General features: G+C 39.8%; 1 protein-coding gene across 1 annotated transcript; it reads left to right on the forward strand.

The window, feature by feature from the left end:
* Positions 1-32230: 32230 nt before the first annotated feature.
* Positions 32231-54830, forward strand: triqk (triple QxxK/R motif containing). The gene is made up of 4 exons (XM_072370566.1): positions 32231-32414; positions 35125-35199; positions 43430-43515; positions 52983-54830. Exons 2-4 carry the CDS (start codon positions 35139-35141, stop codon positions 53088-53090), a joined length of 255 nt encoding a protein of 84 aa, XP_072226667.1. The 5' UTR covers positions 32231-32414; positions 35125-35138; the 3' UTR covers positions 53091-54830.
* Positions 54831-72089: the final 17259 nt, after the last annotated feature.

Here is a 72089-nt window from a genome sequence, read left to right on the forward strand (position 1 = left end):
TTGCAGGACTATTGGTATTTCACAAGACAAATGGTTCTCATTAGTTTTGGCTATATATCAGATTTTACTTTTGCAAGCCACAGATTTCTAGACTATAGAATATAAGCACCTTGATTTTTATGAAGCCCTCTCACGATATTTAGAATTTATCTTCGTCTAAATGACATTTACTGCAGCAACTCGACAACACGCTACATTGGGATAATAAAAAGTTTTCCTCCTCTGAGGCCGTGTGTTCAATCAATACGAGTTACCTAACTTTTCAAACTGTATTTCTACCTCTCCTTTCATTTCTCCCTAAAGACAAAATCTCTCTCCACTCTCTGGTTTTCAATCCACTCTTTACCTGCCTCCCTGCACACAAACCCGAATTCATCTCCAAATCCTCTCCTCGTCCAACTGTGTGTGTGCTTTAATGTGCGTTTGTGTTCTCGTGTTCGTGAGGTTGTGTGTGAGCGCGCACGTCTCCTCCCCTCTGCATTAGAAATTCACAGACTTGAGATGATATTGTTCCCCTGCCTGGAGCTCCGGGGCACTGGGAGAAGGGGGGGGGGTTGTGTTTGCATTGCGGAGGCTGCACTCTCAGTCATGTAGGCCCCACAGGGATTTTCTTTGACACTGTCAACCCTTTGAACTCACTGCGACATCAAGCATCAGGTCACTTGTGTACAACCTCCACACAAAAAGAAGTCATACTAATTGGCCCGTGTGCACCTTAGAGACAGTTGGGACATCAAAGTGCTTTGCAGCCCAGTTGATAACAGCTTTGATGGGGTGACTTTGAAACTGTAGATTTGTGGTTTGTACACAAAAGAACTGCTGCACGTTAGCTGTTGTCTACGTCCAGCTGTTTGTGTGATCTTGGGAAGGAAATAGTTATATATGCTGCAGAGAGCTTTTAAAGAGAGACTGCAATCCAGCCAGAAGTTATTGTACTGTGTCCTCTCTAACATACAATGAAAATATGCATCTGCATCGAATGACTCCTAGCCTGTAAATATACAACATCAAAAAAAAATTGTATGCAGACCAAATTCTGTGAAACTGATCCAGGGCTTGGAAAAAGGTGTGAAAATCAATTCACATAAGTGCTCAGGGTCTTATTCTGCCTTCCAGACTTATGGATGTCCGCTGTGTCTTTGTCTGACCCCTTGTCTTCTGGAAAGTGGACAGGTGGCGACTTCTGGTGGGCCTGGAGGGTGCTGTCAACCCCATACAGTCCAGCAGCTGACCAGACAGAAAGAGAGAGGAGGCGGGGGGGAGTGGTGGAGAGGAGACAAAAGGGCTCAGAAAACAGAAAGAAAATAAACGCGATGCAATGGATGTAGCAAAAGCAAAACTAGAGATCTCCATGTCCAAGTCTGAGCTCTGAGCTCGATCCGCTATTTTGGTTTCAACAGGAGGCTACGTCCCATCTTGACTCCAACAGGCGAGGCAAAGCGATTGGTTTCGCTACCAGCATAATGGCCAGCCATGAATGCTGAGTGAGACTGCGGGGGACCATTAAGGCCACAATGGTCGACAAGACACTAAGCACTCCCCAGAGGTCTGAGGGGCCCTTTCATGCCTATCCTGGGGCAGCAAGGGGCTACTGGGAGCTGGTGGCCAGCTGGGTCTTTGGCTCCAGTACAGCCTAATGCCATCAGCTCTCTCTGGTGTCTTTGAGCTGCTGGTCGTATGGAGACACAGGACTTCAGGGTCTGCGTGATGCTTGTGAGCATATAAACAAAAATGCACGTGTGACAGAACCTGTTTATAGTATCAGCCGTTGGTGGATATTTCAGTTGAGTGTGGGGGCGGACGATAAACAAAAAAAATTTCACAGCACAGTTGTTTTAATAGTCTTATCATCATTCAGCGTGCTCCTGTCTCCTGTGCTGTCATTTGACATCTCTCGTTCTCTCCTTAGTTTCTCTTAGAACAGCACAACACAAAGGCTGCTGTCTTATAACTCTAAATGTGAAAGGGCTCCGTGATTCATAACACTGATAAGAGACCAACAGTTGTATCTGAGACTCTGCCTCTCTGACTGTCCTTGTCTGTCTGAGCCCAACTCTCTGCTGTTGCTTTCTCTTGATGATAAAACTTTCTTTTAAGGACTTTATCAAAGTACCTTTGATAACACTAAAGACGTTTTACTTATTTGTCTTTTAGTGCCCTGAAAAATGATGCCCTCTTTCTCTTTTCTTTTTTTTTTTTATATTTCAACTGACATGACACACACTTTTTACACACTGGCAGGGGAAACAACACCTTTTAACGTCTTTACTTTAGGTCAGTAGTAGATCTCTGTTTTTTCAGTCATTGTGTAAAAGTCTAAAATGCCATAAAACACGTCGCTTCCCGATTTCTGCCAATGGTATCAACCAGAGAAGACCTGCACTGTTGAGAGGGTAGAGGGCTAAAATGAGTTATTCTCATGGTGTTTATGCACTGAAAGTCCCAGTTAATCTTTACTCTGGATGAAAATATGCTTTTTAGTTTATATATCTGATTTGTCAGACCAAACTGCTTCATATAAACCATTTCATGTTTAGATGTTGATGTAATCCTCTAAATCAAATTCATCACTCTGTCCTCTGTGAGGTTATAATTACAGCAGCATGTAAAGAAAAAAAATGAATGTAGAAACTGGCACACAAGCCCTTCCACAAAGATGCTGTCGCGGCTGTGTCTTCCTCCGTCTCAGGTTCTAAATCGCTCGCTACTCCAGGCAGAAAACTTGTTTTGTCGACAGCCTGTGTGAAAGCCAAGCGTAATAAAAGGCTTTTCTCTTTGTGTCGGGCAGTGGCAATTTCATAGCGTCTTTTCAGAGCTGAGAGAGGGCAAAAGAAAGAAAAGTTTTACTAATTGACATGGTAACAAAAATTTTGCCGCCATTTCAAACAGCCACGATGAAAAGCCTCTTAAAAGTCATTTGTCAATTACTTCTGCTCATTTCTATATGCCGTGGCTCTTTTTAGAGCAATGCATTTGCGTCTTATTTATTTTCTTTGCTGGCACGTTTTGCTGGCACTGCTCACAATGACAAATTAATGTTTTAGTTTCATGGCAATGACATGAATGGTCTCAGGCTTTATTCCAGCATCTGAAAGAACGCCGGGGAAGCCAGTATAGCTCATCTTTGCAACAGTTATTGAGTTCTAATTCTTGTTAGATCTTAGGTGTTTGCACCTAAGTTAGAATGCATATCTAATGAGCTGAAAGTAAACTCAAACGGATTCTCGACGCAATTAATCTCGTTTACTGTCGCACCTCAAAAAATGGCGATTGATAAAAAGTACATGCATCTTTTAATGTAAAGATTGGCCTGAAAATGAAATTGCAGTGGTACACAGCAAGAGAAAGCGTGATCAGATGTTTTATACAAAGGTGCTCTGTATACGATCAAATTTGAAAAATGTATGAGCCGCAGTTGAGCAAATTCACATGCAAATCCCCTTTAAAGGAGAGTAATTTTGGTTGACGCCTTCAGAAATGTGTCAGCTCTGACTGTGCGACATGGAGACCCATCTGGTTCAAAGTTGATGATATGTATTCCATTTTCTTGTGCGATACTGACAAGTATTATTTAACCCCACCATTCTTTTGGAAATACTTTTTTGAGCTTTTAAAGTGCAATTTCTTTGGTTCTTTGTCATCGTGTGTATTGACTGAAATCTGTCTGCTTCGAAAAAAAACAGCCATACAAATGTCCCTGCATTGCTCCTCTCAAAAATATATCATCAGTTCCCAAGGAAAAGAGTTTTTTTTATATACAAAATGGCTCCTCAGAGCAACACATTTTTGCAGGGACTTAAACTAAAAGCATTAGCGAAGACATTTGATAAAAGAATAATGCCTGAGATCAGTCGAAGCAGGAAGCTTGCTAAATGTATCTGAGAAAGCATCAGCAGACTGAACTATCTGACAGAGGTCAGCTGATGTCAAGGTACATCAATTTTATGAACCCTCGCCCCGTCCGCGAGCTCGCTGCCACTCATGTGTTAAATGGGTCTTGTAGACAGAAGAAAATGCCTTTGTGCTGAAATAAATGGTGGGGGGAAAATGGGGTTAAGATGAGTCCTTTGAGGTGCATCAACCCACATCTGTTCACTCTCACTTTTGTCTCCTCTCAGAAAATATACAGTGCGTGTGACAAAAGAGTTTTGTTGATAAGAAAACTGCCAAACTCAAAGGCATAAACAGATTCATTTGTAGATGCTTTTAAAAGAAACTGGTCTTAAATGGTCTCAATCACATTCTTGTACAACTGACTCTAACTTAATAAGACAAATTACAAAGAAAACTTCTTAAAAAGAATATTTACTGCAGATATGAGTTTCTGTACATGTTGCACGAGTTAAATATCATTCTTCTTCTATAAAGCTGCTGGAAAGGGAATGTTTTTATTTTCTTTCCAGTGGAGTTGGATTGACCTGACAGCAGGCTGTTGTGACAGATGTTCAGCTCAGTTAAGCAGGGGCTGTCATAACACACAAAGACACACATACAGTATAGACTCATATGTATTTCAAAACATACTTTTGTGCGCATAGATACTACAGAAAAAGAACACAGAAAACCCACACGGTAGTCTGAACAAACCCCCTAATTTACTCTTTCTCCACCCCCCACACATACACAGAACACTTGCTCACACACACACACACACATACAGACACATACTCACACTGGGAAGAAATTACTTTGAACTTGGTGTCAGGCGACTTGAATGCAGCTGGGAGCAACAGGGTCACAAAGCTCTTAGAGAGGTGAGATGAGGTCCAGCATTTCCACTGTCCAAAGTCTGTCTGGACTCTGATGTGTCGTTGGCCGACGGGGGTTGGGTGGGGGGGTTGTGGTGGATGTTGGGTGGTGGTGGGATGGCGAATGTTAGATCAGGCCTGGCTATAAGGATCTCTTTGTTACGGGGTGGTACTCAGCCACTGCAGAAAGCTTTGATTCAGTCCACATTCTCCGTTTCACAGTTTCAGCAACCCCTGACAAACATCACTCTTAGAAATTTGGGTATTCTTCATTTTCTCGGTTTCAAATTTAAAGATGCAGTTATAGTGCAAATGTATTTAGATTTGAAGACAGCTCTTATGAAATCCACTTATATATGAAAAACTTGCTTCATCGTTAGAAAATCCTCATTAAAGTGACACCATTTGATGATAAAATTGATATTTTCTATAAATGGACAAAGATGTTCAGTCATAGAACCATAAAAACAAAACATAATCAAAGTGATGGCTTAATTGATTCTAAACCGTGAGAAGTTAAGTATTCCAGTCCAGGTTTGGTTTGCAGAGCAGTAACTGCTGCCAAGATGTGTAATCATGTTTAATAAATTGCAGCAGACAAGACTGTATCTAATCTATTAATAGCCCCACATTATTACATTGTGATTTGCATCTGGAAAGGGTCCAACCGTGGACAGACTGCTACTGAACTGAGATGAAATTCTACATGAAAGCAAAACAGGCTTATCTCATATACAGTACTGGTATGTTACTCACCAGGGGAGGGAAATAAGAATTGCATTTGGAATAAATTTCCTCCACATTACCTCCATTTATGAATGTGCAAAACTGCCAGCATGCAAATAACTGATTTTAAAGAACAATGTTGTCGAATAAAAACACAAGGCTGAAGATTAGCAGGGCTAAACCAAAAGGAGCGTCAATAAAGAGCGAGCACGTGTGTTCATTGGCAACCCCCTAAACATGCACATGGACTCACAGACACATACACACATGTACCCCCCACCCCCTTCCCACACAAAAACACACACACACACACACTCTGATTAATTGTATTCTTTATTCATTGTGAAGCAGCCTGCAGCTAATTAGCTTAGGCATGGTTTTGCATATTGTATTTATTTAATTTCTTCATGGGCAGCACCAAAGGAAGGTGTAATTTAGGATGAGAAAAAGGCCATTTCATGCCACAGTTTAGACACACAAAGGCTGGAAGTGCTGGCAGTTACTTCGAGGAGTCTTTCTTTTGGTGCCAAACGTAAAACAAAACCTAACAACATCCCATTGGTGTTTGACTCTTGGGTCTTGGCATAAAAACAATGCAACAAATCTAATGAACAAATCATGTTTACAGTTCTTCTACCAGCGCATTTTCGAGCTGTTAGGAGCACAGCTCTTTAAAATGTAAATCTCATGTCATGTTTTAGAGAATCTATAGACTCTTTGGAGGTGCATGAATTCAAACCAGAAGTAGGCAGAGCATCAGAGGATGAAACATTTTTCTGTAGTTATGGAAAGTCTGTCCTTAAAAGTTATTTCGCTGGCTGAAGTTGAAAGTGTGGCAGAAGACGCTTTCAGGTGATTGGGCATCCAGCTGAGTTTGGGTGAAAACACATTCCACATGTATTGAGACTCATCACTGAGCTCAGCTCCAAGCTGCTTGAGATTGCACCATTTAGACATCAGACATTTAATCCCCTCCCCTCTCTGTGAGTGTGTGCTTGCATGTGAGTATTTCTTTGTTTATCACATTTATATCATTTGCAGACATGTTGGTGAGCACTGGATGGATGTTTGCTGCCATATAAACGTACATACATACATCAGATGAGGGCATAGAGACTAGTCTGTGGAGCATTTAATTGAAGCCCATTTTCCAGTCAGGCTCACATCCTGCTGAAAGCAAGCAACAGATGGCAAGACTAGCTGCTGTGGCCCATTTAGTCCAGTCGTGTTTGCTAGGAAGTAATTGTGTTTTAACCTGGAGAGAAACTGAATATTACAGTCATGCAGGCAAACAAATTATAGTCACCTCACCGGCCAGCAGATGACTCTATTTGTCTCATGTCCAGATGGAGTTTGAAGAAAATAAATTGGCCCATGATGCTCAATGGGCAGGATGAACTTGTGTGTATGTGTGCACCTACTGTTTGCCTGGCTGTCTCTCTACCTGTTTATCTCTTCAACAGCTGCCTATATCCTTATATATCAGCCTGTCTCTTCTAGTATTGTGGCAGATGCTTCATCGCTACAAGTCTGAAGATATGAAAAAAGAATTGTTCAAGTAGATTAGAGCATCCATACGCTCTCTCAGTGTTTTGTCATGAAAGAGATGCCAAACGCTGCCCTGCAGGGACATAAGGACTTACAAGAGATTGGTATGGTTTCAGTCTAAGCATTCATTAGCATTAGTATTAACAAAAGATCTGCCATGCTGATCTCTCAGCAAATTGTGTCACTTTGTCTGTTTCACATCTCCCCAATTTCCAACACTTGCCATTTGTATAAGACATTCTTGAATGAAGTGTTCATTCACTGTCAGTTCCTGCTCCGTGTGCCAACTGTGTACATCAGTAAATCCCCTGCAATCTTTGTTTTGGCTAGTGTGAGGCAGAACGTGATTACCCAGAGTGCTTTGGGAAGTTAATGTTCATGGTCTGCACAGTGGGATTCAAGGAGTGATGACAGAGGAAGTGCCCCAGGGTAAGCGCCTCTTCTCTGCCATCTCACTTTCACTGTTTCTGACAACACGTTTACCCCAGCAGATGGCTTTAGTGTTCACACAGACACACAGTGGGGCACTGAAGAACTGCATGGGTTGGTACAGCACAAAAATTTTGATAAACCAACCCGCGCTTATTAGTGTAGAATAATGAGCTCTCAAAAATGACTGATATATTGGACTTTGGACTGTTGATCACTTTACATGGTAACAAATGGTCTTTTGTTGTCATGGATCAGTTTATTTCTCTATCACGCTATAAAACAAATGATAATTTCAAGGAATGAATCTTGGCTCTAATGTTTACTGAAAGCCAAATTGATACTAAAGCAACAAATATTGTGGTCGAGGGGTTTTGTCAACAACGTTGGTGTCTCCATTCACTCAAACCCTTGCACTATGTCATGCAAAGGAGCAACAAATCATCTACTGTTCTCCTGTTGGATGTCTGCCCATCAGAAATGTTTCGTGTTGATATGACATTTGTATTGCAGACCATGTAAATTTAATGTTTGAATAATTTGGTTTACAACCTATCACCAGTGAATACTGGTCTCAAGACATCTTCCTCCTAAGATACACTTTTTATCTGTGAAGTTTCTGGAAGACTGGATTTCACATGTGTGAGTTAGGACAACGTTGTTTGTCGTGGTGAGACATCAACATTTTTTATGTCACCAAGTGCCAAGAAAATCACAACATTTAATATGACGCGTCATTGAGATCTTAAGCTTGTGCTCACTAAGTTTATGGTGGCTCAAGTCCTGGATACACTAAATCATTATCTCTGTTAACACGAGGTGGCCTGTGATTATAACTGAATGTATGCATTTAGATCTGTACATATATGCATGGAGATCAATAATGTGAAGCCTGGGACTTATCGAACCATGACTGTGTGAGTTCAAACAACTTCCTCTGTCATGGTGAGACATTGACTTTTGCCACATTGACACAGCCACACTGCTGAAAACACAGTTCTCTCTCGAAGGAATCCTCCAGGCCTTTTGCATTTTCTGACAAAATCTAAAATAGGCTGCCATTGGCTGTATGCTGTAAATCCCTGTGGAATTTAATTGGTATATGCTCTGAAACAGTCTTTTTTTTTATTTATTTTTTTTACATTTTGCAGAATTAACTTACTGTAGATAGTTGTTCAAATTAAGGGGCAGAAACCATGTTTGAAAGATATAATTGCGGCCCTATTTCATTTGGAGTCCCACTCCCAATCAAATATATATATATATATTTTTTTTTTTTGTTAGAGACTTTGTGCCTGTTGGTACTATGCAGAGAGAGACATGCACGGTGACGGTGAGGTTTTCAATAACCCATCTACATACTGGTGTCATTAATATGTGCAGATTCAGAATTATCACTTGCGTCTCATTAGTCAACCTAATATTTCCTGGTTCAGAACAGTGACCTTGATCAAATGACAGAATACGATGAATTTAGAAGAAAATTGAACACCAGTGTACTGTTGAATAGACTCTGTTGATTTCTTTTTAACAGTAAAATCACCCATTCAACCATCCATTCATTTTCTATATGAGCTTAATTCCAGTCAGGGTCACAGATGATTTGAAGCCTATCCTAGCTGCCATAAGGCAAAATATGGAGTAAACCCTAGATGGGTTGGCAGTCCATCACAGGAGAAACACATAGAAACAACCATGTACACTCACACTCACACTCACTCCGAGGGTCAATTTGGAATTACCCTACATGCATGTTTTTGGACCGTGCCAGAGGAAGTCAGATCACCTGGAGTGCAAACATGCAAGGACAGAAAGAGCACTCAAATTCAACAGTAAAATCAGTCATATAATCATAAGTTCCAAATTTGAATAGAGAAAAATTCAATATTTTCCCAGATGTTTTAGTTCTGGAAGTGTGTGCCTCATCAAGAGGAGCAAAGTGTTCACATAGGCTTCAGGTGGAAAGGATGCAATTACACTACACATGAATTGCATAACTAAAATAACTAAAACATGCCAAGTAATTCTATCTTGTGCACACACAATAGTATTTCTTGTATTTGTGTATTTAAACATGGCATCACAAGGTTATCTTTTCCTGTCTATGGTTGCTCATGGTTCTGCTTAATATAGCACTGAAATTCACAAGCTGCTGGCTGTGACAACATCTAAGTTTTTGTGAGAGAAATGGAAGTCAGACAAGGTGACAGTTTCCCCCTGTATGGTTGATTGAACATTGTACCCTGGATGTGTGTATGTGTGTGAATGAATGACTGGATGACCACAGTGGTGTGTGAGGTGAATGTCACACCCATCAAAGTGCACAGGTAATGATGCGCTGTAGCTGGCATTGCTACAAGCCAATAACCTGGACGTCCACTTACCTGCCCACACACATACACACATGCAAACACACACACACCCACACTGTGTCCCTTGGGCTGCCTTTCACACTAACATGGCATTCTTTCACAGGGCCCAGTCGAGCGTGCTGGTGTCTCAGGCTTCACTGATGGAGGAAACTGCTTCAGAGAGAAATGGTGGGTGGTGGTGGTGATGTTAAAGGTTAAGGGTTGCAGATGTAGAGGCTTTGGCAGGGTAATAATTGGCCACTGGCATTTATATTTAGTTTGCAGTGCTTTCACTGTGGAGTTTCTTTGCAACCTTCATATTCTAAGTATGAAAAGTTAAGATGATGGAGCGCTTGCGAGGTTTGGATTACATCCCTTGGCACAAAATGACTATTGGTCTGTGAATATTTTCTATATTTCCTTTTCGTTGTTGTTTTGTGTTTTTATTGAGAGTTTATTTTGAGAGGATGAAATAATTTGGCAGCTGGAAATGTTTTGTGATCATGAAATATTAATATGTTTAAAAAAAAATGTGTCAATATAACAAACCTGTTGCATCAGGATATATATTGTTCTTATGGTTATGAAAATGATCCACATATATGGACGCCCCCCCGCAAATAAGGAACATTTTGTTCTTGGATTAAACTGTCAGGATTTCATATTTTGCTCATATTAATTTGATAAATCATGATTCACATAAATCATATTTAAATGATTTCATTCATGGAAACAATGCACACATGTTCATACTCTGCACTATAAAATACAAAAAAAACAGCGTGCATGAATATTTGAACATATTTTGAATCAAAAATTTAAATGTGCTGACAAGTGAGCTGAAGAGGAGACGTCAGAGTCAAAGAAAATGAACACTTAATCTTGTGTTTTTGACAAAGGCTCACAGTGGTGAGAACAAATGAGAAAGGAGCCCTGCGTACTGCAGGGAGTGGACATTCACCATGAAATGCTCTGGTTTCCGTTGGCAATGATTATTCCCTCATGCCCTCTCACCATGTGAGGAGGCTACCACAGAGGGGTCAGTGGCAGCTGTAATTATAAGACCTCAGCCTTTTGTTCTCAAGGCCATTTTAGATCATTATTGTTGCTTTCTGTGGAGGAATTGTTCACATTTCAATGGTTATCTCGCACAGTAGGGTCACATTACTTTACATATAATTTTAGATGTGATTTGTGGCGTAGAATTTTTTTATTTTATTTAATAAGCTGCAGACAGTGACTTTATGGACTATTTTATGCAGTTATTGTTTTTTGGATAACTGTTTGGAATAGCTTTTTTTTATTTAGATAGACTCGAAAACATATTGAAGTCAATAAAAATATCAAATATTAAAGCACTGTTTACAGCCACCAGTTGTTTAATTTTCAAGCAGAAAATACAATATTTTCTTACACCATTGCAGTCGAATTCATGTTCTATTAGTCTCTTCAATTCAGGTTGTAGCATGACTGAATGAGCCTCTGAATTGGTTACCGGGCTGAAAACATTACCCATTAAGGTAAACAAGATTGTACTTTCTCCTATCTCCCATATGATTCTGGCCCTAACCAAATTAAGACAGTCATTTGCATAAACGAGATGGATGAGACGGGAAGAAAATACTTTCACTCTGGAAAATAACTGTACTGTTAGACATCTCAGATGAGATGTCACAGCCCATTAGACTAGCCATGCTTCATACTTTTTTTTTCATTCCTGCAATAACTTTTAAGAGTTTTTAAATTTTCATGAAAAGCTCAGACTGATCAAAAGGTAGAGTGTGATCGCAAAATGAAAGTCTGTAAAGAAGTGCATAACAGATCAAGCTCAGACCAGAAAAACAAACTCTTTTGTTCTCTGCAAAATGACATTTCCTGTGCATTAGAGCAGTATTTACATGTGGTGTGTATGAACTTTGCAAAAAACAGATTTTCTGTTAGTTTAGATATTTGCTGATCACCATGGACTTAGGTGAAGTGAACTTCTGTGGTCTGAGTTATTTTTTGGGTGATGGTGGTGGCATTGCTGCACATGAGTTGAAGATGGGTAACACCATTATTGCTGACATTTGTGCACAGGTGGGGGAGCAAGGCAAGCTTCCCTTCAGACGATGTCTTTTCCTGATGATGTGCTTATTTCAGCAAGACAATGCCAAACTACATTCTGGAGGTAGAACAACTACTTGGCTGCAGGCACGGTTATTTTTTATAGCATCCAATGATAAAAATGGGATATCACAGTGTTCTTTTCAAACAAAGTTGTACTACAACGCTAAACTAACCCTAATATGCATCAACAGGCTCCTCTGTCTCTTCTCTGTGCTCAATGAACTCTTTCAGGTGAACGTAGCCTCCAGACTCACAGTAAGGTTTGTTTGTGTACTAAAAACAGCACCACAATTTACTGCAATCAGACACTGTGTATAGGCCAGGGCACCTGGGGTTCTCTGTGTGTGCTCCTACCCTGTGGTGAAATTGCTGTCAACACTCCCCCACCACCACCACCACCTTTCAGCAATGGCAGACTCCAGTACGGAGCTTTGCCCTGTCCACCACGCACCAGTCCCCCGCAGAGAAGAACACTGTGTTACATTCACAACTCCACATTTTACAACCTTCGAATTTCCAGTGAGAAAACTGTTGTGTTTTTGTTCTCCATATTTTGTCTGGCTTTCTACAGCAAGCTATCTTTAATTTCTAAGTTTATATCTCAGACTTGAGACTTGACTGCTTAAAACCAGGAATCTTAAAGGAAATTGGTTATGTAGCATGCTTTAGTTTGCTGCATAACTAAGAAGAAGTGTCCTTGAATTTGAAACACGGTTCCTTTGTTTCAGTTTGTGTTGTATCTGAACAGAAGGTGATACTTTGCTACAGACCGCCGTAGCAAAAAATTTGTTTTATGAAATAAAAGAAATGTGCAACATTTTTTCGGTTGTTCAAAAAACACAAATACAAACCACGAAAAGAAATTGCAGCTTTGACTCTCATGCCATTAATTTGCTGCTAACTTTATCTCAACAACCTGGACGATTTTGTGGCTTTGACATAGTGTAAAGAGGATCATTGATTCAGACCATTAGCGAGATAATGTAGACAGCTGTCAAAGAGACAGAGCTGATTGGATAGAGAAAAAGAGAGGAAGAGAGCAGGCTCCACTTTGCATAACACCTCAGCCCCCTGCCTCTGGAGAGAGTGGAAGTGGTGTCATGAATAATGCATAACTGCTTAATTTATGGACAAACTTTAGATAGCACTGAAACACAGGAGGCACTACTATTTATAAATCCATCTAGTTACATTGTATGCTTAGCTGGTAAGCTTTAAAATCCATACAAAATCCATCTACAGCAGTGAGATTAAACAATATCTTGTCATTGATAAAGAAAATTATTTCACCTGTCTTGTTTTGACAACTCATAATTGAGATATGGAGTTTGTTTAAGTCCTGCAAATCATTTAGTTCTTAAATGCACCACTTTGCACATCGCAAACAGCCTGCCTTATTAAACACCATAACTACCAATATAGATTGCAGAAGGGTTGTTACGCAGTCTGTTGATAATGTAAAACAGGTATGATGGCAAGTGACAATGATTATGTGTGCATAGCAAGACACTACACCTTACAGATGGTATTATAGCAGCACTTTAGCACTGACAGTATCAAGATGTCAATGTAAAGTCAATAGTATGTCCCTTTTTTCAATTTAAGTTCACCCGTTTTTATTTTACTTGTCAGCTCGTGATAACTTTTATGACCATGGGCTATGGAGCATGCAGAAACTAAAATGTGATATGCCGTGCGTGAAAAACAGCAACAGGGAGCTGATTGCAGTCTGTGCAGCCTACCTCCACCCATCTTCTGCTCCTCTCCTCCATGGTAATGAGGCGATGAATGGCAGCATGTCTACAGGCAGGGGAAGCAGACGCGGCGTGCAGCTGTGGACTCCCACGCATGAGACACAGAAACAGGCTTCTGTCTCTCCCTCAGGCTCCCACCTGAGGGCTGGGTACTTAAATGACAGAGGGGTGGCGGTAGGTACGCTGAATTAGTAAAAGCTCCCATTTCCTTGAGTGGCAGGAAGGAGGGAAGAGGAGAGGAGGAGGAGATATGACCTGGCCAAGAGAGATTGTGCATTGTTGCCTTGGATTCTTTTGTCTTTCTAGAAAAATGTAACTGTGTGTCTTTCATTTACTGTCGCCTGTTTTCCCATAATGCCAAACTGCATGACTATTCTTAACTTTTGTTAATGTTTTTGTGAAGTATCATGAGAGGGGTGAATATCCTGCCACTAACCCAGCATCCTATTACTTGATACAACAGGAGGATCTCATTTACCCTACTCTTCAGCCATTTGAATTAATAGAACCTGTCAGACTGTCAATTCAATTCATAGTTAAGAAGACCTGCTCTAAATGGAGGAAAAAATTGCTTTCCTCACTGTCATTTGCTGTCACATCAGTATTTCAGGGCAATCATTTGCCATAGTGACAAAACGCTTTGTGCTCACCCAGCACACTGTGATGATCTTCATAGGATATTGCTTTGATAAGCTGGGTCCTCCACCTCCAACAATGAATATCCACTTACCCACCGCTTCATACACCCTGCAACCAAGAATACAACATGGAGATACTTTGTGTTCTGTGGCTGCTTTTCGGCTCAGTAGGAAACCTGTCACTATCTTTATGATAGGTTTCCAATGAAGGGATCAGTGGGTAGCTGGCAGACAACACTTGCAAGGTCTTAACCTGCAGCAAACATAAGGACAATAGCATCAATTCAAAAGTGGGTAGGATGACACAGAGCAGAAAAAAGACAGTTTGAATGTTATTCATATGAAGGTGCCATTTTTTGACATCAGACATGAAGACCCTGGTGGTGTGTTTATCCAACATACTTTCCCCCACTTACTGACACTTGGTCAGAAACTCTTGTCATCCCAATTTAAAGCACCTGGTATCACTTTAGCATGATTTTTCAGGCTGCAGGGTATGATCCACATTGCTGCTTCACTGGGAGAGGATAAGCCGACATTCAACTTCAAGATAGCACAGACCACTCTTTTGCATTGGTCTGTTTGGCATCACAACTCAAGTTACCCTTCAATGACCAGATCCAGGATGGGTTGACATCATTATTTGCACATTAATGCTCTATGTGCTGGGGTGATGTAGTCTAAGTTAAACCATGACCTTAATTCAAGAGTATTCGCGTTGCTTAAACATGATAAAACAGTGAATGAAGTTACTATACTAGTTACTAAAAATAACCATGGTTTGATGACTAAAGATCCAACTGTAACATAGTTTCAGAAAGGATTAGGAGCTCTGTGTTTGCTCTTTTTTTTGCTTGTATTTAACCATTTTAACCAATGTGCACATAGCCCTCTGGGAAGCTAATCAGAGACCTTGAGATGGGAAACAGAAAGGCATCTCACAACACTGTGATGGACATGTGCATTGTTTTCCTAGAGAACTACATTGGTTAGAGGACTACTGCTGAAAGATTGTATTTAACTGTTAGTAGGCATTATTATCAACATATTAACAGATACCTTCCAGACAAGATGTGTTAATGTGATTGCTAACTCTATGTTTTCTGGATTTGTTTTAGTGGGAAAAGCCCCCACAGTTATTTAGCTTTAAACCTTTCACCACAACTATTTGTAATGTGATCAGCTGCTGTCCTTTGTGCATTTTCTGCCTTTGGGGATAAGGAGACAAAAACGTACAAAGTGGTACTCACTGTGTATGCTAGACGTTTTGTCTGACACAGATGCAAATTTGTTGCAGGTAATAAACTTGAGGGATTTTCTTGTTTTTTTCTTGCTAAAGTATTATTTCCATGCAAGTTTTAAAAATCAATGCATGCAGTATTAGGGACAGTCCCAATTACTAGATACACATTCTCGCAGACATGATGAATTCTTGACTGCATTACTAATCAACAGTTTAGTGTCTGAGATTGTATTTCACGTAATTTCCAACTTGCAGCCATAAAGATTCCCATTTGTCTGTTTGAATGGATGAATGAATGGATAACTTGCCGTCTCTTTCAAATGTTTCAAAAGTTCAGCATTTACTATTGCATGGCTTAGCATTTGCTTGCACTGGTTTGATCTATAGAACAGTATCAACACATTTGTAAATCAAGCAAGCCTTTTTGAGAACCAAAAGACCTTGAAATGTAAACTAAAATCGTAACTTTGAAAAAAATAAGCTCTAACTCATCTTGCAACCAGCAACACCTGCTTCATGTAGACTTGGGCAGGTGTTGCGTCTAACAGAATTTCTTATTTATTGATATGAAAGGGATATAAAAGGGAAACATGCAAGGCTGCAAAGCAGCTCATCTGAAAAGCCTCTGAAATTTACTTTTATTCCCCCTCAGTGATGAATGTCTAAAAGACTGTATACAGCTTGCTGCATTTGAAAGTGTTTCCCCTGTGGGCTTTTTGGCCACTCCTGAATCCCACAGTTACTTTCATTGTTTGTGTTTGTGTTAATATTTCATAAAGATGTTTCAATATTTATTCATCTTTGGTCTCTCCACATAGATAACCATCCCACTAACTCCCTCATATCATACATTTTAATGCACTGAGTGATCACGTCCCCCACGAGGTGTGTGCAAGTTTCCATACCCCTCCCTCTGTACTACAAGTACCTTCATTAATAAAACATGACAGATGCCTCTGCCAAGAATCATCCCTTTTCAACAGATATAGTGTACAAAAAATGGCAAACATCCTCTGGTACTGTGTTCAAATCATAAAATAATTAATCTTGATCTTGTGAAATCCCAACCTACCTATATAACCAAACGTAAACAACAGGATGAACATACGTGCCTATGAAAAGTTGCTTTCATGGAAATTTATACATTTGTTGTGTCTATAACTTTAGTAACGATGAATAAAAATAATTTTGACTTTGTAGCATGGGGAATAGCCTGTAAACAGAACACTGACTTCTTATAAATGAGTGTAAATATAATTTAATTTATAGATTATAAGATAATTTATTTATCTTATAATTTATTTATATATTTATATTTATTTAGGCACACAACAGTCCAGAAAATCTCCCCATAAAGACAAATGGCCAGCCCCATTGTTACCACAGAACCTAAAATATCTACATTTGTCCACAGCAAAAAAATGTTCAGTTTCATATCAAAGGCATGATTACTTTACTTTTTTGTTGTTGTAATAATCTGAACCCTTTATAGATACAGCTTCAATTTGTCAGAACTTTAATGTCCTATGCCTCCTTACATATTTCCACATCTCACAAGACACTGAAATAGAAATCAACACAGGCTCATGTTTTATTGACTACATTGAAATATGCTTGCAGAACATAAATGCGTTGAGCGCGGGTTTATGAGATAATTAATTCTTTTTCGCTGTGCACAAAATCAAGCCCTTCAAATAATAACTTCTTGAATGAACATAATGAAAACATGAAGGACATTTCCATGCAATTACATTGCTATATATGATCATATATATTTCAAAATGAAGCAATTCTGTCTGATCAAATAATATGTTTGGGTTGGGTCAACATAATCTACATGAGTTGATTGAATAAGTTTACTAGGTCTGGGTCTCAAATTAACTGGTGTGTTGAACCAATTTTATATTAGTTGCTGAATGACCTGGTATAGCTTTTTTTGGGTTTACTCATATCGGTCTCGTTTCACTCAGTTTTTAATTCAACATGACTGAAAGAAGTAAGGGAGGGGTATATGCTCACACATGCAGATGCGAGCTATAATGATGTCAGAAGAATGTGTGACCTCTGGTGGTCCTGAGAACATCTGTATGTTAAATGTAAATAAGTCGTCCATGAAAGTGACTGTGGTGTTGTAAAAAGAATGTATTTCAGTCCTAAGCATGATCATGTCCACTCTAACCATAAAGTTCTGATTTGTAATTCTAACCAAGGGAAGTTGTTTACTAAATCCAACTAGGAAGTTTCATCATAGCATGTTGTGTTTAAATGAACCAAGACAACCTGCAAAATGGTTTCCATGATGTTGATGGCTGCATTGTAAAAAAGAATGTATTTTATGCCCTAACCATGTTTTTTTTTTTAACCCTATCCAAGTAACATTGTCTAAACATAATCAGGGACTTTACTAAAACACAAAATTGTTTTAGTAAAGTGTTACTCTCAGTCTCGCATCACATGGAATATGGCTGAGGGCGCAGCACATAGCTGCTAACCCTTTGAATGTGGTGACATCTCATGCTGCCGAATTTAATTCTTGGTATGTGGCTTCACTTTGCTTGTGTAGCTTAGAGTAAAGAGGTCAGAATAATTTAATTTTTTAAGCTTTGGGCGTTTGTCACTATAGTTTCAACAGGCAAGCCCGGACACGTGAACATTTTCGCATTTCAGTCCTGCCTAAATGTGTTTCTGCAAAGATAGGATCAAATACGTGGCTCGATCATACAGAAGCAGGGTGACTTAGACAGGGCCAACATATATTTGCACAGTCGCAGAGTGCTGTTTTCTTTTTTACCATTTCTTTTCACTCTCCTGCTCTGTGCCTGTATGCCTGTCTCACCATCAGAGGAATCACTCCTGGTTGTTGTTTTCTGTTAAACACACCTGACTGCTGGTTGTTGAAGTCAAACAAAACCCAACACTCGAGCAGCACGTGTTACAATAGAGCTTTGCCATCTCTTCAATATTTAACTTATTGTCTTCAAACGTGGCTTGCTGGGGCTAAATCTTTCATACATGTTCAAAAGCTTACAACTCTATGTCTCATGCAGGTTTACATCCAAACACAGCAAGTCATGTGATAAATAATTAAACCATTTTATGCCAAAAACGTGAAGACGAATCTACTGTACAGGTTCTCAAAAGGAACTGGCTCAAATACATTATTCTCTGTCAGACTAAATTGAACAGTGAAGTTTAAATAATGAAAATTGGACAAATTTTAAATTAGGTCTTAATAGGTAAGGAGAATTACCATCTCTTTTAAATGAATGGTTGTCAAGTTCACCCAAGAAACCTTTTGATCACCACGCTTATTAAATCTTTTTAAAAAATCAAGATCGTGATGACAGGCTTATTGTTAAGAATTAATCCTTTTAATGTCTAAGCACTAATCATGCAGCCAACTTTTGACACAAATGGTCATTCTCTTGACACAATGGTTACTGGAGACCTGAAAGGAAGCTGATTGTAAATTATCTAAGACTAGTATAGTTTAAATAAAATGGAGCACAGTCAACCTGCCTATTTTTACAGCATGCCACTGCTTCTATTTCTATGGCCATTAGTCCAAAAAAAATGACCTCCTTCACTTTGTGAAAACTTCAGGAAACTGAAGTGTGAACATACAAGCTGCAGGACACCAGTTAGACAGTCTCAGGGATGGACAGACCCTCGGGGGCTGCAGGCAGCAGCGTTACACTGCTGTTTCCTGCTTATAATGGGCAGGAGAGGAATTATTTTGTATGCAGCATGGACTGTTGAACAGTTCAGTCAAGTATATTCACTTTACAGATGAATGTACGAAGGATTTGTTTGTTTATTTTAAACTTCGTTCAAATTGAGCCATTCTTTTTACATGTGATAGCGATCAAAAGAATATATCAACATAAAGATGTATAGGTTTTGGAGGTTTTGTGTATGTGTGTGTGTGTGTTGACTAAATGAAATAAATCTGCATGTAAGCAGGGTCAGAGATGACAGGAACAAATTCAACAAAAGGAAAATCCAATATTAACTCATTTGAAGACATATTGCTTTATTAAATGATAGTTGCACTGCTCAATCAAATTAGTTAAGTCATGGAAATTGACTTGAGTCTGTGTGTAAATTAAATGAATGTCATTTATTTAAAGAAAATTAAAGAAAAAAAGCAGATGCTGCGAGCGGTTTTGAAGTTACTGAGAAGTTGGTGGAAGTGACTACATGATCATTTCAAATGGCTTCTCAACATCAGGCAAAAAAGAAAAAGAAAATAACAGAAAAGTGTACATTGTCATGATCTGTTTTCGTGTTTTATTCAGAATATGTTTATCTAATTAATCTAGTTTAATGTTGAATTCAGGAGGGATGTCATTTTGGACAAAGCCTACAGAATAAGCCACTAAATGAAAAATAGTCAACAGTCTATGCAAGTCCATAATTAACCAAAGTTCAAACCAATCAAACAGAGACCCAGTGGAAAAAAAAAGGACATTAATATTTCAATTTTTCTCTTATTAATTTAATCACATTTCATATGCTGATTTGAATTGGCCACGCTCCACCACTCAGAGTTGACTCTAATCCCAATCTAATTACTAATTATACGGTTGGAGGTTGATTGGACCAATCCTCCCAGCCAAGGCCAATTTGACTTCCTCTGATGTCGAGCACCTTTCATGTGAGACGTCTTCTGGTTCTGAGGACATAGTGTGTGTGCGTCTGAGAATTTTTGTGTGTGCATGAATGTGTGCATACATGTCTATGTCTGAATCAAATCATTATTCAGCAACCCCTCAGTCAATAAAAATGTTTTCCAACTGCTCTGCAGATGAGTAAGAAACTGAAACAAACTAACAGACTGACACCGGGATGCTTCTATAAGAATGAGCAGAGAAATGGTTTGTTCTGGTTTGAAATTCTTTTGACTGAGAAATTATCAAAACTGACATTGTGCAAATTATTAAATGTTGATTTCTTGTAATTTTGATAGTCATTCAAGATGATGAGGTCATTGCTTTTGGAGTTATATGTTCATCTTTTTCCAGTTTGTCAAGTCGGGTTTGTGTTAGCAATGAAAACACACTCCAAGTAAGAAAAAAGTACAAGTAAACCAAAAACGTTGGCCTTTAAAAGATGTTACAATCTGTTGTTAGGTTGATATAATGTGCTAATACCATACAAAACTAACACAAGCACAAAGGAAAATGATTCACCAACTTCACTTCACATAAAGATAATATAAATAAATCCGATGCCAGGAACTTACAGTGCTGGGAGAGATGCATGTCTTCTGCTGTGTTTCATCATTCCTCCTTTTTATTAAATTCTTTAAAAGTTTGGGATATGACGAAACTAACTGTCAGAGCAATCTGTGTCCATTCTCCAATGTCCATGGTCCAGAACAAGATTTCAGCTGCTCCGGTGGTTGTTGTCTGACGCTCCTCGTCATGATGTAGTATATATTTTCTGTTGGAGACAGCTCTGGACTGCAGGCAGGCCTGTCGAGCACACACACACACACACACACACACACACACACACACACACTGGCAATTCTGGCAATGAAACCATGCTGTTTAAGATGGTGGTATATATCTCTTGAAAACCACAATGTATACTTCTGTATCAATGATTACTTCACACAAATTCAAGAGACACTGATAACTGCCTGGATGGTCTTTATCATCTTTGATGAACTGATGGAAGACTGCATGAAAGTGGTTGGTCATCTTTCACAAATTAATCTGTTGCTTTTTGTGTGAGACTAGCATAAAATTCAAAATTCTAGATTTGAATTTTCAAACCGTATGTTCGTCTGTATGTTTGCACGCCCATGTGTGTGTGCGCAATCGTGCTTCTTGCTGAACGCTACCACAAAATACTGGACCGGGATGTTATAATTGAAATGGCAGTTTATATATACTCTGTGTTGGTCTATCTCAATAAATGGGAACAGGAAAACATCCAATATGCTGCCTCCAGTGGTCATGAGAGCATTTGCTTGTGAAGGGTAAAATGGCATCCTTGACAGAACAGCATCATTGTAAAACAGTTTTTTAGGCCTAACTATAATTGTTTTCTATTCATATTTTTTAACCCTAAGCAATATTTTTTTTAAAGTCAACCATGTTTGTTTATGTGTAACCACAGCAAACAACAAAATGGCACCCGTTAGCTTGACGTCATGCTGAAATATAATGTATTTTACATCTAATCATGATTTCTTCTATCACTAGCCAGGTGCTATTACTGCCTAAACCCTGCCATGAAGTGAAAAACGTATTTACGTAATGTGTTTTGTGGCTGATGGAATGCTTATTGGTCTCGATTTCACGTCACACAACAGCCCACGGCTGAGGGCCTGGTAGCTTCTTAAACGAAAGACTTGAGATATGAGTCATGTTTCCCTTCTGTCTTCACAGGAAAAGGGCTTTACAGAACGCCATTATGAGCCACAGGATATGAGCAAATAGCTTATGGGACTTTTGAAGTTGGAGGACTCGTTGAAGAAAAACAGAAAAACCCAAAAACTAAAGGGTTGAATATAACACAAAATAGATAAGACAAATAATAGCTGCAATCTTTGTATGATAGTTTTATTTTTCATTTGATATTGTAATCTTTATTCTTCGTACACATTCAACTGTGTGACTTAGTTGAAGTGACTTGAACATATTTCAGCTGAATTGCTGTCCATAAGAAGATTACACAGTAAACTAATTGGAAAGCATCATCTGGGTGTTTAGGTGAATATCAAAATAGGTTTAATGAAACAAGTTAGAAGTTTTTTGTAACAACGTTACGCCAGGCAGTATGTTGCTGATGGACCAGCAGTCAATTAAAAAATGTGATTTTCTAAATAATGTTTTATCCAGTGAACATATATGATATGACAGATATGTGTATGATGTGCCACCGTTACATTTTCCATCAATTTGCATCTCTCCTTAAAGAATCAACAGTGCAAATAATCTGAAGGAGTCCCAAAAGTTCCAAAGATAAGGACAGGAAAACAATGGTTAATGTTAGCGCGACTGCACCAGGAGTCAACTTTGTTGACGTAACTTCTAATAAAAGTTTTATATCACTCTTTGACTATGTGGGGCTCTGTGGATTTGTGTGTGTGGCTGTTACTGCTCGCGGCTCATAGCAGTGTGTGTTTGAAAATGTCACCTCAATTAGTTGTAGAATCTCGAGTCGTGAGAGCTCTGACAGGGCAATAATGAATGGAATCACAGTGGGACTAGAAGACACCACAGCAACTGTGAGAAATGACTGGAATATTTTATTTCCCCTTAACAACTTCTTACCAGAATTATTGTGTGCAGGACAGAATGACTAACTGTGGGCAGCTGCTCTGTCTGTTTCACTAGGAAACACAAAGGGGAGCAGCCGTAGTTGCTGTTAGAAGTACATTGTATCTTAATAATTTTTTCTCTTTGTTTTGAGGCTGACTGAAACGTATCCTTCTGTTTTTCTCGTTGTCAGCATTGGCATGTCTGCTATCTTAAATTTTCTACCGACAAATCCTCTGTGTTTTAGGAAGCTGTAATATCTATAATCAGACAAACTCTTGAAATGGTACTCACTCCATCTCGATGATGGTATGCATTCAAGGCTGCTGCAATAGAGGCTTTGCATAGTCACAATTAGGGTCTAGTATAATTAAACAGTCTTTTACAATCACAGTCATTACATAGACCACATCTGAAGACAGAATCTGGACGCTAGGCAAGCCACATTAAAATGTAATTGACTGGTAAATATTGTAAACAAATAAATTATCTCCACAAGCTGTGCAGCTGTAGTCACAGAATAAGCAAGACAAGAAAAAAAAGAATTGCCTTGACTGCAGACACAGTAATTTTGGGTTTTATGTTTGAGGAAGTAGGAATGTACGTTCATAGGAGATTTCCAGTGAGGTTTTTGTAACTTCTTAATATGCTACCTTTCCAGACCCTTTTTCCTCCAGTAAGATGGGTGCTTGAAAGCATCAGTTAATAACAGCATGTGCGTGGACTCTTTCTTCATCCCCTGCAGCTGTTGCGATGACGTCAGCATGTCAAGTAAAAAGGTTATCAGAGGAAACTGTCAAAAGTGACTTTTGACAGCCTGCGTGATGGAGGCTTCCAACAGTCATGGTCTTGTTAATGACTCTGCAACACAATGAGTCTGATTTAAATGCATCAGTTCATCCTTGTTGAAATTTCCAGCCTGATTATTAAATAGCTCCAAGTCGGCATCACCAAAGATGCTTTACGTTTAATCATTCAACAAGAATTTCCTCCAGCTATTTTTTGTGTTATTTACTTGTTTTACTAGCATTATATTTAGTCTTATTTAAACGTGTTGATTCTGCTGTTGCAGTTGAATTATGACATGTGAAAACACAATGAGTCGACTGGAAAAATAACAAGATTTTAACAAAGACGAGACAAGTCTGCTCTGAAACATATTGAAATAAAATTTCAATGTATCATGGCCTATTTCAGATGTAAAAGGAATGCCATGAATCTCAGGAACCTGTTGTTATGCTGGCCAAACAATGATCATATTATGAGTCATTTCCACTGAACATGAAGAAAATCTATATTACTATGACTATCATTTCATATTTCTCTCAGAAACCACCATCACCAGCCAGTTTTACTTATTCCTCCCGTGGTTGTGCTTTGCTCCTTCATACAACGCCGGCATGGGTAAAACTAATCTGACATCTCTAAATTGCGTAGCAATGAAACCATATCAGATTTAAATTCTGCTCTATGGGGAAATATTGTTTCAAGCCATTACTCTTCATCAAGAGGATGTCATACACACTCTATGGAGCTATTGTCCTCCATCGCCCATGTTTTCAGCTGTGCCCCTGGGACAATGGTATATGTGATGCACAAGCTGTTGAACTCTTGTCATACTTCAACAAAGAACCACACTGCAATGATCAAAATCCTTTAACAGCGCTTGCAGAGAAGTTTCATCATTATTTTGCAAGCGAGACGTATCAAACACAATCCTCTTGATGAGATGATCATAAGCTAAAATGGTGTACTTTGCAGAGTCTCAATTAAAATACAGAGTGTCATGAATCACTTGGATGCTGTGATCTTCCCCACTGTCTGTGTTGAATATGTTCAGTTGCAGTGCGGCTGGCACAGCACCAATGATCCGTGCACCGTTCCCCATTCATCTTTACTGCTCACTCTGTGTACAGAGTGCCACAAATTGCAGTCCTGGTGGATTCACGCTGATTTAATCCTCAGCAAAACCATGAGGGGTTATGTGAGGAACCCTGCCAGTTACCTTGGGGGGGCGAATGATCTCTCCGACCTACCCCTACTAACCCCAGTGGTCGTACCGCAATGGGAAAAGATCTATCTCTGCTTATTATTACTTGCACCTCCCACCAACGGCACAAAAGATTAATCATACCTGTCAATCCTTATCCCTGGTGCAGGGAGGCCATGTTTGTTTATATTGATCAGCAGCATATGTGGCACAGCTGTTGCTGGAGGAGGCTGATGCTGGCAGAGGTTTGTGCACACTTTCCCCTGGCAACAGTACAGTTGGCAGGCAAGACGGTAAACAGTGCACACTTGACTAATCAATACAAACAATTAAGCAGCAAATAGCAATGCTAGAGCAGAAAGAAATGACAGAGAGAGATTAAAGTGTGTTGGGATCTGGTAAAACCTGACATCAATATGCTGAGCTATTTTCTATGACTTTCTCATACTTCACCTTACTTCACGTGTTTAAGATAAGATAAAACTTTATTGAACTCACAGTGTGGAAAGTTCAACTTTACAGCACCTCAAAAAAGACTGTAGATTTAAAATTATGTATACAATTACATACAACAGATGACATTTCAACATGAACATTTTAACAGATTATTGCACAAGTTACAATAGCAGGGTCAGCAGCGGGTGGCCATGTATGATTACAGTGCAGCATTATACAGTCTGATTGACGATGGAATGAAGGAGCTGCAGAAATGCTCCTTCTTACACTTGGGGTGTAGAAGTCTGTCACTGAAGGCACTGTTTAAGGCACTCACAGTCTGATGCAGAGGGTGGGAGGGGTTGTTCATGATGGTGGACAGTTTGGACAGTTAAGCTGATTTGAACAGTGCACGCAGTGTAATACTGACGTCATTTTATCAAAGTTTCTCATCTCCACAATGCAAATTGGATTCTCGTGTTTGGCAGTAATGCATCGACAATAAAGACATCGTTTTCTAATTTATGTTTATGCATTTAGCAGAAGCTTTTATCCAAAGCGACTCACAGGTAAGGGGTCTTGCCTAAGGACCCCTACTGGAGGTAGTACCTTTCATGCAGGGGATTTTAACTCAGGTCTCCCACATGGAAGGTGGCAATCATACCACTACACTATCCAGTCCATTTAGACAACTGTTTGGTTGCAGATGTCCATCAAGCTTCATTGTCACCTGAAAGATAAGCAGTCAAAACAAAATCATGACTATCAAGCGCCTGAAAAAACAGTATATTATAGAAAATAGTGTGTGCGTAGGAAACAAGTGGTGCACCTACCTTTCTTTGTTAATTGTCAGTGCGAAGGTTCAACAAACCAAAGAAATCCTAAATCACAGGAACGTGTGAAACTGTTCGTGCAAGAGTAGGAAAATTACTTAAGGAGCAGCATCTGGCAATGATTTGTGGCCATTAATTGGTGTTAACTGGTGCTACTAGTGTTTACAGAGTTGAGGAATAATTAGCCGGAGGTCAGCTCAAAGCTGAAATTAACATGTCAGAACTCTGCAGCTGTCTTGTGACAACTAGGCTAGGTAGAATGTGGATCAGTCCGAGTATTTTCACAACTATGGGAATAAGTTAGTGTGTATTTGTGTTTCAGTGTAGAGAAATAGAGAGAAATGTGGATTTATTTGTCTGCGCTGGTGTAGATCACTGTAGAGTCAAGTGACAAATATTAAGCACCTCAAGAATAGTTGTCACCAGGTCCTAGACTTGATTTGCCAAAGTAAACGGAATACTCTGGCCTGGTCAGCCAGCCAGTCTGCTGGATGCCTATTGAGGGACCTATCAAGCTGCAGCACCTGTACAAATACTCTGACTAATACTCAATGTGGGCATTTACCATACACCGCTGGGGATGTAGGCAATCACTGTGTGGGAGAGAATTAAGTTTTTACTGTTGTGTCTATTGTGAAAAACTGATGCATTATCAAAAGGGCAGGCATTATCATTTAACTATGTGGTTGAGGGAGACATAATAGCAAGTGAGTTGCATCCCTGGTGGTGGTAGCATTCATCACAGCACACTTGGCAAAAGGACCATTTTTTAAAATCCAGTGGGGATCAGAATAAAGAATGAAAGAATACAACTGAATGTTAAATGCTTAAGTGACTCAAAATGTAATTATTTAGTGGATCCTATAGCTCAAAAAGAGCAAACTCTCCTTTTTGATGTAGATATTCAAGGTCACTTTTTAAAAAATTTATGATAGACACTCAGTAGTTTATAATAGTTCCCTTGACTACAGACTGCATTGGACATAGCATGTGAGACTATGACCCAGACGTTCTTTAAACCTTTATTCATCTAATATCGAGCAGAGGGAAATTAGCTTAGTTGCAAAAAGAAGAGAGAATTTATGGAATGTCTTCTTGAATTTCTTTTCTTTCTGTAAAAACACTGATGTTTTTAAACGTTTTTTTTCCATCCAGGACTCTACAGAGAGAAATTTTGTGAGAAATAATTCAGAAATTACATTGTTTCAGCACACAATCTAGTCATCTTTCATCAAGAAGATAAATAAAAATATTTACCAATTTTGTAAAAAGCAGACTATGATTTGAACATTTTTTTTCCAGTTTTATGTTTGCTTTTGACCAAAGGGGCTTGAATAAATAGGAATAACTGAAACAGGAATTTGATGATCGTGGTCCAGATCTATAAAGACTGTGATGGGAGCGTACCACATGGGGATCCCACTGTCTAAAAACAAACATGTTTGGTTAATTGGTGATTTCAATTTGAGCCTAGGTGTGAGTTTGCATGGTTATTTATCTAATTTATCTCTGTGTGACCCTGTGATGGACTGGCGACCCATCCAGGGTTTACCCTGCCTCTTACCTAATGGCATCTAAAATATGCTCCAGTCCCCCGCGACCCTGAGTTTAATTAAACGGGATGGATGGATGGATGACTGGATGTGTGATTTTCTAAACAACTGCTTATGTAAGCAGAGCTATAAAAAAAACTTTGATGCGCAAACAGTGAAATATTTGAAAACTTTGATAAGTAACTTAGGCATCAATCAAGCGTATAGACAACATTAGAATGTTTCTAGTTGTGGATTTCATGCGAGTATGAAACAATTCTTCAAGAAGATATTTGGTAAAACACATATATACAAGCTGGATGAGGTATCATTACCTTTTATTTTACTGATTTATGGTCAAAACAATGTCCTAACTGGAACTTTACTGTACCATTCTTCTCAAGTCTTTGCAAAGTGCAGCAAATCACAATGGCATGACTGCTGTGATATCATCCAACACGCCCCCTCCACACACTAGAGGATAACTCCCAGCCATCAGAGACGTTCAGCTCCGATACAGGATAATGACTGGAGCGAATCCATTGTGCGATAACTTATCTCTCTAGGTCTGCTGGACTTTTTTTTTTTTCTTATATGAGGGTTTGCGTTTCATGAACCCCAAATTCATTTCACTCTGTATCTGTGCTGATACAGTTTCTCCATCAAATGAGAGAGAATTCTGTGGCTTGGAGATAGAGAGGGGAGAGAATTCACCGCACACTGCAGACATAGCGGGAAAGCTGAGATAAGAATATTAAACAGGAGAAAGAATTGTGTCTTCTCCTCTGAACCAATAACATGACAGAGGATGAAATGAAGTGGGAACACTAAACTCCAAGAATTCTTATGAAAAATTAGATGTTTATGGGAAATTTAGAGGGCACAGTGTGGGCACAGTGTGTTTATTTCTAAATTGAGTTGTAAAACATGGTTTTGTGGAATGCTGTTTCAAAACCTCTATTGTTAGCACTGGTAATCTAAATAAACTATACATGGACATCAGTATAGCAACACGTTCCAAGCAAAAACAATTTGTGTGTCACAATTTGTTACTATCTCACATTTTGACTGCTGCCACAAACCACCAATGTAGTCAAGCTCAATACAGCATGAAATGTAGTTCAATAAACTATATCGACTTTTTTAAAACATCAGAGCAAAGCAGCTGAAGGAAAGGAACGTTAATGTGGATGAAAATTCACGAGGATTAAACTCTTACGTGCCTCAGAACTGCTACTGTTAGTAAATAAGTTTGATCTATTAGGACTTATTTTTTAGGTCTACATGAATGCATTTGGTTGATTGTTAAACACGAACTTGCTTCTGAAACATAAAAAATGCAGAAGACCGTTATGTTGTTTACAACTGACAGTTAGATAATTAATCAGTCCTCTTGATGATGAGTGCAAATTGCCCAAGATTATGTTGACACATCTTCATTGCTGCATGTAGGAGGAGGTGACAGCAGCAGTGCTGCCATTTAGCCCACCAGTAGCCCCGGGGGATTGTTCTTCTCCAACATTCTTTTTAATGTCTTGCAATTAAAAAGGCCGTCGAACTGCTGAAGAGGAGAGCTGGGGAGACAGAGGAATAGACCGTGAAAAGCACGAATAGACAGACACACAAATAGATTTAACTTTAAACAAACTGCAAACTAGATGATAATTCTAGGAGGTGCCAAGACTTAACGCTGGTCTATTCTGTCTCTGTGGCGCAGTCACTCAACACAGCAGCCATTTGCACAGCTAAAAACCCACTGAAATCAACAAGAGACACTCAGTCATTGGCAAAACCTTTCGCCTCATATTAAAGGATCATCTGGGGCATCAATTCACCTCCCTTACAATGTTATCTCTACATCTCAGTAATGTGCACAAGCATACACAAGAGCTGTTCATCAGGCAAATCCATCCTGCCTAGTTTTCGCTCACAGTTGCAGTTGATGCTAATGCTTTCCATATCTATCAGAGTGACAGGCACAGCACGTTGGTTTGTTTCACTCAACGGGAGAAATTAATCAGACACATTTAGTACAACAAGAGAACATTTGAGCTCTGCATTAACTGCGATCATGCTGGTTTTGATGGCCATATTAAGACAATAGTTTAAGGCTTCATACTGAAGCGTTTTATTAAAAGCTCTAACTTAACTATTAGAGCAGCCTTTGACCTGGCACATTTTTATGTATTGTTTGTATGTATGCCTGTCTACATTTACAGTTTGGGTAGGGAAATTACGAACAGTTAAAGTGAACATAAAGCTCGCTGTGAACAGTAAAAGTCAAAAAGGCCTTCAGATTTTCATGTAAGTTCAATGTCACACTTAAAAGGGCATTTTAGGCGAATGTCCTTTGAAGTTTCTTGTTTCCAGGACAGTTTTTCTGTAGATAAAAATGCCATCACTGACAAATGTCACAAGATTTTTTTTCTCCGTCAAGGGGCAATGTTGAAATGCTCCAAACAAATGGCAGCTTCGTGTAAAGTAAAGCACAACACAGGCACATTATAGACAGATTACATCTATTAGTTACTGCTGTGCTGCATGCAAATGGCATGCCCATGGGAGAGCAGAAAATCACTTTAAACTTCAATAAGTTACAAGCGGTGGCAAGTCTTCCCATAATCTGCACAAAGCCCCAGGCAGCAAAGAGGCTGAATGCAATTAGGGGGGAATAAAATTTTACACGGTAAACAAAGAGAAAATGTAAAAAAAAAAAAGACTGATGAAAGGGAAATAAACATTGTGGAGTGAGATTGCATCATCGTTGATGAGTTTGGTTGTTTCTCCCTTTAATTGTCACAGTGCAATGCTTTTGTTTTCAACAAGGATAATATAATAGGGATAATATACCATTGGTACTGATCTTGAAACCCAAGAATGTCTTATTGCTTACATATTAAACTGTTGTGAAGATGTTATTCATATTATGTTTCCTATTTAATGCTTAACCTCCAGGCAGATGCAGGGTTTTAGGGATCATTCCTGGAACTGTTCAGTTAAAATACTTATTGTGGCAGCTGACAAGGTTTGGTTTGACAACTCCAGATCACTTACAAACCCCAGATACTCGTATCACACCGATGTCTTATCAGAAATCTACAAAGCTGTGAAGGTGCTGTGATTTTCAAGCCAAACCAAGATCTCACAAGAAACTAGAACTTTGGTGTCCAGGGTAAAAGTTAATGACCCTCCATGTTGTGAATAAAGCATGCTCTTGTGTTATGATGCCAAAGTGTCTGCTGTCTGTGTCAAATATTGTATCCCTAGATCAACACCACAGGGTCAGAAACATTACAAATATACATATCCATTCTTTGCAGAGAGGTAAAGGGTATATATATTTTTCCATCCATCCACCATCCATTTTCTATACCCACTTAACCCAATTCAGGGTCGCGGGGGAGCTGGAGCCTATCCCAGCTGTCACTGTGAGTGAGAGGCAGGGTGCACCCTGGACAGGTCGCCAGTCCATCACAGGGCCACACAGAAACAAACGAGACAAACAACCATCCATGCTCACACTCACTCTTAGGGTCAATTTAGAGTCCCCACTGTAATAACTTGGTTGACTTATCAGCGCAAAGTGCGTGTTGATTGCACAAATTAATGACCCTAGAATAAAAATGTGGCTTTCAAAGTGGTTCCTGAAAAGCCTGACTTTCAAGATGCAATTCTCTCTCACTAGAGGTATGAAAACAAAGAAAACAGGAAAACAAACGGTTAATTTACAGTAAAAAAAAAAAGTGCACCCCTCCAAAAAAAACCCCGCACTATTATGAATGGATAATTGTCCACACTGACCATCTTCGATGTGCAATTTCCTTCATTTTGTGAAAGCATACGATGTGATGTTCAAATTCAAGTTAATAATAATAATAATCTTTCTCTGCTTTCATGTCTCCAGTACAGACTGGATGGATTTCTAAAATGATGTTTTCTCTCCTGCTGTTTTCTTCCACTTTACCCCCTCAAGCCTGAAGCCAGCACCAGTTTATTTTGCCGGACGCAGCACACAAATTCATTTATTTCTTCACAAGAAATTAGTTTGATTGCATATGTCCTGTGTTGTTGGAGGCTGAAATGCTCTGAGGACAGTCAGTGATGAAAGTATATTCCTTCTTTCATGAAAGGAGGAAAAGTTGCCTTTTTAAGGAAGAATATCTCTTGAAAACCATAAATTGAAGGTAAAAGAAGAAACACTTGTATTTGCAACTTGATTAAGTTTATCAGGAAACATAAAACATATGACTTTTGCAACTCTTTTCTACTGTTTTGGTTAATTTCCCCCCAAAAAAATGTATGCAGCTGAAAATCTTGCTGAAATTAAAATTACTTTTAACCACTGATTTTAGTTTTCTTTGGGTAAAACAGCTGAAATTGTATTTGAAAAAGACATATTCCTATTTTTTTTTAATTCCTCATCTGAAAGAGTTAGTGAAGTGAAATACCACTTTTGTCCTACACTGATAATGTGAACAACACAATTTTCTTGCGCTTGGCGTCCAGGATGATGTGCTTTGGAATGCTGTCACGTGCTCCTCGTTATTTTGGTCCCACCTGGCTTCGCGCTATTGGTCCGTTTGAAAATGACCCGTTCCTCATTGGACGAACGTCCTGCCTGTTCCGCAAAAGCAGGAACTGTTTTAGGAAGAAGTGGTGTGTTGGCATTCTGGAGAAATTAGGATCAAAGTACCTTAAAACGATCAATTCCGTCACTCTGCGTGCGCTCATACTGCGGCCAGGTCCTCCGTAATGCAGAAATACCTCAACTAAACGACACGTCTTCTTGATAAACAGGAACAGTGTAAGTATCTTCGTTAATGCATTGAATGAAAGCTTCCCGCAGTCAATTGTTTTTTCTCATTTGAAATGATTTGTCGGGTCACATTTAAGTCAGATATGCTGTATGAAGTCTATATTTAACGTATATATGATATACGTGCTTCTGTGAGACTGTTGTCTTCTCGTTTGTTTTGCAGCTTGTTTTGCAGATTTGCAGCTGCTCTGATGTCTGTACATGTTTTATAGTGAAGTTTCTAATTGTTTCCACAATTATACCACACGGAGAGCATGTTCCCAAAAGTTTCCCAAATACCAGGATGTGGTGCAAAATTGGCTCTAAGTTCTAGTATAGTAAGGTCCACCCAATTGAAAAGTGGCAAGTCTTCATTTAAACTAATAATTTTTCACCACTAACTATTTTTTTTTCAAGTTATTCAGACAGAAATTTGATTTATGATACAGACAATGGTTTCAAAAGGTTTCTTTAATGGGCCTATTCATTTTAGTAACGGTAGTCTAATGCTTCTCAATAAATACAAACACATGACCTGACAGTGGAATCGCCACCTCATTAAAACTGTTTTGCCTTGATAATTCTAACCTTTATGTTGCAATTTTTAATTGTTGCCTTTGTTTCAGACTTTATTACGGGCTGCAGAGATTGAGTACCTGCCTAAAGCTCATCGTTTTTGTTTTCTGGCTTTTTGTGTGTGTAGGCAGCCATAGTTTAGAGTTACTGTGCAAGTTGTTTTGGTACTGAAAGTAGACTCCTGCATCTCCCCTTGGCTTTATTCTCAGGTTTTAGAAAATGCCTTTCGCTGATCACAGGTCTTTTAAAAGAGACATGGGGCTCCCACTGGCTGTTATGTAAATGCAGATGCACTATTACCTACTTTCAGATGGCAGAAGTCGTGATTTGATTAGTGCGAAATTCTTCAGTAAAAATAGTTTTCTCCAGCACTGAAAAGTAACGACACAAAATAACATCAGTGAAGTCTGTCTACAGGCCAAAGAAACTCTGCCACAGACTTAAAAGACTTAAAAACAGACTTTAAAAAAGCATTTTCCACATTGTTGTGGTTCAGTTCACCTTGTGTAGAGACACTTTGGCAGGTTTGATTGTATTGGAATGGAGCCTCCGTCTTCCTATTAGGTCAAACGACTCTTTGCTAAATGCCATCTTTAAAAAGTTCAAATCTTGTGTTCTGTCCTAGTTTGAATTCAAGTTCAAGATGATGGTGGTGTCAGTGACATGAATGTACAGTTACCCTGTCACCCTGCACCTATCACTACAGGTAGATGTATTTCAGTCAATGCTCTGCTCCCTCAGACCTCACCGACCCAAATGCAAAACGTACTGTGACATGTCTGTGGAAATTCCAGTGTAAACAGGCTGCAAAATGAGTTGTTTATGGCAATTTAGGCACACTACTGCGATGTTACTGCACTATACAACAGAGCCAGTAGCCCAAAGAGCCTGCTGTGTCCGACGGTAAACATTTCATTTGGACAATTTCCTCTTCTCCTTTTTGTCTTTCTCTCACTTCCTGCAATTCGCTGACTCCGGTTTCCAGCTGTTGGAGAACAATAGCCGTGCATGTGCCCTCCCTCTCTCCTGGCACTAACAGCGTTTGAAATGTGGCTGGAAACAATGTTTTTAGTGTAAGGTGAAATCCAGGCGGCAGCGGCAACCTCCCATGAGAAGTTATCAGTCAGCACCGGCAGCCAGCCACGCTCCTTGCACATGCTAATTCGGTCTCTCTCTTCTATTCCCCAGCTGTTCCTCCAGACTCTCCACCACTCTTGTTCCTCTTGGATACACATAGATGCTTTTTCCTCTTCGCCTTGCTCTTCTTCTCGTGTGCACACCTGCACACGACATTTTTCTTTCTGTCATACCTGAACACTGCCTTTTTAAAATGACTGTTAATTATCATTAGGGCGTGGCAGATATTGAATTTTCCCTTTCAATCATTCTTAAACCTTCCAGCCAGAAGACTAAGACCCGTCTTGTTATTACTACAAAGAGCAAGCGGTCCCCTCGACTCACATTCACTTTTATTTTAAACAAAGGACTACGATATTGATTTGATGCAGTGTGTTACAGAGGAGTCTGTCTGGAATTTAGATCAGAGGATTCACAGAGAGGGGGTGGGGGGGCTGAATAGAAGACACGAACTCTGAATTTTAGCCGTTTGTAAAGAAAAGCTTTCAGCACGTCACTACATCTTGACAAAGGCTGATGTTTGGATATAAAACTACAGCGCCTATACCAAAGTTTTTATGCCATAACACAAGTCTAGTCACACACAGGATATAATTTAGATTATTTTGAGCTTTTTCTCTTTATATCTTACCTCTAAGCTGTCAAAGTAATCAAAGAGAACGCTTGGTGTGAAGGGAGACGGCATTAAACTAAATGAGATTGATAGGAAGCTCACACTGAGAATGTAACACACATGGAAGGAGGTGAGAATTAATTTAATAATGTGTAGCAGATGTATGTGAAAGATAAACCATCTGCTTGATCAAAACTGACTACTCGTCTCTATATATGATCGCGCAATTACTTGAGTCTTTTCTGCAAATTTCACAAGTTATCTCTCGCCGCAGCGGCGCGAAGGGAGTTCTATCTGCATTTGATTAAGCTAAATGATCAGGTGTAACGCTGAGACGCAGCTGTGAAATCCACAGCGTCTCAGATGGTTGTTTTTCTTTTCATTTCCTGTCAGACGGAGGAAGGAGAATGGCCAAGAAGGATGCCAGCGCCACCAGATTACCAGTTGATCAATACAGAAAGCAGATTGGTGAGTCTTCTGTCGTCCAAATGCTAGTGAATTGGTTTGTTGGGCAACAGCTAATTGGCTAAATGTAATCAAATAACATGATGGTGGTCGTACCCATTATGTTATTTGATTACATTTTGATTTAATATGTTGATAATGGTTGGAAAGAGATTGAAAGACTTGATTGTTTCGCTGTATTTCAAAGCATAGCTGCAGCTGGAATTTATTTGGCAGTTAGCAAACTCGATGACTTAAAGTTTAATAAAAGGAACGGTTGTTATATTAACTGATGACTTGAACAATAGTTTCTGAAAATTTGTTCACGATGCTCTTTTGACAGCCGCGGTTTGAGCCTCCACTTGTTGTGCAACTCAATTTTCAACCAGAATCATAACTCGCAGTTTGTTGTGGCTAAGCTTCCCAGAAAAACAGTAATCATAGAAGCAAGCTAATATCACATGTTGTAAATCACAATTTCATGTAGCAGTGACGGTTTCATAATGATTCCAAACTTCTGAAAGTCTCCTTTGTCAGTTTTTGGTAAAGGCAGAACAAACACCATGTTGACACAGTCCCGGAGCCTTTTTTCCCTTTAGATTGGATTGTAAGTAGTTATTTGTGTAAAACGAAGAGGCAGAATCTCTTGTTATAGTGAACTGGGAACTGCCTCTTTAAGCTCACGTCTGTTGCTGTTTTGTTAAAGTTTAAAGTCACTTTAAGCTTGTAGCATTTGATTTCAACGTGTTATCTCTTGCATCACAAAGGCCCGACTCAAACGATGTGTTTGGAACCAATTTACATGCCGGCTGTTGTTGATCCAAAGATCACAGGCGTTACTTATTTTTCTACATGAAATGCAACTTAGCCGTCATATCAAACACAAAACTTCCCCAGTTCTTGATCAATTACAACTTTTAAAGCTCCAGTTCTTGGATTCAGTGACTGCCATCATCAGGGTACAACAACTGCAGCCACAAGTCCAGAAAACTGATGGTCCAAAACAGGACACTTTGTGGACTGGTCACAGGTTAAAGGAAAAATTCACTTAAAGTCTCACAGTAAGTGTGAAGAAGTTGCATACGATGATGCCTATATATTCTAAAATTAATTTAAATCTACAATGAAGCAAACAAACAAAAAAACAACAACTTATGTGCAATTGATTAGTATTTCCCTTATTTGGACATGATCATATCACAAAGACACAGTGCTCCTTTGACATGTGTAAAGGGAAAGAAAAAAGCCATGTCAGGCATAAAAAAAAGAAGAAACATCCCCTGTGCCTGTAGGACTATGACGAACAATACCCAGGTGCTAGCTGTTACAGCTGCCCTGCATTGTGTTTTTTTGTACATTTAATAATCAAGAGACTTACAATAATCTTTTAAAATCAGCAGGGGGATGTGTTTAGAGCAGCTGTTTACAACCTGCAGTTTTCTCCCTTGTTGACTGTCCCTTTACTTCCCTGTTGTTTTCCCTTCTGTCTGTGGATTGCTGCATTGCTGGCAAACTGGAATTAGGACCGGTGGCTTGATTTACTAGGGCGGAAAATTGCCACAGTTTTCCTGACTTGATGCCATTCCAGTTCACGAGATCTTAATTCTGTCTCCATTCTATTTGATCTACATTTACTACAGTTCAGTATTCATTCATTCATTCATTCATTCCACTGCGGCCACAGAGCCTAGTAAGCATACGTCGAGCCAGGTTGTGTTGTGAAAAACGCTGCTAATCTCCTCCAGCTGTTGTGCGTGCAGAGGTGCAATGATGGATGTTGGTATGGACTTCTCTTCAGCCTTCACCAGTGTCACGGTTTTCATACATGAGATAGCTAATATTTTTGGCTTAATCAGAATGCTAAAGCTTTCCCACATTGGTTACCTTCTGTTAATGTTCCACACCGTTCACTCTGAGGTTGCTGCGAACGTTACCAATAGAGCCACAGTGTGTGCATGGTTCTTGCAATTCGTGGGAGACCGTACAGTGCATGAAAGTGAGTAGGCTGTGGCTATAAGGCTGTGATTTGGTAGCGCTTCACGGTTTTGTGACAACAACGAGTCATGTCAATGTGCCAAGCCCACAGTGGTTGTGTGGATGGAAGCGGCTGAAAAGATGTCACCTCTCCGTGGATTTCAAGGTTGTTGAACAGTCATTTTACTCCTGAGGTTTTATTTCACTTTTATTCTTTTACTACAGCAACACCGTGGTTGTTATGAACTTGAGGAAAACATGGTTTACTCCACCTGGCACTGTCTCGGCATTTGTAATGCGTGTTCTCCTTAACACAGAATCATAACGCAGACATCTTAGTCCTTAGAGAGTGACAGTTTCCCTGTAACAATATATTACTTTGATATAAGAATTTTTGTCAGGCTACAAAAATACTTTTCTTCTTTCATAGCGTGTTTTGACTAATTTGCAAAATGCAAAAGTCTAGAAGTGGCCACTTCCTGTCATGCAGTTCGCAACACAGTCCTGAAGTCGGCTTTTAGGTCCCTGTGAGGCGCAAAGCAAGAGCTTCGTTCACATCGTGCGCACAAAGCTGAGCTTGTTTGCAGTGTTTGTGGTGTTTACGGACAGGATCTCGAGGCACAGTCGGAAAAGAAAGAGGAGGGCGTCTGGTGTCTTCTCTTAGCAGATGATGTGGTTCTGCAAGCCTCTTCAATCATAGGACCTCTCAAAAAGCTGTTCACAACTATGTCTTTGGTATGTGAATTATTTCATTGTTCTGGAACCCTTCCTCCTAGCGGACGACTTCTTTTCCTTGATGATTCATGTCCTCAGATTATTCTGTTGTTTGGGTTGGCCACATCGTCATTGTCTGGCCATATTTACATTTCTCCGGCATGCGATGGCCTCTTAAAATTTATTTTCAGTTTCTACCCAACCAGGCGGGAAGGGCTTGACTATTTTATGTTTTATTCATATATTGACAAATTAGCTTGCAGATATATTTGAACTATCTGCTAATACTCCTAACCCAAATTCAAACAAATCAAACACGAACATAACAAGCTCATATTTCACTCTCAAATCTCCCATTTAATATTTTCTTTTTTAGCACATCTTATCAACTCAGAAATCTGTAATGCACTTGTCAGAAACACTTTGGTTCTGCCGCTGCCTCTTTTCAGCCCTTCACTTTCTCCTTTTTTCCCTTTTCCCTCTTTTTGAAAAAGGCTATCAGGCAACTTGAGTGAAACCACTGTTTAACAGAAATGGTGGAAAACCAAGAGTGGGGGGAGAACGTGGAGAGAAATTAGATCCTCGGGATGGCATGGGGCCATGCGAGAACTGATATATGGGTGGCATGTGGTAATTTGAAAGCGTAAAAAAAGACTTATTCAGCAGTAGGCCAGGTTGTTTGTTGAGCTGTACCGTCATCTCTGCTGGAGTGCCTTTGTCATGTCAGTTGGCCATTGAAAGGATACTGTTGACACTCTTCTTAAATATCATTATTATTAAGCTGTTGTCATTGAAAGTCCTCTGGATAGGTAAAGTTATAGAATTCTTAAATGTAACTTCAAGCATTCACTCAGCTCAAGTGATCATTGTTGCTGCCAGTAGAAAATTGGAGGAAATTGTCCTCACAGATACGTGCTTAAGTTGCAAAGCCTAGAATAGGAAGTTGCAGAGTTTAAGCTTCAGTAGGTGTCATTTCAAAAGGATCACTCACAGGAAATTGGACTTTTTGCTGGTGAATTATTTCGCTCCCAGTCAGTAGGCTACCATATATCACCGTAGTATAGTTGTTTCCTTTTGTCCTCACGGCATGCTTGTTTTAAATCCTATGCTTTCCTTTGAGATTTTGCATAAATTGAAAGATCTCTTTGCCTTTTTCCCACAGAACAAGAAAAAAGTAATCTTGCATGTGTTTGTCATCACTTCTCTAATTCTACTACCCTTCATTCTGACAGAGGTCAGCAATCTGCGTCATGTGGTTCCTGACGGTTTGGCTGCCATGCCATATATAGACGGAGGCAAAGCCTGAGAATGTGTCAGACACGCTGTCAGTGTTTCCAGAATCATCCTAAGGCTTTAAGAGACTACTGGACGGTGGTCTGTCTGTCCAGCTCACCCCTTCACTTTGCATATGATGCATTTGTTGATCAACCAGTCCCTACGGACACAATTATATACAAAAGGGAATCCCGCCTGTTTTAAACAGTGACCTGTCTTTATGACGGCTCCATCTTTATGACGGTTATCTATATATTCGCTTTACTTCAGTTGAAAGATATTACTTTACGTGAGAAAATAATTGTTTCTTTTGTGGCGTTCTGGCTTGAGGTCAAACATTTTTATTCATCAAATAAAGCACGAATCAGAAATTGAAATGTGCAAATGTGAGATTATTTGGGACCTCGCAATTAATTTTTGATTCCAAGGGGCGTTATTATTAAATGGGCAAAGACCAAAATGCCTCTGGATGAACCTTCAACCAGCCAAGGCAAATGAATGCATTACTTGGATTTTGCTGTGGGCAAACCATCACTTGCACAGAATACCACCAACTAAACACCTCTCTGCTTCAGATCAGGCAGGTCGTTGCACCCAGTCACACCTCTCCAGGTTCCATTGTTTTGCCCACCAGTGGAACGATAGAGTCCTCCAGGCGGAGCGCCTTTCTGCATCCCACCCATAGACTTCAAGAAGGCTGAGTACGCTGAACTGTTGCTGTGCGCATAAGTGTAAACAGTTACAGACCTTCCCCTAAACTCCAAAGTTTGAGCGCACAAATTGGGGTCTAAATCTCAACCTCTCGCACAAGGTCTGGCTCCTTCCCCACTAGTGAAGTAACGTTCCATGTCTCCGTAGCCAGTTTCCGCTGCAAGAGATCAGACTGCCGAAGTCGACCTTTGGTTGCCACTCAATCCACGTGGCACTAGACACTTACAGCGCCTCCTGCAGGTGTTTGGTCTGTAAGAGGGTTGTCCCATATAACTTGTTTGGGCTGTGCCTGGCCAGGCCCCAAGGGAAAAGGTCTGACCAGCAGGCACTCGTTGACGAGCCTCTCCTCCAGCCCTGGCTCCAAATGATAGTCCAATCTGCGTGACCCCGGGTGAGGTGACGCGGCTCCTTGAATTTTCAGTCATAAGGGTTTTTTAATCGCACTTTATCTGGCACCTTTCCCAAGACCGATTTGCCATGGGGGAAACTATCAAAATCTAACTACCCCTAGCAATACAGCTCCATGGATCCCTGGGAATCTTAAGTCCCTTAGGTGGTGATCCACGGAGCGGAGCAGTATTGGCATTTGAACTGGTAAAATCAACTAATGTAACTAGATTTGCTCAAGCAAGTGAAAGTAAGGTTCAGTTCCAGTTCCTACAAGGAGCTCGAACACTCATTAGATCAAGTGGTTGTGTTAAAATGCTCTGCAAGTAACCCTCTGTGCTGTGTTTGGAGAGACAAATTAACAGTAACCCTCAATTTACAAAAGAAACGGGAAACAGTAGCTTATATGACAGTGTTAAAAAAACAATATAAGGAATAGCCAAAGGTAAGGACCAAGACTGTAAAGATATGCATTTTTTATTTTATTTTTCTTTCTTGCAGTTTGTATAAAACAGTAGGTCATGGGTGTATGTATTATGATTCAACTGTGAAATTGTTATTCTGTTGCAACCAAGCTGACAAACTTTTGTAATTGACAATTAAAAAAGCCTTTTGTTGTAGCTGGAAAAGTTTTTTTTTTTTTTTCCCTCCCCTCTTAGGAACTGTTGAAATACAGGCAGCAATGAAAGACAAAATGAATGGATGGTCAAGTACAGATAAAGCAAAGTGGATGTGTGACAACCCAGCTTGGGGCCGCAACATAAACTTCTTTAGAGAGAGGCTTGCATTTAATTCACCCGTCCAAACAAGCCTTTTATCCAGACATTCAAGTCCACGAACCCTCCAAAGAGTCTTACTCACTCTGCAAGGCAATACTTCCTCCGCTGCTGGCTGACCATCACTGGCATGTTAGTGGACATTAACCAGAGGGGCCGCATGCAAGAAAGCAATTGCCTGAGTCACCGTGCCATTTCCCTTCCACAAAGTCTGCCAAGGTTTGGATTGAGCTCAGTTTTTCTATGACCAAAGGTGCCATCCCTCCTTTCTAGCACAGTATTTGAAGTTGTAAGGACATTTGATAAAGAAAATCTCCCAGCCTGTATTGACCTACGACAGTGGATGTATGAATTTTCCTCGCTCACCTTCAGGTGCGACCAGGTTTTGTAGGAAAGTAGGAGGAGTAAAACAGGGTTAATGCCCCCATGTGAACAATTCTGTGTATGTTAATTTTGTTCTACCCTGTTTTTTTTTGTTGTTTTTTTTCATTCAGCTTCCTGTTGTGCTGTGGCATCCAGCCATCTCCAGCCTTAAAATCTTTGTACCATTTGTGTGAGTAGTGAGAAACTCGAGGTGCTCTACCATCAAATTTCTCCTTCTCCACTTTCTGACAACCAGAGGAGACGTCCAGTGCCCCCCCCCCTCCACCTAATGAATTCCCACTAGCTCACTGTTTGCTCCTGGCAACGCGCTCCTCATTTCTATTAGCCCTTCACAGAGTCAGTGGGAGGTGAAGGAGGAGTTTAGAAACAGGAGGGATGAAGGGAGAACGAGAGGAGAAATTGGAACTGAATTGGAGTTCTCAAAAAAAAAGAAACGGTAGGAAAGAGATGGTGAGAAACGAGAACGTTTGTTGAGAGACTGAAAAGAATGTAGCTTTATTTCTTTTTAGAATTACTTACACACACGTATCGCTCTTTATCCCTCTTTTCTGACCAACTACTTTTTTCTTTTCTTCTAGACATCCTCTTCAGAAAGACATATTTTCTTCGCCTCCCTTTGTTCTCTTTTCCAATCGAAACTAACTATAATTATCTGGGAGTAAAAACTTGTGGCCACCTCTCTTCATTTCTAGAAATGAAGCCCGAAACCTCACCCCAAACCCTCGCTTTCTTTCTTTTGCACACTATATAGTTAGGGTTGCCAGAAACATGTCTACACCGAGTTTCTGTTGTACGGTAGAGTATATATGAGCTTAAAGTGCAGACCAAAGGAAAGAAAGACAGAAGGAAGAAAGAGAAATCGTAGCTTTTTTTAAATATGAAACAATAATTGAACAGGCAACTCAAAACCTATTTTATCTGCTTCTGCTGGCAGTTCCTTCATTCATTTCTGTTTCCTTAAACAGGTAAAAAGTCTGGAACTTATTGCAAGTCTGGTATTTTTAGTTAGGATCTTGAGCCCCAACAGCTTGCAGTTTTTCAGTTTAATTTGATTAGATTTCTTGCACTGATAAAGCTTTTGCTTATGCTCGTCGCCCATTCTCTAATGATGTCCATGAGCACCAGACTTCAGGCAAAGTTGAAGGATGAGCAGTTTGTTTTTGTGGCTGAGGTAATGTGTCCCATTGAAGCCTCACAGAAATGGAGTTCCACACATCTAAGAGCCATTTTTCCTTAACTAAAACCGTTGCTCCAGTCTAGAAGCAAATATCCTCAAATTTAAGCCTACGTTAATTCTGTGCGAGTTACCTGAATATGCTCAAGTGCATAGATGCAATACAATGAACTCTGCTACTGCCAATTATTTCAGGACCCAACTGGTGTACTCTACTGCACATCTGTCCTCATAAAGTAAATTAACCACCCAGTCCTTAAGTTTTATGTAACCATCTGAACTCCATACCTATCATGAGCTCTCAGACTAATCCAAGTCTACACATCATATTAAGATTTAATTCTCATCTGAATTTCAAAGATAACCTCTTGAAAATGTACGTCTTTGTCCACAGTCTGAGCCTGTATATATGTTCCCACAAAGCTAGACGTATTCCTACAACCTCCCTCTTATATACACACACTGTTCAGCAAGCTGTTGCCTTTCCACTCTGTTGTTATAAAAGTTCCTTTTCCTGCAATGTATTGTTTCTAATTAGACCAGGACAGCCGGTTCTGCCTCATGTTAAGCACGTACACGCTGTTTGCCAGGTGGAAAGTTTGCCTTCACCGCTGCAGTGGAGTTGAGTAAGCACAGGTGTGCTCTGTGCTGCTCGGGCCAAGACTTATTGTTCTTTGCAGACAGTAACTTATGGGGAAGTACAGCTGTAGAAACTGTGTCCATTTGGGCTAGATGGCTACCAGTCATTAGTTTATGTTTGCCCGGCAGCTTTACATGAAACCTGTCACTCAGTCTTTTTGAGTAAATAGATTTTTGCATTCTCAGTATGTTTCTCATGCTACTTGTTTTTGTGTCTTAGGCAAGCAGGACTACAAAAAGACAAAGTCGGTCTTAAAGGCAACACGGCTGAAAGCTGAAGCAAAGAAGAATTCCTCTGGATTCAGGGTAAGAGATCTGGACTGGCCTTGCTTTGGCCCAATTTCTCCCCTCGGCTCTTTCTCTCCATTTTCTTTCTTGCAGGCAGGCACCCGTTTTCTTTTGGAGATCAGGGATTAGTGGTCATCTCGCCACCCAAACGACCCGACCCAACACCTCAGCTGATGGGCTGGACGAACACTACTTCCTGATCCCTGAAAGAAAAAAGGGGACCTTACCCCTGCAAAGTGGAGGAGTAGAGATGACCGGTAGTGAGGAATTGGATTTGGTCTTTTCTCTTTCAGACAACTACAGTATACATGTATTCAACTTTTGTGTTTGCCTGTCTGTTGTCCCATCTGTGAGTCTGCTTGTCTATCTTTCTGCGGACCATCTTTTCTTGATTTGTCTGTTTGTGTAACTGCCTGTTTGGGAGTGCATCTCACTCCATCCTTTTAATGTTCTTGACTCTTAGCTGTGCTGCTAAAGCAACCTTGGCCCGGTCTCTTTGTTGAACAATTCACAGCAGATTTACCTGTAGTAATAATATCAAGTGGTCCCGGACCCACACAAGTATAGAAAACTGTGAGGGGAAGTGATCATTTACTGCAAAGTGTGAAAGATACAGTGATGCTTTGGGAAATGCAGAAAGCAATGCAGGACTTTATCTCTTTTAATGGTGAAGAAGACATGGAAAGAGACAGTAGAGGAGAATTGGAAAATAAAGCAAATGGAGAAGCAGTCTGAAAGCCATGAGTTGCATTGAATAATGTGAAAGTAAAGAGAGGTTGGGGTGTTTCCAGGGCGAGTCTCTCTGTTGCTTTGTCACACTGCAGCGATTAGAAGCTGTTGTGCAGGCAGAGATGGATGACTCTGCATTTATCATTCTAATGGCAAACTGCTGTTTATGCTCTTAGCTTACCAACAAAATGAAGAAAAAGGTTCCTCTGTTTAGCGGAAGCTCCTGCCAGGGTAAAACTCTTCTTCTGTCATAGATTTTTAAATTCCTTTTAGAAATTGTGGATACCATCTGATGAAACCAAGACCTCAGTGATTATTAGGTATTTTCAAGTGAAAGTAATCTGTAAGAAAACATCATCGAGAATTTTTTTTCTTTTTTTTTTTCTTGCATATTCATTTTCTGTCATTGCATTGGAAATCACTTGTGTTTACGCTACATGAAAGCTTACAGGCTTCTACCGTTCATTAAGCCTCAGTGGCCAAGAAGTGCACAGAAATGAGCAAATCACAGAGAGGATTAAACACTGGGTCAAATGGTCAGGTTTTAAAATATGCATCTCTTAGACATGCAAGGCCTCATTAAACACGTCTTTAATCCAATTAGATTAGTCCATATCTTGAAATATTGATATTGGTCATGAATAATTAATGCTTTTCATGCCCAAGACGGGGGGAATTTTCAGGGGTCGGATTAAAAATACCTCTGGGATGAGGATATTAAACTGACTTAGACCTCTTGGCCCAGAGTTTGATTGAAATTCAACCCAAATGTAATGGATATTTGGTCATGCTTGCTTTCCCATCAAGTCCTTTTTAGCGTGATATAAAGTTGAAGAAGTGATTTATTTATTTCTTTTCCCTGCTTACAGCTCTTTGATGACTGTAAAAAGAGTCCCTCTCTGCCTCTGAACCTTTGATTGACGGCAACAATTTCCCTGTTTTTCTTTTTTTTTGGAAGTTTGGATATTGGTGCATGTTGCTGTGTGCGTGAAGCTTCTTTTCTATTTCTCTATCCCCCCCCCCCCCCCCATCCTCAGTCTCGATGCTAGTCTCAGATGCAGTTGGCACCTCAGACAGGCCAGCAGACATGCGGGCACAGAGAATCTGGCAGCTGCCAGGGCAGGCTGTTTTGGGGCTCTCCTTGTTACGGGGCAGTCTGGAGAAGTTGGCAGGGAAAAAGATGTAAAGAGAAAACGAAAGTGGGAGAGCTTCTGTTCCCAACACGATGATCAGTTGTCAGGTCGGCAAAAAAAAAAAAGGGAAAACAAAAAAAAAAGCAACCCACCTGTAGTTTCTATACAGGTCCTAATACACACGCTGAGTCACAATGTATTTGGAGAAGTTACACCTTGTTGTTCTAAGTCTGTGGCCCCTCCAAACAGTGGATGGTATGGATTCATGACAGTAGAGAGGAAGAAACTGGCATTGAGTACAGTCTGCAGTCTCTCCTCAGATTGCCTGGAGAAGAGGCAGAGCCTTCAAAGTAGCTCCAGCACATTCTCTTGCAGCACAGGAAACAAGCCTGCTGCCTTGTCTAATTGGCACACTAGCCTTCTGTTCACTTCTGCACTGTTTTCCCTCTGTCTTATTTAGCTGCTGAGCCTGGAAAGTTGGGGGAAATTGCTTATATAATTGGCAGAGGACAGAGAGTACAGATGATAACTCTGGGTGTCTTCCATCTGTCATTTGTGAATGTGTGACAAGTAGGGGAGTTCTAAGTGTTTGTCATGCTGTTCTTTGCTTTGATATATTAAAGTAGTGGAGATGAGAAGGAAATGGATTATGACATGCAACAGGGGTCAGCCAGTCAGGAGCTGATTCTTGGACACCATCTCTGATAACGTTCAGTCCATTGTGGTGCCTCTTTTTTTTGTTTCTGTGATCCTCTTTGGTTTTTGGTAGCAACATTTTGTCTGTTCATTCTAACTGAGATCACAAAGCTGCTGTTTTTGTCTCAGGTCAACTTTGACCGACAGAATGCTAATAAAATCTTAAGTTTATGAAACATTACCATTAACCACGAGGCGATACCTTGCAGAAACCCAGGATCCAAGCTGTACGTTAGCATCTGCAAAGTGAGCTTTGCTGCAGATTCTACAAAGCTCCTCCTCAACGTGCTTAAACACGAAATACACCCACCCTGATGCGGTGGTGTATGGCTTTGTATCGACAGTAAATCCATGTTGTCAGTGTCAATATATGCTAAGTGAAATACAGTTTCTTGAGTAGTAAAGTGAAACATACTCTTATATATAGCTGGTATCATAGAGAAAGAAAAGGGTAGTGCAAGATGAATTTTTCATAGCCACTTTATCCTACCAATGGTTGGAGGTGGGGGTGGAGGCTGGAGAACATGGGGAGTTGGAGCCTATTTCAGCCACAGATTGTCAGTCTAACACATACACCATGCATGTTGTCTGTAAAACCATGCGTGCAGCTGACTGTTACTGGGTGAATATTGCGTTTCTTGACGAGGAAAAAATGACAAATCGGATTTCTCAGTTCCATGCACACGGTGCATTTATTCTTAAAAGATAATCAGAAAATTCCCCAATCACCTATCTGTGCCAATCAAGCTGAAAATCGGCGTATTGAGTGCATCCTTTGTTAATCATTCAGCTGCTTTTGTACAGATGAAACAACTTTGTTTTTATTTTTCTGATGGATGCGAGAACCCGAATATTAATGTGATGACAGGACTATTTAGGAATTTTTACAGAGAATCAATATTTTTAGGGGTCGGGGGGGGCTGTGCACAAAAAATAGCCGGAACGTTTCACTTTCGGCTAGCTATAGATGGATTAACTGCAGCATAAAAGCACCAACAGTTTGTGTATATGTGCCACTCGCATACAGCTGCAACCACATGGGTTCATACAGGCCGATGTACACATGTACACACATGTGCTCACATAAACTAACTCTGTAGGAGAGTGAAAATCAAACCAAATGAGGGGATGTCTGCTGAGCTGTGGCTTGTCGCCAGGGTGACGGGGACCGAGCTCCCAGCATGCCGAGTGTGCTACAGCTGCTGCCGGAGCTGAGAGTGCCACATGATGAAGATGATGATGTGCTTGGGCCCCATCCAGAGGTCTCCATCGAAATGTGGGGAGAGAGACCGCATGCTCATGTCTGAGGACGTGTGTATTTGTGTGCGTTTGCACCGAAGTGTGTTGGTGAGACAACGCAACAGTCAACGCAGTGGGCTACTCTCCTGAAAAACAATGATCTCAATCAAGTGCAGGTGCTTTCTGCGACTCAAGAGTCTGCAGTGAAAACCCTCCAGCTTGTTTTCATAGACGAGTTACCAGCTGTTCCCATAAAGAGAGGCAGGGGAAGGAACCTGGATCGTCATGGCGTGTTTCTTATTGTTTCACAAGCAATTCAGCAAAGGGCTCATAGATGTCAGGAGCGCAGCATTTTCTTTGGTCTCTTTCGTCTGCAAGAAAATGCAGAAGCTTGTCTTTGTTTCAAAGGTACCAGAGAGCACATGAAAAAGCAGAAAACAATCAAACCTCTGAGATTGGATAGCAGCTTTTTTTTTTTTTTTTTTTTCTTTTTTTTCCGAGGCTCTGGCAAAATGGGGAAAAAATAAATAAAAAATCAAGCGGTGGAAGCCTGGCGGTTAATATATGAAACTGAAGTGCATGAAATTTAAAAGTTTTCCAATTAAGCGAGGACTTAAAGCTGTTTGGAGGCTGCTGGGATGTAGATAAACATGGGCTGAGGATAATGAGGACCAATGCTGCTGATGACTAGGCATTACAACATGTACACAGATAGCTGTGAATGCCTGATGCCTTTTAATTGTTACCCACAACCCCCTACGCCTTCGTCAGAGAGGAACTATTATTATTAGCCCCCCACTACCACCCCTCATTTGTGCTGAGCGTTATGTCTCGTTTGTTTTATTCTCACTTTTGTTTTTCATCAGTTGTGTCTCTGTGCTTTGGCCAATTGGTTGAATTTGCAGTCCACCTGATGTGTTCGTGCCTGTTTTTCTCTCATGATTCTCTCCTTAGTTCTGAGGTTTTATTTTTTTTTTTGTCATTTTACCTTCCTCTAACCCAAGTGTTGTTTGAAAGAATTCATAAATGAAGAACTAGATTCTAAATATCTGCTGAGATTGGACCCATGAATGCAATTTTGCATGAGTGCGTTTCCATGTTCAACTTTTTTTTTTCTTTTTTTTTCCAAATAACCTCCAATCAGACTGTGCTCTGCACTCTTTTAAAGCTCTCTAAGCTCTCCAGTGTTGATTAGAAAGTTTGCAGCTAATGAGTTCTCTGGATAAAGAATAACTGGCATTGTTCAACACTCTGAGTGCCCCTAATGAAACTCCAGCTGATGATTGTAATCGTGAGAGCGCCGCATAATGAACAAGCGCTCCAAATTCCCATTTTCAACTTGAATACCTCTTCTTTGGAAAGCCTCAATTTGTCTGACAATTAACCAATAGAAAATCTTTAAAAAAGAAAGAAAGAAAGGGGGGGAAAAAAGATGAACAATATAAAAAAAGTTTGTGTGAAGACTGCAGATAGAGCTCAGTACCTTGTGGTCACTCAGTGCCTGGCTTCTGAAATGTTCTACTTAAAGGTGTTTTTTCTCAGCCTTGTGCAGTGATCATTAGGGAGAGCGTCACCCCGGTTATTTTTTGCTAAACTAGAACTTACAGACAATGGAAATGTCTCGGTTTTAACGTGCGTCACAAAACATTCTCCACTGGTGGACTCCTTTCTAACAACGATGGAACAACAAATTTGCATTTTTACGTCTTTTTGATGCCTTAAACTGTTCTAAACCACCAAATAAGAAATGATGAAGCTCGTTCAAATTTAATTGTCAGTGGAAGATTCTAATGTCATGAAATTTTAGGCAATGTGACAGAGGAAGGTAGAGATCAGCAGCAAGTAAAGAAAAAGCCACATAGACTTTATGAACTTGGTGGAAGAACACAAAGTAGATAAGACCTGGAGATATTTTTCTCAAATAGCCATGAATTGAGGAGAGGATGTAAACTTTGCCCTCCAGCTCTGATGCGGGTAAGAGAATCTGAGGTTTCTCCGGTTAAAACGGGGTGTAAGCTCCCATCACAGCTCCTTTTGTCAGAAACATCAATACCTACCTACAGCCAAAGTAAAGCACTAAAGAATTCAGTCAGTAAAGTTGTAAAGTCAAGTGGCCATTAAATGTGATTTGTGGACAGATTTCTAATGTTTGAAAGCACAAGATGAAACTGGGGTTTAGACTGATCTGAATCCTTTATTTATGAATGAAAAAGTAGCAAAAATGCATTGCACCATAAAATAATTCAAATTGATTAATTGTGATCTAATCGTGAGACCAATAAAAATTTACATCCATCTCCAAATGCTACAATTGAACAATCTTGCAGAGAAACTGTACCAATAAAGACACAAAACACGATGTTGGCCTCAAACTTTGCAGTCACATGTCCTGATATAACTACCAGGAACTGAGATGTATGCGGTGTGAGCCGTTTCCCTCAGGTTGAGACTTTTTAAGTGCCAAGTTTATAGTCTACCGATTGTCTCTAAATCCCCCAAAATGCAGGATCTCTGTAGGTGGCAAACAATCACTCAGCTAAACCACTTAAAACTCGTTCCTGGGCTTTCATAGAGCTCCAACAATAAACTCACCAACTTGGATGAAGATGAGATGAAAGGTTATCAGAAGAAGGGACATTTTCCTCCATTCATCAATTCAATTAAATGCAATTCAGTTTATTTATATAGCGCCAAATTACAACAAATGTCATCTCAAGGCACTTAAATGATATAGTCCAGTTCAAGCCAATTGATGTTCAATTCATTGTAATCATAATCCAGTGAAATCCAGTTAGTTAATTTCAAAATAATCCAATTCATTCATATAGAGCCAATTCAAAAACAATATCGTAGCTAAGGAAACCAAAAGATTGCACAGAAACTTGTCTTCAGTTCAATCTCCCGTCCTGAGCCTGTGGCGACTGTGGAGCGGAACGTCTTCTTTTAACAGGAAGAAACCTCTGGCAGAACCAGACTCAGGAAGGGCAGCCATCCGCCTCGACCAGCTGGGGTTTGAGAAGAGAGAAAAGAGGGGGGGGGGAACACCATAACACCATTCAAAGGATACCTGTTGAGACAGGAAAACACAAGTTAATAACCACAATAATCTCACATGTACATAATATCATTTGAGAAATTGAACGGGGAAAAAGAGAGCAAAGTGAGGAAAGGTGTGACAGATGAGGTCCCCCAGCAGTCTAAGCCTTCAGCAGCTTAACTATGGGATGTTTCAGGATCACCTGAGCCATCCCTGACTATAAGCTTTATCAAAAAGGAAAGTTTTAAGCCTAATCTTAAAGGTAGAGAGGGTGTCTGCTTCCTGGACATTTACTGGCAGCTGGTTCCACAAGGATCAGCTGGAGGCTTCTCAGAGAATATGTGGGACAGCCCAATAATAAAGAATTACAGTAGTCCAGTGTTGAAGTAACAAATGCACGGACTAGTTTTTCTGCATCACCCTGAGACAGGATGTTCCTGATTTTAGTAATATTACGAAGGTGAAAGAAGGCAGTCCTAGAAATCTGTTTTATATGAGAATCAAATGATAGATTCTGGTCAAAAATAATAGAGAATTTGCATAGAGAAGACAGCTGAAAAGGATTTAATTGACTCAGTTTTGACTTGATTGACTAAATTAACTAGAAATTTACATAGACTAAAAGCTTTCAATTTTATGAGCATAGTTTGTGCCTGCAAACATGTCTTCTAAATAAACATTCTTGCTCAGAAGTGTGCATTTTTCCACCCTAGGACAGTAACTGAAATAGATGAACTTTCACAACTGAACTCCACTTGCTTTTTTTTAAATAAAACAAAAAAGAAGAAGAGCAGACATGAAAACTGTTACACAAACTGAAATGAATGTTGACTGGAAGCGTGTGACAACACTTTTGTTTACCTGCAGTCATGTGGAAAATAGGGAAATAATCAAATATGAATACATTATTCAGATATGAACAAATAATGGGTTATGAACAAGCACAAACAGAATACTAATTTCAACATCGTGTGAGTTTTTTTTCCCCTCGTCACCCTTTCCACTAAAGCTCATGCGGCAGATATGCTGGTACCCGTTTAACTGTTGAACACACTAATCCATTGGAATTGATGAAGGATTTGATCCCACTGTGCTTTTTTAAGACTGTCACAATGTGAAGCTGCCTGCAAAAAGTGCTTTCAGAGTGAAAAACATCTGACCATTTAACTCTCTTTAGGTCACCGAGACCCTAAATGAAGATGGTCCTAAATCTCGTATATAACGTGCCGAAAGAAGCAAGTTCAGTCACTGTTAAATGCCGGGGCTGCGATGGGTTTAGATAACTGATTAACATACCACCCTCGCACTGTGTGGGCTGCGCTCAACAATTTGGGATGTTTAAATGTGGGCTTCCTGTTAGTTGACTTTGGGTATACAAATCAAATGTATTTATTTACTCACTGCATTTGGGGAGGGGGTCTACGTTAGCAGCTGCCGGCTTGGATCTGGAATTAATTAAGATATAGAAATAGAGTAATTTGGTCAAGTTGAGTTTGTTGTGTCATTGTAAAGGAAAGTGTCGCCATATTTCCGGGGACGTATAGTATAGGAATTCAAAGTGGTTGCAGTAGTAGGTATTAAAGATTCAAAATGACAAACTTAAACTACATATGCAACTGGAAAAGAGCTGGAGTTTGTTAATTAAAGTCTGTTAATGCTTTCTATCAGTTTAATTTGATGCAACCATCATGAAGCAGAGATTCAAGCTGCGTTGTGCCTTTCCCGCCAAATTCCCTGAATAAGTTCTGCTCGGGTCAGAGACCTCATCTCGTGGATCAACTAAAATGAGGCGCCGGCATTTGCTTTTTCACCTAGTCTCTACCTGCATGTGAGCAGTCTTGTATGTGAAAATGTTGTTGAGCTACCCTGCGCCTCAGTTTACCAGATAGTTCAACATCCACATGGCAACAAGCAATTGTTAACAATGGAAAGATAAACTGGAATAAACCGAGGACGAAGTCATACTCCCTTTATGTGTTATAATCTCCTCCATTCTATGTTTTGCTAGCTGGTCTGGCAGTGAGTGTTTGAGCATGCGAGTCCTTCCTTTTGAAACTGTTTGCAAACAACTTCCACGCTGCCTTACTGTAATTTAAGGTTACCGACTAGAGTTTGGTGCTTTCAGCTTGAGGCAACTGTCCAATTTTTCTTTCCCCAAAGAAATCCAAGCTGTTCAGCTAAAAAAGGTCGTGGAGAAGCGAGGAATACAATGCGAGTCAACAATGCTTCGGGATCTCCTGAGATGCAGCTTCCATTAAGCTGCCAAAGGTCTTCAAGTTGGAGTTGTTTTGGTTTTGGCAGGAGATAATGGTGCAGCATCCACCTCTGCTGAATGTCGTATCCTCCTGAGTGTGATGATTGACATTGCAGCTGTTTGATTTGCTCTTTAGGAACACCAGTGTGACCAAAACCTGCCCTTAAAGCATTTGTCTGCGTGGGTTTTAAGCAAAGTTAAACCTTTCCTATTCATATGCTGTGGTTTAGAGTTTTTAACTAATGCAGACATGTTAAGTAAAGGACAGTTGCAAAATTCAAACTTTGAAGAGTTTCTTGAGTGCAAAGACACAAATCAGGCACCTTGAAGTGTCCATAGAAGAACTTTTTACACGTATACATAATGTCTTGACTTTTTCTTGGTTTTCCCTTCTCAGGACGCATTCCTGGTCATCGCAGCGATCCTGTTCTTTGTGCTCTGCGTTTACGCCTTCTTCTACCTAAACCTGAGCACCGAGATCAACCTGGATGTGGACCTGGATTAAGAATTGGGACATTGTGTGCCTTGAATACTGTGTTTATATGCAAGTACAAGAGGGGGGGAGGGATTAAGAAATTATAAATGACAGAATTGGAAAAAAGACTATTGTTTAGGTTGACACAAATGCTTCATTTCCTGTGATCAGTTTGTTCGGTGTATTAATACTTTTGGATTTCTGTGAACGTAAAAACTTCCACAAGGTACCAAAGAATGAAGTTTTAAAAAAAAACAAAAAAAAAAACCTCTCGATTGGAGTTCTGCTACAAACTTTATGTTCAGCTGAGAAGACAAATCTTCTTTACACGAGTAATCCAAACTGCAGTCGAGACTAAGCTCCGTTAATTATATTCTGCGCAGTCACGTACCACTGCCCCCCCCCACCACACACACACACACACACACACACACACACAAATGGAAATCTCCTGCTGCAGCTCCCATCACATGGAGACACATTCCAGCGTACAAACCTCTCCTCCTGGATATGTGGACATCAGGAAGTACGAGAGTCCACAAATGCCTCGTCCTGACCGAACATGTGTGCAGAATACTGAACACAGCAGACCTGCTGCAGACACATGCAGCACAGGAACGGACGTCCGCTTCTTTCATTTGAATGTAAATTATGAAGATGAACGATGACTGAATGGTTTTGAGCTCATACGTGTTTCTTTTTCCCTCTGGAAAAGCATATTTTTTCTATCTTGCACGTATTGTTGTCCTCTTAATGATGTGACGTCTCTCTGCAGAAAAGCAAAATGAAGGTTTATCAATGTTTCCTTTTATTTTACGTTTCAAAACTCTTTTTACTGCTTCGGTCTTCGTGCAGCAGGCCTGCGAGGTGCAAGGACTGACCTTTCTCTCTGCTTTTTAAGGCAAAGTGCTTCCATTCTTTCAGATATTAATTGTTTTCGAAAGAGTCAAGGGCTTTTTATTATGATCCATATGTTGTGTTTTCATCGGAAATGATTCCTTTCCAGTTCCATTTTCTGCACAGCAAAAGCAACGTGATTATAAGGAAATTGTTTTGAATATGACACATTTGTATGAATTGTATGGGTGGAAAAGGTCATTGCATAAGAAGCCTTTTGACTCCCTTCATTCCGAACCTTATTTCTTTGTGTTTAAAAAGTCTTACGTCTGTGCCTGATTGTGTTCTGTCGCAGATATGATTCCTGAAATGTGAGACAAGATTTTCGAGCTTTCAGCTTCTGCCTTTTTCTCCTCTTTTCTCCCATGACCTCCCGACCTCTTGTAAAAGACTACATGTCAAAGAAACCATTATGATAAGCATGCACCCTCACCCTGTGGCTTTTATCTCGCCCCAGTACATCCAAACCCCCTCCTCGAACGCCGTGAGTCACTCACAAGTGCAACAATAGAAAGCCTGGCCTAATAGACCTTCATACATGACACCTGTTATCTGAAAGGTCACTATTAACAACTACGAGAGCCTTGACATCAGAATGATGGAGAGGATATGTTGGCCTGATGTTTTGGTTTATTGTCATATTTGCCTAGATGAGATGCATGATATTTTTTTAATGTTCATGTAATGGTTAGTGCTGTTATCAAATTTGTTTTTAGGGTCGAAAACCATTTAGATTGCTTTGTTAGGAGTCCGTTGAACACTGTGTCACATGAATTATCTTTCAGTCTTTCTATTGTTGAATGAATTGAATCAAATCTAAGGAAATGTGTCTTTGTGCACCATGTGAAAGAAGATTAAAGGATTTTTCATTTTTTGGGAATTTCAGTGCTATTTTTTTGTTTCATTTAGTTTTTCTGATCTTACATTTAAACACCACAACGTATCTAACCTCGGCATACATGACAAAGAGCAGCTGCAGTATAAATGTTTGGGCTTTTAAATGCTTACAGAGGAAACTTTGAGCTGACTATTTGCCAAATCAACGTGCCGTTTGACAAGCTATTCATGCAGAATTACAGCAATTTCAGTCATTAAATTCTATAAAGCCAAGTTGTATTTAAACACAATGAAGGCTCATCGGGAAGCCTTAACTTTGGATAACGCTTTTGCATTCCCACCAGTAGTGTTTTATGCCTCTTGTGTTTGAGGGTTTATTTTTAACTGCTAAATGTAGGTGTAGTCATTACTGAGTCTTAAAAGTTAATGAATGAATGACAAAAAAAACCCTTTTGTAGGTTCACTTTTATTGGGGTAAAAGCTTTGCATTATGTGTTCTAGACTGCTCTAATGCAAAGCTATAAACAAGTGTTCTCCCTGTAATTGACTATTAAATTGTACTGAGTACATCTTCAATAGTCTTCATGTCATTTAATGGCCTCTTCTGAGCATAAAGGGGGTATTTGCATGCCCTCCTTACATTAGATCAGGTAGATCATTAGAAATAATAGATTGTTTATCACAGCGCACAATGAATGTCTCTCATCTCATGGCTTTTTTTTCTTTCTTTTAGCCGTGTGCTGTCTTGTGTTTGTACAGAAAACTTCATCGGGTAGTAGCAGTGTATGACCGTAACAGCATTCCACAGGAGCTGAAGTTTTTACCTACCATCCTGTGACAAATGAGCTACACACCTCGCACCCAAACTCCGCTCATTAGTCATGTTAGGTATGTCACCATGAGTAATTATACGAAGGCCGAAACTTGCATTAAGCACCGACTTTCACACATGTACAGCGTGTGATGTGCTACACTTTCCCACACTTTAGGCAATAGGGAACGTTATCATACGTGCAAAGCTGTGTACCAAGACATGAATCATAATTATAACTGCTGGTGAACCAGACAGGTCTGCTAGGTTTGGCTTGCATGCTATTTGCTTCTGACATAAACAAACACATGCATCTTGTCACATGTTCTGTTTGCGCCATGATGTCATGTGAACGTATATGCATGCTGAGCTCAGTTTCTTAGTTTAGTTTGGTTTCTGAAATGGCGTTTGCCCCCATTTTAGTGCCTTCTTAGGTGGGAGTGTGTGTTTGCGCGACTATACGGAGGCCTTTCTCCAGAGTGTGTCTATCTTTTCGTGTGTTTTCAGTACTCGGCGCTGTGCATGCTCCAGTGAAGCGAGCAGTCTCTCTGACGGACCGGCGAGAAGCGAAGAGGGTCAATTCCTCCAGAAGCTCATTTTAGTCCCTATCTCTATCACACAGTTTTGCACACACACACACACACACACAAGTTTTCTACAAGTCACTCTGACAGGGAGGCTCATCTGTCCCTCACACACACATTTGCACACAAGCACACACTGCTGTGCTCCCATTAGGGAAATATGGTGAGAAGACAGGACTGCTGATGCATGTCACAAAGTACCACTGCTAGTCTCACACATAACATCTCTTCCTTCTCTCTCCCTCTCCATTCTTTCATTCTGTCGCTCTTTCTTTTCCCTCTCTCACAGCTTTGCTACAGTGCTGAATATCTTCCTGTGCTTCTACATTTGTGCATGAAGAAATTCAAATATGTAGAGCATTACCATGGAAGAAAGCCTTAGTGCACACAGAGTCAGGGGGTGATAATGACATTCATCCATTCTTTCTTCAGCAACAGCCTTTTTTTTCTTTGTTTGTTTTCTTTGTTTTTTTCCTTATTGATGGTGGGTTGTGGGTATGGAGTGATATGAATGCCACGAAAAAGATCAATCTTGCAGAGAAAATAGAAATGATAGATAAAAGTGGAAATGTGAAGACAAAACAAGACAAGTGGGAAAATTACCAAGATGCAAAATAGAGGGCTAAAATTTATAACTGACACATATGAATAGATTAGATTTGAAATGTACACACATTGCCCCCAAAATGTGCATCAGTTTTCTTTGAAATGTGAAATGTATAGATATAGTATTAGAAACAATGTTTTCGTGGATGGGTGAACACATTGTTAACACCCATTTAGAGTCTCCAATTAGACTACAACACGTTTTTAGACTTGGACTAAAATTGATGGGTACTCCAAAACCATTCAGGTTTGGTTCCAGAATCATCTTGCTGGAACAATATAGAACACTCCGTAAGTAGATGCAGGTCTGCTCCTGAGTTCGACTTTGCACTCTGCACACAGATCGTTGTCCTACAATGATCTTCCGACACATCATCTGCTCAACCAGAATGCAGATATGTGCTGACTTTAATGTTAAAAACAAATATGTCAGCTTTGGGCTTGACAGTAATACATACAGTGTCTAATTCTCAGCCGACCTCGGTTGTCTCTGTGTCTGATATGAATGCATTAGCAGGATTGTGCTGTGCGGTGGATTAGAAAGTCCCTCGTGCTTTGTGAGGTGTGTGGTAATGCCAGACTTAGTGGATTCTCCTGCAAATCACATCCTCCCATCGCTCTCTTAATCCCTGATGCGCTGCCTAATGACACAGAGACTGAGGAACTCAGTGGGAGATCAGAGCGTGGCAGGGAGGGCAGGGGGGAAAGTGACAGAAAAGTTACAAAGACTCAAAAGTAGGAGGATGTCTGAGAATGTCTGGAGAGGAAACTACATGGCTTATTCTTGCTGACTGCCACCATCTCTGCGTTGTAACAGAACTTGATTTTGAAGGCAGTGAGGATGAGAAAATGTTGACTTTTATGGTTTTTTTTTTTTAGATTTATCCTATTTGTGTGTGCGTTTGTGTGCGGTTACAACCTCTACATCTATAATCAGTGTGTCATGAGCGGATAGGGCAGGTGCTCAACAGGTGTGCCCTCTGATACCAATCCCTTTCCATTTGCCTGTCTGTCCTTCCATGTTTGCACGTGCTTATTGTTTTCTTCACTGAGGAACACCTGGGCTCGGCTGCACCTGGGCTTGTTGCCCAGTCCTCTGTCTGACGTCGCACGCACAGACACACACTCACACACACACACATTCACTCTCAGGAACATACTGGAACACAGCCAGTTCCTGTTACCAGCTAAAGGAGGAAGTAGCAGCTGACATCCTATCCTGCAGTTCCTAGGAGACTCAACACCTTCAGTGAACCATCCAACTCGGACCCTCTTGAGAGAGATTTACCTGGGAATCAAGCCTCTTGCAGACAACAGAAAAAAACACACTGAGGACTCTGTTTGCACATTAGGTTAATAACTGGTGGGTACTTCTGTTAGACCGATTGTTTAGGCATCTGTTTGTTTTGCCTTGCAAGTGTGGTTAATCGTGCCAACAAAAGCTGCAATAAACATCAGAGCTTTTGGTAAATGAATCTCAGAATTAAGTGTCATATGTAGGCGTAGTGTGTCTGTTCAGATCACTTAGCTTTCCAGGTAACATAGATGACTATGTCCTAAATAGCAAAGCCCATTGCTTAAGTGTGTTGCTTAATATCTCCTAAAAGACTTTGAATTTGTCTTGCAATGATCTTAGAAGATATGCACAATACATAAAAGCAAGTTGTAATATTTGAAAGCAGATTTGATTGATTTATCTCTTTCCCAGAATATCATAACTTTTGCGCTTTGGTCTGTTTGAAAATGAGTAAGTGAAATCCACTGGGTAAAGAGAAAGAGCAGAGTTGCTGTGTTTCTTAGGATGATGTGCTTGGCCATGCACCAGTGAGCGTGGAATTACCTGAGGGAATAACATCAGCACGTTTTCTTGTGGATGGTTGTGGTGTTTATTACAATAAGCAAGGTGATCTCGAGTCCCTCCTTCTCTCTCAGTGAATCACTGTTCCAGAGAGTAGGCAAGCAGTGATGTGTGCATTCGTGTAGCATTGTGGCTCACTTGATCGTTTACTCAAATATCAGTCACTACCCAGTTTAGAAAGATTCATTCATTTTATACTTGGATTATAGGCTATTTTACTGACCACATTCGTGTGTTATATTAAGATTCTAAACTTTATCTTGTTTATTAACAGATCAGGTAGATATACAACTTCATTGTCATTTATCTAAAGTCAAGCTTCCAGCCACCCGGATAAGTTACTTTTTTTGTTTTTTCCCTCTTTATTTAAATGCAGTTTTGCTATTGGTTGCTAGAAATAGCGCAAAATACCTTTTGGGTGTATTTTGGTGCTGAAACAGAAAAAAGTGGGAAAACAAAGGGTCTAAACAAAGCAATTTGCCATCAGCTTGCAGGATGAAATGAACATATGGACTGGTATTACATTATCATAATTATTATCATTTACTGATCGGGGGTGCATAACTGTGCTTTAAAGTTTTCCAAGATGATTCATCAATTACTGGTACAGCTACCACTAAAGATGACCACTTATTGTGCTGTTTTGTGAATGATAAATGGATTTATGGTAAAAGTGCTATCTGGGGGGGAAACAATTTGACCATGTGATGACAGATTGTGCAATACATTTTAATGAATAGGAAATTCATTATAGGAATAATCGGCAGTGATATTAAAAAGACAGGGGGGCACACTGTACAACCTTCCCGTCATTGATTGCTGTGGCAGAAATACACACTAGAAAAGAAATAAACTATTCTCATCTAGATGATTAAAAGAAGCCTCCCAGTTTGCAGAAAAGAAAGGTGGTTGCATCCCTGACAATACTGCCAAACTGTTTGCACACACTTTGAATTTCACTCAGGGAGATAGACCATTAAACTAACAAATTAAAAAGGCAAATATGGTTGAAAAAAATGACTCTCCTAAAGATGAACTGTTCAAAGCTGATATGTTCACCCAATTAATGTAAGTCAAATATTCGTTCAGTCTTTAATTCCTGTTTGATCTCTGTTGACACGTCAGAAATATATTTATTTTTGTAATTGTGCTGTAACTGCTATGTAAATACTGACTTGGTTATGAGCCGTAACGTCCACGAATCAGAACTTTTTCACTGAAAGCCTCAGCTTCAGGAACTTTATGCAGGGACTAAAACGTAACCACAACAATAAAGTTGCACGTGATGTATTGAAAACAGCGAGATATGCTGTAAACCTCAGTTGACCGGAAGGAAATATCAGACACCTTGGGCAAGAGACTGAACCCCATGCTTCCTACTGATGGCTTCATGAATGTGTGTGTTGGAGAAAAAAAAGTGAAATAAGCACCTTATAGAGGCAGAGTCTCTTAGAAGTATATTTGAATATTCTATCATCTGCAGTATACAATATCATCAAAAGATTCAGAATCTGGAGACATCTCTGCGCTCAAGGGACACAGACAAAAATCGCTGTTGGATTCTTGTGATCTTCGGGCCCTCAGGCTGCATTCAAAGCAGGGCTGATTCTGTCAAGGAAATCACTGTGGACTCAGGGACACTTTCACAAATCACTGTCTGTGAACACAGTTTGCCGTGCCACCCACAAATGCAAGTTAAAGCTATCAGGCAAAGAAGAAGCCATATATGGACATGATCAAGAAATGTGCTGTCTGCTCTGGTCTTCTCTGAATTTGATTTGAAATTGGTCTGAGGAGAAGTGGAAGACTGTTTTGCACTTAAATATATAAAAAAATCTAAATTATTTTTCAAAATCATGGACATTTCATTTTGAATTAGTAGTTTAAGAGATTTGCAAGCTATTGCATTTTGTTCTTGTTTACATTTTACACACCATCCAAAAATTTCTGGAATCAGGTTGTCCATCTTCAATATCTTCAATGCCCAGTCCAAAAATGAGCACTTGGCCATTCTTTAATGTGCTACAGGTATGCAGTTGACCTGGGCAGGGCACCAAATCCCATAGGAACAACTTATTGGCTACATAAGCACCCAAACTTACATCCTTAGCAGTGGGAGTTTAATAGGCTTAGAGGCATCGCTGCTTAGGTAACTGTGGAAGTGAAGGATAATTCATGGCTTAATTAGACAGTGGCTATCAATCTTTCAGTTCCTCCCTCCATCTTGTTTACTTGCTCCCTTGGTGGGTGAAACAAACCCGAACAGATATCACACTACACATGGATAACGAGCCAGAACGGAGTCAAAGGGACAGTGTGCACAAAAGCTGCATTGAGCAGTCGTTCAGCTGAGTTGGTTTTTTTTGTTTTTTTAGTAGCGGCCCGTTTGGATTTGTGATTGTGTGGGAATCACTTATCACTTGAACTGATTAGTCAAGTTTGAAGAAGTGGTCCTATAAGAGTTGCTTCTCGAAACCTTTAAAGATTTTAAGAGAATCTTCCTTGTTTTTGATAGGTGTGCAGCACTCACACACGTTGCACTATGTATCGCTATCCTTCTTGGGTAGATTCTCTGGCATTAAGTGACCAGATTTTCTGTTGCAACATTTCCAGGATAGAAGAAATGGAAACAAGAAAGCTGGAGGCTATCCCAGCATGTTTATGGACAGTGAAAAGAAGCCAGAGTACCTGGAGAGAACCCATAAATGCACCGGGAGAATGTGCAAACTTCACAATGACAGTAGCGTTCAGTGAATTTTGTACTTTTATGTTTTTATTGTCCATGCTTCAAACTATTTAGGCATCCTTTGACACATCCTTCACTTCTACATCTCTGCTCTTACAATACATCCACAGACACACCAATATGAGTATGTGTGAGAGAAGAAGTGAAAGGAAGCTAACAGGCCTTGGGGCAAAAGTGGCATTTACACAGACGACCCTAATACCAATCGTATTCTGAAGGACATTTCTTACACCACAGAGACACTGTGTCATTAAATTTAATACACATCAGAGAGAACTATGTGAGTGTGGATGACACCTATCTGTGCCAGACCTGTTTTTAATGATGGGATTAGAGAATACACACCTGTGGCCTTCCCTCTTTTTGGTATGGCTGGCAGTTGAGCTGATCCTGGGTTCATCTGTGATGTGTTGGTACTCTTCCTCAGAGGTCCCAAACTACCTAACTTCAGCCTGTCTCCCATAAGGACGTTAATCAGACTCACATTTGCATGATCGCACAGTGTGTTTAGATGTTTCTCTTTCAGCAATTAAAGAAACATAATGCAAGCAACAACATGCCCCTGCCCTTTGAGTTTGGTTAGCTACCAAATCCTCATTTTAATTATCTTTCCACCAGGAATAAGGCAGCTGCATTCTACAATGAGCCCCAAAAGTCTAATAATGTTCCTCAATCTAAGTAAGATATTCTGTTAAGAATAAATAATGTGATATATACAGATATTAGTCCTTTTTAAATCTGCTAATAGTTGTTGTTGTCCAAAGGCCTCTGAGGAAAGTTACAGTCTGTTGCAAATCACCTTTGGCCTCATAGTAGTATTGAAATCATGTGGCAAAAGGCATGAAAACTGGTATTCAATTAAAAGCTGGGACTCTTATAATGACCGGGGCCGAGGTTGAGACAAAAACAACAACAAAAAAAAGGCTGGCCATCAATACAGGTCATTCATTAGGGGATACTTCTGATTGATTTGCATAAAAACCCCTGATTGTGGAAACTAGGCATAGCTGCCGTTGTGCACTGTTACAGATTCTGTTTTGAGGCATCCAAATAGGCATCGTAGAAAATCATGACAAGCCATTCTTATAACAATATCATTAAGAAAAAGAGGCCTGCCCCATGGAACAACAACAAAGGAAAAGTGGGGATTTTACAGCTTCTTTTTATGCAACAGACATATGTTTAATGTTGCCCCAGTGGTCATTGTATTCAACCATATGTTTAACCAGATTTCAAAAGCAATGCAACTTTCAGTCATTTCTCTCTTCTTCACTGTGCTTAAAAGTGTACAAATGTATAATGGGATCCTCACAAAGCAGGACCATGCTGCAGTTTTTTGTTTTGTCTTTGTTACTACAGTTCCCACTACAGTCACTACACTACACTAGATTTTTATAGGTGGATAGAAAAAAGAAAGCCAAAGCTGAGTACTTGTAATGTACTTCAAACAGCTCACAACTTAGTTTCATAGTTGACCTTCAACTGTACCTCCCTAAAAATAAACATCTCTGCTCAGAGACTGATAAATCAAAAATACTCATAAGATTTAATGTGAAATGTATCCCAAAGTAAACTCCTGCCAACAGAGCTATTCTGAATATAAGTCACAGAGTGGTTTTCACCTGGTGCCTTTCATTCCATCACCCTGACCAGAGAGAACTACCTAGTTTTAATGTCCCTCTATTCATTTCTGCCTCCTGTGACTAATGCAAACCCTTATATTGTTTTCCTTATTTTTTGTACAGTACTATGGACCAGACTGTGGCCACTGCACATTTGCTTTGCAGCAGCTAGACTTTCCTGTAATCTTTTAAAGTGGTGTTGAGCAATAGTTCTCCTGGCTTTCTGAAGGTTTTCCCCCGTACTCGACCATTTTCCGAAAAAAAAAAAACCCATTTCAAATTATAATTTTAGGCACTTTGTTATTACGTAGAAGGCTTTCACAAAGACACATAATTTGTTTCCATTTCTTCAGCTGCAAAAAAAATATATAGATAAATAACGACTGAACAGTTTGACAGACATGAAAAAAAAGCATTTTTCCACAGACAAAGTAGCCAAAACTTTTAAGATGGTGCTCAGCCTGTCCTAAAAAGAACTGAGGGGAACCGAAGAGAACAAAAGAAAAAACAGAGCTAAAAATATTTATAGTAGATGAACAGTGATGTACTTAAGAAAAAATGAACAAAAATACAGCAAAGACCTGGAACGGGCACTGAGATTTGTCCCATCAATCGATTCTTCTACTGTTCACTGAAACTTCGTCATGGAGGGAAGGACTGAAAATCGGGGACAATGAAACGTCTCCAGAACTCGAACCTAAACATTACTAAAACATCTTGAATGGAACAAAAGCCCCCATCCAAAGATGAGGTTTAGAATTTCCTCCGAGAAGCCTGAGGACTATTTAAAGGAACTACAAGAAAGCTTGCTTAAGAGAGTTCAGGCTTTGGATCACACCAAATACTGACTTTTAAGCTTGTCAGGACTGTACTCTGTTTTTGCCTTTTACAATGTATTTCTGTATTTCCATATATCTTTGCACATTTTCAATAATTTGTTGTGCCTATTTTCTTGGCAGTATATAAAGATTTGAAGTGTGGCTCAAAACTTTTGCACAGTGCTGTGTGTTTACGGCTACTTTAATCTGAACACAAAGACTCCCCCTTCCCCTACCACACACACCTACCCCTGACCCAACCTCTCCTCCCTCGACCAGAGATAGTGCAAAGTAGGGGTGAACCAGACAGATCCCAGGCCTTGACACTAGTCAGTACCAGGGTGAATCAGGGTGCATCTTCTGCATACTTGTCCCCTGACTCACCTAAAGCCTGGGGTGAGCTCCTCCAGCTCTCCCTCCCAAATCCCACCCCAAGAACTGATCTTCCTCACTTTTGCCTTTTTTGTTACTCTTTTGCCATTGTTGCTTTTGGCTGTTGCTTTTTTAATGCTATGATTGTCTGTTGTTTTTTTTTTTTTGTAATCATGACAATAGCATGCAAACCATCATAGCATATGGAAGGATAATGTAATTAGTAGACACAGCTACACAGAGAGTTAAACACTTTTTAAGATGTTATCATCTTTACAGCCCCACACTGTCAGTTTAAATGAATAGCACAAAGTTGGAATGTATAAGAAACAGGTATATTCATTTTATTTTAGCACGTTGTTTATTTTCAAGAAGCAGTATGCAGGATTTAGAGGTATAGTATATAATAACAACTTTACAAATTACAATCAGCTGAATACTCACCGCCTTACCCCTTTACTGAAGAAGTCAGTTAAAGTCAGTCTGCACTGCCAGTAGATATAAATGGTTCATTCTATGGTCGGGATTCTTGTTTCCATGTGAGCAAAGACTTCTGAAAACAAAGTTATTGCTTGTCGATTGTGTGTCTGCCTCTAGCTTAAAAAAACCCAGACTTAAACGTTAAATGATTTGTCAGCAAGCTTGGGGTAACTAGTTTGATGTCAAATATTAGTAAAATATTTTTAGGGATTTTTATGGAAACGTGTTTTATTTGTCAGATGATCATTTCCTTAACCGTGTAAAGAATGAACCTGATCTGTGCTGTACTGAGTTATGGAGTTAAGACCAAAGTTAAGACCAAACCGTTTTTCAACTATTTTCAGTTTTGAATTTTTTAGGACATTTTGAAACAGCTAGGCAAGCAAAAAACTTTCATGTCCAACTAAAAAGCATTGGCCACAAACTAACAAAACCATGCCATTCAGTAATTTATCCCGCAACTTGCTAAATGTTTTGATTTCATCACGGAATTCACCAAGGAATATTGAGATTAGGAAGAATTTAAACAGTTTTGTGAGTAGTGACGTAGAAATGTGGCACTACAATTATGTAGGAGGCTACAACCAGCACAGAGAATCAGATTTATGTTTGGTGGATTAAAGGACCAAATGAACAATCTCGGTATGTTGGTACCACGGTTGTTATGGGACTGTTTGTGCAAATACTTAGTCACACAACATGGATTAATTTAGCGAAGGACCAACTGTTCACTAAGGAGATTTGAGGGCTATACACCAATTTAGACAGCAGAAGTTGGAGAAGTGGACACGTCCACCATGACAGTGTAAGATGTACAGTTGAACAATGTTACTAACTCAGTCCGCAGCCAGAAAGTGAAATAATTATTATCTGCAATATCGGTCACATGCGGGTATGGTTTGGTTAAAATGGCTCAGTTTGTCCTCTTAATGCAGTTAATTTGAGCTGGTGTAAGATCTGTCATCGTCAGCAAAAACGCCCCTAGCGCTCCCTAAGAGATAGAACACTACTTATTTTCTAATGATTTTGAAACCTAATTGTACATACATGGTGATTGTTTGTATTCTTGTTTGGCAATGGGGTTTCTAACACATTTTTCAGTGATGTGGCAAACTCAGAACACATATTTTGTTCTGCTTTACTTGAACTTTAAACCTATTACATGAACAATTAGATAATGCATTCCAGAAGATGATTATACCTCGGTGGCTTGCACCCTACTGATTAGTTGTACTCTTTACTTAATCCACACAGCGAATACCCCTCAAAATACTTTTGCCTCAACAAAATAAACACCCTTTAATAATCATATTGCAAACTCAAACTGAATACTACATGCTAAAAATAGAAAGTTAGCCTATAGTAAGGAGGTGCCAAAACATGAACTAGTCAAATCCATTCACATCATGATGGAATTAGCCACAAATCAACTAAAACAGATTGGACACCAGTTAGCATGACTGTCTGTTGGACCTTTGCTATTCCCAGGACATCAAATCCTTCTAAGGATTCTGATATACGCACAGAGTCTCTCTTTGACTCTCCAACACTGATAGTCATTCTGTAGATGCAAACAGCAGATGCTCCATCATCTTTATGGAGTGTTTACCGAACTTGGAATCAAGACACCTGAGTTCAAGACCAGTTAGGGACTTCAGTGTTTTCTGTTTCCTTTCCACTAGCTGTTTTAAGACTAGGTTTAGTCTGCAAAACATATGGTTAGGTTTAAACAACACAGAATGCTTACATACTACATTGGAAATAACGTCCACTGATTCTGCTTTTCTGTTTCATTGTGTACCATGTTCTGGTTATAGTGAACAAACAACTATAAATGAACCAATGAATAAAACAGGTTTGTCCATGATAACTCAAATTCATGATGAAGATTTTTCTTTAATACATTCTGAGAACCACACAATGGGATTCCTGTGGTGCTCTAATAGTTTCTTTACACAGCTATGATCCAGTTCATTCTCTGCCCATAGCTATTGTGTTGTGTAAGCAGCAGCTGAATATAAAAAGAAGTTCTAAATGAGTTTCTTCTGCTATTAATTTATTGCAATTTAACGTTAACTAATGCCTCTGTTAAAAAGACATCTTCAAATTGGGGAAGGACAGCTGTCGCTGTGTACTGCACTCCATAGAAAATGCTCTTACTATCAACTAACGCAGTTGTTTGCTGTTGTTACCCTGAAAGGCAGAGTAGCATTAATAAAAAGGAATGGATTATAACATATTCCCACATGTTGAACAGTCACCAAAAAAGGCAACTACTTAATAAGACATGCACAATACTTCTAACATATCTGTCTGATCTGCAGTCACACTAACACAGACAGTGGGAACATATTCACAGGCACACCCATCAACACACTATGGAACTAACTAACTGTGGAAACTTTATTCACTAACACACTGTTGCACTTGTATTCATTATTTGCACATTCACAAAACCACTACACTTTGTATTATAATCTTTTTTTATTTTGCTCACACCAATGGGCATGTAGGAGATAGTGTAAAGGGTCAGTTTTTGCACAAGGACAATTTGACTCTTTGGCGGAGCTGAGGATTGAAATAATAAAAAAAATGTAGCAGTAGAGATGGTAGAGATGTTATCATTGAACAGATGATGACATCTCTACCATCTGTCCCCCACGGCTGTCCCCAAGTACTGGACTGTGAATGCCAGGTATTCACATTTTCTATGGAAAAAGCTTTACAACTTGCTTCTTCAATATGTGGAATCCTATAAAAGGTCATTGTCCAGGCAGTACTTCCCCGTGGACTTCAGAATCAAAATGGCTCTCCCATGTGACATCATCAATAAAACACCCAGGGTCATGCATGTCTAAGTCTCAACATGTTTTACAGGTGTTGTTGCTTTGGATTTTGACCTCTTTTAAGGCTTCGCCATATGTTTGTTCTCCAAATAGTGTGCTACAAGTTGATCTTAGTTTCATCTGTCCAGTGGCTTTTGTTCCAGATGTCACTTGACTTTGTAAGATCCTCTTTGCAAAGTCTGATTTGTCTTTTCTATTCTCGAAGTTCGGTTGTGGTGAACCCTTTGTGTTTTCTTCTGTGAAGTATTCTCTTTATAGAAAACTTAGGTAATGATGTGTCTATCTCCTGGACGGTGTTCCTCACTTGGTTAAATCTTGTGACAAATGATTTTCTTTATCATAGGAAGGTCTCTGGGATCTCCCATGAAAGTTGTCTTATGTGTACCTCTCCTAATCTTCCATATCTCACCAGTTCCTTCTTCTCAGAACAGACAAACTTGTTGATTTGACCACTCCGAATCTTAAGGGTATCTCTCCAATGGATTTGGATTTGTTTTTGCAGTCTAATTACAATTATGGCCTATTTCCCTTGCACGGAGAACTGTTGTCTCCACATATTGTGTGTTCACAGCACCAGCCTCCAGATGTGAACACCACACTTTCAATCAGCTCCACTCCTTTTACCTTCTCAACAGATGAAAATGTAGGTGTTGCGCTCACTTACCCAATGCTTCTAGACTATTACCTAACTAACACGGTGTGAAATAATGAAATATGACTATCATAAGAAACATATTTGAACTTTTTCTAAGAGTTTCACAAAGTCTGTATGATTGTTACAATTTCATGGCATGAAAGTGTTGGGTTTATTAGAAAAACAACAAGCAAAGTCATGCAATGGATGCAGTTTTGATGTATTCCTTGATCTTTCACTGTCACCTCATGTCTTGGAGAGGCTTAGCACAGTCTGTCATAGCGCTTGTTAAACATATGTTTCAGGCAGAGTGAGAGATGAGTTCAAGCAAAGCTATAAAGCTGCAGAATAGTCTCACGCCCTTTATGTGTACGCCAGCTTTTCTGTGTGTACAACATTCTGCTGCTGTGTATCTGTAGATAAGCACTCATAAGCAGCGAGTGCTTAAAAGTCCCCTCTTTTTTTTCTTTTTACAGAGGTCTTTACAATAATGCAGGGGGATGATGATTTAACATTTTTCTTCCTTATTTTTGTGTCTGTTTTTTATTTTTTCAAGTACTTATTTGTGCAAGAGTGTGTGCATGTGTGGCTCCAAACACTTTGCCAAATATAATTACGACTTCCCAGGGCTACTTCCCACTGACTGGGCTGGCTCTCCCAGCAGGAGTAGATTGGGAGAAAATAAGGGCTTATTCACTGGACTATAAAAAGAGCTGTAAACAATCCCACATTGTAGCTACTGGGAGGGAACACAGAGCTGGCAGCTTGAAGGAGACGCTCGGCTGCACTGGCTGCCTGACTGTCTGGTTCGCTTCAAGGCCGGCTACTTAACTGACTGTCTGGTTAGTTGGCTTGTTGCGGAGCTGGGTTACAGTTTGGCCACCCATTGCTTTCTGCATTATTCAACCTGTCTGTTCAGGTGACACTGTTTACCTCTAATAATCATAACTATATACCTTAAAGTCTTTTTCAGTATACCAGTTTCCTGACAAACTGAAAATATACATTATTTCAAAGTTCTGCTTTTATCTTTAAATCTCGTTGCTCTGTGTTTAGTTAGTTTAGCTGCACCACAGTGACACTGTTACATTTTATTTTTTTTGTGACTGATTTAGGCCAGTTACACGCCTGCAATTGTTTCTTAAAGCTATACAGAGTTGTTACTGAGTCTTGATGAATTGAAGCATTGATTTCAATGGCACTGTTAAAGTCACAAACCGGTAAATGTTTGTGCTCTCATGAAATCTTATATTACATCGAGTGGGAGGACAACTTAATGTGTCTAAGTTCGGAGAACTGAAGTTTTTTTTTTCTTATTCTGAGTAACCTTGATCAACAATACAAGAAGCAAGCTAGTCCATTAATTTACTGAGCAAGTTTGTAACCATGGAAACTTAATTGATACATGGAAAGTCAGGAAGGGAAGATGTGAACACCCACTCAAAACACTGTGGGTGCAATACCTGAGGTGAAGTTTCAGGTTACACTCACTACCAATCTTGCAAAGCTCAGTTCATTAGTTCATTTTTCCCAACATTTGTTGTGGAAACCATACATTCTGACTATAAATAAAAGTGAATATCATAGTAAGAACAACGCAAATTCTTCACCTTTTGAGGAGGAGAACTAAGCAGTGGTTCAGCTTGAATAGCCGGTTGATAGTGGAGAATAATTCTTGAAGTTAACTTAACGAAAGGCAAATGAGAATGTTCTGGCCGTGACCACGACTGAATGTGAACGAGCTGCAATGGCCCAGAGATGCAAAAACACATAAAACAACAAAAAGAAAAGAAAAGAAAATTTCCCCGCAAGCAATAATAAAACAAAAGATACCGAATTACACAAAACTATACTATGTTTCACAAAAGCAACACAACATTTTTCAAAGCCACAAAACGAAGTGGACGTTGTCAGCATGATGTCATCTCCTGGTTTAAGAACTTCTGTTTTAAAGTTTTGAGATCAGCATTTGATCATCTTCCTCTGGGCGTTTTTGGACAATGATACCTGAAACCTAAGTGAACAAAAACATCTATCTTTGTGGCCTTATATCTTTCTAACCATAAAACTACCATAAAATGACAGCATATACACTGCTGATAATGACACAATAACTTCCAGCAGATGTAACCATCTCACTCAATACCCCTTTTGAGATTTCACTTGCTTGCTTTTCTATAGATCTTTTTAAAAGGGCTGATTATCCACAATCTTTTTCTGGCTACTGGTGTAATTTTGACTCAAAAGGGGTCCAGAAATATAACCAGAACAGCATGTAAAGCATTATCAGTTACTCATCAACAATCAGAGTTGAGCTGAATTAATAAGCCTGTTAGGCTTGTAACCATGTCCGGAACATAATTACACAAAAAGCATTTTCCTGGTGATGGCATATAATTCCCCGTATCTTGGATGTGTCCCATTTTTGGCATATTAATTTAGCAGACATGAGAGTCTAGGCAGAGAGAGGTTTCACAATGTTACAGGCACAGTTGTGCCACAATATTAATGGTGTTCAAGTAAAAACGTGACCTACCTACCTTCCTATTGGGTCACATAATTGAGCCTCACAAGTACTGTGCAGAGAAGAGAGAACCTGCTGGACTGAGAATTGTCTCAGCAGCATCTCATCAGCCGGGCCTTTATAACAGCCCAGCTTGACTAAGCTGCTCTTCAGTAGAATGCATACGACAGGCTGCCTGGAGTTTGCCTAACAGTATTTAAATGCCAACCCAACAGAGATGGACTTGTGACATGACAACTTAATTGTGGAGCTTCTCTAAGCAGGGGTATGGAGACCGTCTATAGCAGGCAGTTTTCACCGCTGACATTTTGGCTCAACGTGTAGTTTATAAAGAAATACTGCATCGCCTGGACTTTTCTGGCGAAAAGCAAAGTTTTCAGAGAAAAGTCGAAATATTTCCTCTGAAAAATATTCATTTACGGAAACACATTTATACTGTTTTCACGGAATCTGAGTTCGGGAAGAGTTTGCCGCGTCAGCCCCATTTGGGAACCACAGAACAAGTCACGTATTAGCGAACTGAGCATTCGTTTTTACTTTCCAGATTCTTAGGCTGTTTCTCCTCTTGAAATTTAGCACTGACCCAGTCATGAGTGCAACCATCAGCTTGCTCAGATGATACAGAACAGACAAAGCACAGACCTAAGCCCTTTTTAGCTAATACATATGTAACGTTAACGGCCTCATAAAGCACCAGTATTTTCACAATAATGTTGATATACAGTTTATCACATGAGGAGTAATAGGAACATGTCATATTGCTAGAACAAATTATATTAGCACGTCAAATGCAGTATGGTTGTTTAAAACATATCAACACCAAATCAAAATATAATATATATCAATATATAATATTATATTTAATATTAGAACTCAGGCTTCTGACTCTCTTTTATTGCACTCACAGTAAGGAGTGCAGTTTAGGGAAAACTTTGATGTTTTACTTCGCCTGCCTTCGCCATTGTCTGACCACTGAATGTGTGAGAAGATAGGCTGCAGCTTCAGCGTGACCCATGTTTTTTCTTTTAGGGTCTGATGCTGAACCAAATAATAGGAAGGAAACTATGGAGCTGGAAAGTTTGCTGCAGGATTCCTCTGAAAAGCAGATTATCCGTGAAATGAACCAACGTGTGTGTCTGTCTGTTACTGTGACTGCTCACAGGTCAGATATGTGCCATGTGTTGCATAAACGTAATTAGATTTGATCTGGTAAGATGCCGTTGCAAATTGTTCCAGAAAAAAACAACGTGGCGTCCATTCAGATATGAAGCCAACACTTTTCATTGCCAAACTCAAGAGGCAGTTCGATGGATGAATGGTACAAATACAAAGCTTGTAGAGACTTACCCTGGAAGATTTGAAGCTGTAAGTTATGCACAACAGTGAATTAAAGC

This window comes from Leuresthes tenuis, unplaced genomic scaffold (genome assembly GCF_036924035.1).
Source record: "Leuresthes tenuis unplaced genomic scaffold, fLeuTen1.0.hap1 SCAF_18, whole genome shotgun sequence".
Taxonomy (NCBI): Eukaryota; Metazoa; Chordata; class Actinopteri; order Atheriniformes; family Atherinopsidae; genus Leuresthes; species Leuresthes tenuis.

What these genes read in the sequence shown, in the direction of transcription:
- triqk (XM_072370566.1), top strand. Translation starts at nt 35,139, where the DNA reads ATGGCCAAGAAGGATGCCAGCGCCACCAGATTACCAGTTGATCAATAC. An exon ending in TCAATACAGAAAGCAGATTG is followed by an intron (nt 35,200 to 43,429) that starts GTGAGTCTTCTG and finishes TTTGTGTCTTAG; the next exon opens with GCAAGCAGGACTACAAAAAG. An exon ending in AGAATTCCTCTGGATTCAGG is followed by an intron (nt 43,516 to 52,982) that starts GTAAGAGATCTG and finishes TTCCCTTCTCAG; the next exon opens with GACGCATTCCTGGTCATCGC.